Here is a 72,089-nt window from a genome sequence, read left to right on the forward strand (position 1 = left end):
AAAATGTGACCTCTTTCAAGCCCATTGCAGAGTAGTTTGCAAATGCTGTATGAATAAGCATGGCTCAGAGCAAAACCTGAGTTAGATAATTGAAGGGTGTGAAGAAATAAATGAATTATCACAATTCAGCTGAGAAACTAAGATTAACATTAGGTCAAGAATTCTTATTTCCAAATTTTCCAGCAGTAATTTTGCATGATTAGAGAGATTTTTATCTGTAATGTTGTCAGACTTGACTATGAATTTTCAAGAACTATGCACAATGTGATGTTAGAAACAAGCTATAAACCATGATTTATCTTTGGGATTCTGGTACTCTTTCATTGAGAAAAAGATCTAGTGTGAATTTGATAATGTTGCTATAAATCATGGAACTTGGAATTCAACAAGTAGAAATCTTCAAGTGCTTAAATTCACATAATAATATTATTCCAATACCTACAGACCAAAGTAATCAGTAAACTTTTAGAAAAAACAAAAGAGAATATTGACAATTAGAAGTTGATCTGCAGAATGGCTGGCTTCTGTCCTCTTCTCCATCGAGCTAACAGTATTCGCTAACCTAAATTCCTTTGTGGTCACATATCTTTAAATTGACTGACTGGGATCGTCATGCAGCTCGGGAATATGCCTTTTCCTTGAATTACATCAACTGGCCCAACTGAGAAATCAAACCTACACATTTGTTCTCACTAACACCATATGCCAACTCTTCCAAAATAAATCTTGTGTTTACTGCTATGTAATTCACATGTTAGCAGGTCTAGAAGGTCCCAGCACTAAATTACATTATATTTTTCTATTGTTACACTAGTGCACACTGTGAATATTTACTCAGTATTTATGCCTTTTAAAAATAGACATATAATTAAAGTTATGACACTATAGTTCACCACAGTCTCATGAGTTTCAAAATACATAACAGATCTTAATGTGAGTGAATGTATATAATACAAATCTTTCTTACACTGAGTTCAAGTTCTAACGCTGATGTTTTAACAATTGATGAACCTTGGCCAGTGCGTTGAGCCTCATTTGTGATCAGTTTGCTTATCTGAAAAATGGTTTCAGATCTGTCCTGCCAGCACACTGGATGACTAGTATCATCCAGTAAAAAAATTAGGAATATTTATAAAATGCACAGAGAAGCAGACATAAGCTATCACTCCTATTATCCCAATAGAGCAGAAAAGGAAGAAGATGATGTACCCTGTTTAAGAAACATGAACTTTTTCTCTTGCCCTGACCCATCACTCAGTTCTGGCTTGAAAGAAATTCATAGGTTATAGAATAGTTCAGCAATTCTCAAGAACAAAAAAAAGTGAAAAGGTGACACAAAACTTCCACAGTTTATCTGTGTCATGTGACACAACTGAATGAAAAGGTTCACATTTACTTAAATCAAGCCATTCCTGACTAAACTCCCTGAAACTTCAGGTTGAGACCAAACTACCAGAAATATGAGAAAATATCATTATGTTTCTAAAATAATGTCCTCTTTGTCTGGAGAGCAATCATTAATTCAGGGTTTTCTTGTAGAGAAAGGGAGTTATAACCCAAGCTGGTCCTGAAAACTGGCATAACTTTGAAGATCTTTGGGAATGCTTGCACTGATGTAGAACTGGGGAGTGCTCTTGGAGACATTGTCAGTCTGGAGGGGCTCTCCAGATTTACCCCAGTTCTGACTTCCAATTTAGGGCAAATGCTGGGTAATGCTGAAGAAGCTAGAATTAGATTGAAGCAGAGGAATTAGGATAGGCTCCTTCATTTAATGCTATACCCCAAAGCTTGCAGAAAATCTTCAACCGCTTCACCTTTTTTTTTTTTAAATTCAGCAAATGGGCTGCCAGACCTCCAAAAAGTTAATGAAATGCAAACAAATTATATTGATCTTTTATTTTTAAATGAAGAGAATAATCTTTTTAATTCTATTTAAAAATTTTAGTAGGAATAAATGCAACCCAACATTATTAGACTAAAATAATGTATTTAGTTAAGTTAACCAAAAGAAGCCTATATTGTAACAATATTCATATAGCATAGAATTATGACAGTAATTTTTCTGTTTACAAAGCTTATGTTCAGTGACTTTATTTTTCCTGGCACATTCAGATATGCAGAAATAAGGGACATATTGACTGAAATAAAAATTCTACTGTGATTAAAGCTGTATGTTCAGAAGGTCATTCATATCCTGTATTTGTTAAGTATATAAGGCATTCTTTTTAAAATGGAAAAAAAAAAAAAAAAAACTTGACTCCTAACCTGTGTTTAGTTGCTGAATTTTGTACAAGATTTATGGATGTTGCCTGGATTACTGAAATCTTTTATTTCTTTCAAGGTTCAAGCTCTGTCATGAATGTAATCTGTACTACTATCACCAAAACCAGCTGGCAAACTGAAGTGGTTTTTCATGTGTTCCCAAAAAGATGGTGTAGGTTTTTCTAAATGTAGTCTATAATATGCAATTTAAACAAATATTGATATATTTGAATATTTTTCACCTTGCAATTAAGTGTTCAGTGCTGTTTGCTCTGAGATGCTTCTTTGCAAAGACCTTGCAGAGTAAATTTAAAGATAAGAAACTATTTGATATACTTCATTTAAGAAGTCTGTTTTTTTGTGGAGAGCAGAAATCTCAATTTAAAAAAAATGTTTTTTTTTTTGGTGCTGCTGTTATGCACGTCTGAAAATACAGCCAATCTCTCTTTCTTTAGGCTTATCATATAAAATATTATGGAGATAGAAATGAGATAGTATACAAATGTCCAGGTGATTAAAACTCTTGCTTTTCAGAATGTCTTTAAAGTTAATACACATTTGACAGTTGGTCTTGTGTCTCTTGGGACCACTAAGGTGCCATTTATGGCAATCCTAATGTATTGCAAACTGCTAAGTATTTGTTCAGCCAAGAGAACCACATTGGTTAGGGTGAGGGGTGGGGGTGGGGTCAGAGAAGAAAGGCTCAGCTACAGCAGCAGCAGCAACTGGGCAACTGTCCAGGGTTCTGAACCATCTGTCAACTTTCAGGCAATGTTTTTTTCTCTTGAACTTGACACTCTGGTGTTACCTGTCCAGCTTCTCTTAGGCTCTATATTATTTTTATTTTTTATATTGGTGATATATATGTATATAAAGAGATCTTATTTTATTTTATTTTTTATTTTTATTTTATTTATTATTTATTTATTTATTTATTTTTCTTGGCTGTGTTGGGTCTTTGTTGCTATGCATGGGCTTTTCTCTAGTTGTGGCGAGTGGGGGGCTACACTTTGTTGCAATGCTCGGGCTTCTCATTGTGGTGGCTTCTCTTGTTCTGGAGCACTGGCTCTAGGTGGCGTGGGCTTCAGTAGTTGCGGCACATGGGCTCAGTAGTTGTGGCTCAAGGGCTCTAGAGCACAGGCTCAGTAGTTGTGGTGCACGAGCTTAGTTGCTCTGCAGCATGTGGGATCTTCCTGGCCCAGGGATAAAACCCGTGTCCCCTTCATTTGCAGGCGGATTCTTAACCAGTGCACCACCAGGGAAATCCCTGGTAAGATATATTTTAATTTAAAATTTTTTTCCTGAATAAACAGAGCTGGAATTTATGTTTTCCAAACCATGTTTTTTTAAAATTTTTGTTTACAATATTATTCTGTTCTTGAAACATTTGCATATCCTTTCTCTTACTCAAAATGGGAAGGTGGAAAAGGTTATATGCTACTTTAATGTCATACTTATGACAGAATTTTTAAAATGTAAAGAAAGGTCCAATGCCTATTCTGGTAACGTAAAGTCTGTACAAGCTTTACAGCTGTATACTCCCAATGATTGGTTTCACATACAACCCCTTTGAGATGTGCCAATAATATCCCAACTGATTATTCTTCTTGAAATTTTCTACAAATCCAAATCCAAATGTAGCTGAACAGAACTTCATGTCCATTACTTATAGTGATGTCATTATAGTGATTTGGGGGTATCTTGCTCCAGGAACTACAATTTGGAAGATATATTAACCCAATCCAAAGAATAACTCTAATAATGCTGAGAATCCAAAAAGATAGTCTTTCTTGGACTGAGCCATCCATAAGAGATGACTCAAGGTCATGCTATTAATCCTATGCTAAAGGAATCTGGCAGAATTCGAATCTCTCTACAATCTATAATGAAATATTATCACCTTAGTCGTGTTCTATGACCTTTATGGGCTTCAGCTTTCCTATCTTTAAATGAGAAGTTTGGGTTTGATGATATTAATGGTACCTTCAAATTCCAAGGTTTCATACTTTGTAGTCTAGGAGGTGAGTTACCACAAATACCATTCAATATTCCAACTATGATACCGTTCTTTGTGCCCCGCTGGAGTTCCCATGTGAATGTTATGTATCTAACAGTATAAATAATAACTGCTTTTTGCTCTCCTGTGTGGTGAACCATATACAAAAGCAACACTTAATTTGTTCATAGGACAAAAAGTCAGACTTTCAATAAACCTGTGTGTGTGTGTGTGCGCGCACGCGTACATGAGAGAAAGTGTGTGTGTGTGTGTGTGAGAGTGTAAGGAAGAGAAGGAGACAGAGAGAGAAAGAAACAGTGATTGTTCTGTAATAGGAGGAAGGAATTAACTGGTTGGGGGAAAATAAGCAAGGAATGATACAAGAAGGAAACATTAGCTGAATAATGAAGAATGTTTGTATGGGGTTTCATAATGTACCAAATTCAGGCCCATCCCTTCCCAAGTGCATAGATTCAATGCTAGACCTCCTCTCTAAACAGTTATAAGAGTTTCCCTTTTTCTGTAGAATGAGTAATTCCCAATGATATTTTGCAGCTGCCATTGTAGAATCTTTACTGCACTTTTTGTCTTTATGTTTGTGCTTACAGCATTACTGTTATATTAATATCAGTGATTGCAGGCAATTATAATCTTAAAAAATTCTAGAATTCTTTATATAACTGGAAAGAAACTTTTTTTCTTAGAAAATATAATGTTGGTTAAGCAACTAAGTCAATTTTTGCTTTGTAAGTCTATTGTCATGTGATATAAGTGTACTTGTAACATAAGGACAGATCCAGAAAATTAAACAATGGGAGAAATTGTAACATTCTGTAGTGGAAAGTTAGATTTTATGAAAAAATTAAGCCAGTAACACCTAAAGAGCACTGTAAGTTTATAGTTGGAGAGTCAGCCATGGTTGACCAAGTTGTATAGGATCAACCTCACTCTGGACACATGTAGGTAATTGATCTGGAATTTTATGATCACCCTGAGCATATAGAAGTAGGATGAGATGACTGTGGGCATTCTTGCAGTTTTGTCACCACTTTTAAGATCTTATATATCTGTTATTCACATTTGCATAGGGAACTAAATACCTCCAGGAGAGATGTAAATTAGGTGTTTGTGTTTCTCTTCTTTCATTTTTTAAAAACTTATATTTTATATTGGAGTATAGTTGATTAACAATGATGTGTTAGTTACAGGTGTACAGTAAAATGATTCAGTTATACTCATACAAGTATCCATTCCTTTTCAAATTATTTTCGCAGTTAGGTTGAGCAGAGTTCCCTGTGGCATACAGTAGGTCCTTGTTGGTTATCTATTTTAAATATAGTGGTGTGTACATGTCAATCTCAAACTCCCAATCTACCCTTCCCCTCACCCCATCCTGTCCCCCTGGTAACCGTAAGTTTATTCTCTAAGTCTGTGTTACTGTTTTGTAAATAAGTTCATTTGTAGCATTTTTTTAGATTCCACATATAAGTGATATCATATGCTACTTGTCTTTCTCTTACTGACTTACTTTGCTTAGTATGATAATCTTTCTAACACTGTTCATCATCTCTTTCAGTTCATGTACCACTGACACTACCTGTGTCTCTTTGTCCTCCATTCCTGTGAGAATCCATCTCTTTTGGAATCCATGTTTCTGACAAGAGAGGTACAACAATTTGGGACACAATTTACGGCATCTGTAAAGTCACACGTGTAAAAATGATTGAGATTTCCCAAAGAGGTTAATTAAGGGGAAAAAAATCAGCACAGTCTTGCTTTGATATTTCACATCAATATTTCCTTAGAAATTTCTCCACAGACTTTCAATTATTGAGTAAAATAAGGGTTTTTTGTTGTTTTTGTTGTTGTTCTAATGTATAATATGGTGGAAGGACTAACAGCTCAAAAGTGAGTAGCTGTTTATTAAAATGCATCAAGTATGGTAAATCACAGCATGTGGTGGGAAGTACTCTTGGTGGTGAGGATATAGACAGAGATCCATGGGATGCTAGGAGAAACCTGAATGATCTCTGCATGGGAGAGTTAGTTAGGCTTTCCAGAGGAGGTGGCTTTGGAGCTGCACTTTAAAGAAAGAAAGATTGTACCACTTTGGCGGTGTTTGCTTTTTGTAATATGGATATACATGTATACTGCTTAGCACAATGTAGGCAATCAATATTTTTATCTTTTATAATTGTTTTTTTTTTTTTTTTTCTTATCCCTCCCTACCAAGCTTTCAAAGCAGGGAATTCTCTGTGGACTATGATGAAATTTGAAATTTTATTTTCAAGAGAGCTTTTTACTAGTACAAATAATATGTTGGGGTGAATATTTTCTCCTCTCTTGGACTGTATAATCCACTATCGAGAGCACTGTGAAAACAAACAAAAACGAAACAAAACAAGACCCAAAAAAGTATTAGCACCTAGTGCATGGAAGCTACATATGTGTTCACAGCCTCAGCTTTGGGGTTTCTTTAGATTTTAGCATGTCTATGATATACCTATCTCACTGTTGCATAGTGAATGCTTGGAAATTCTAAACCAAGTCTTAAATGTACACATGTAAAATATACAAATTATATGCTATTTCATTTTCTAAATGGAACCCTAAATTTTACTGATTTTTTTTCAAAGCGTTGCTTCTCCTGCTTACGCTTCCCAGTCCCAAGTAAATCTCACTTTTGCCAAAACACTAAGACTTAATTCTGGTCCCATCCTTGGGATCCATGGAATCCTAGAACTTTAATGACTATGTTCCTTTGTAAGGAGTCAAGATATACAAATCTTTTGTTAAGTCCATTCTGTTGTAATTTTAGCAGGACTCATTACATATGCAGGTAGAAGGATATTACCATTTAGTTGTTTTTGGTTGTTTTTTATTTGTTTTGTGATGATAGTAGAACCATAGGCAGAGATGTGAATCAAGCCACATTTGTCTTTATATTTTTTTAAGCCATTATCGTATCTTATCTTACGGCCTTATTCACAGCTGATATGATTTTTTACAGTTTCCTCTCCCTGAAAAACTTTAATTTTAGTTAAGTACTCTTGAAAATGGGAATCAAAACAGTGATTTTATAATGATGGATTTTAGATAGCATGACAGAGTAATGGCCAGTACGTAGAGTAAGTTGAAAATTAATCATGGGGAAAACTATAGGGAATGAAAGCTAAAGATTAATTAAAGAGAAACCAGCTGAAGAGAGGTAGAAATGATGCAATAATTATTGATTAAGAGACAGGATGGATGATACCAGGAAAAAGGAGAGGAAAAGAGGGTGTTTTCAGGTATGGGAAAAAATTTCAGTTAACTGAGGCAGCCAGTGGTTAATACAACTGCCTAAAGATTCTTGAAGTTGACAGGCATATATGAAAAATATTGTTGAATTAAAAGGCCCATTTTGCATCTTGAAGCCATATTTTAAAACTATATTTATATGTATATGTATATATTCACATGCATACTGTATACATATATATATGAACTAAATGGTTAAACTGTAAAACATTTAATTATCTGTCACCTAAGTTGATATTCCACGATACTACGCAAGTAATATTAGAGTCCCTACTTTTTTCCCATTTATAAAAATCATTTTTTAGTTTAGACCCCAATCAGAAATAGATCAGATGAGAGAATCAGATAGTACATAGTAGTTAAGCATAGTGGCCAGTAGCCAGAGGCAGGGATTACTCAGGTTGGAGAGTCTCAGGGCCAGAAAAACACAATGAAAAGTCATTCAAGGGTTAGTAAATAGAAAATAATTATAGAATGCATTGGGGGAGTCAGACTTCAAAATATGTATGGTTGAAGAAAGAGGGATCTACCCTGGTAAAGATAAGCCTCCATGAGGGCAGATATCAAATACTTAAAGAATCATGAAGTAGGAAATAAATGATGTTAATTTTGCTATATTTTTGACAAAGGTGTGGCATCTAGTGAAGAAGCTAGGCTGGAGGTTCTAGGATTTTCATACCCAACACGTAAAACTCACTCATTACCTAATAGAATAGAACTAGAATTAATGGGAAGAAGCAATAATTCAAAGATTTCTGCTCAGTAAAGTAGAAACCTTCCCAAAGTTCCTGCTATGTAAAGATGGCAGCACTTCCAGCACTTGGGTGTTTCTCATCAGGAGAGAGGTTCGGCTCTAGGTTAAATAATCATAGTTAGAAGATGTTGTAAAGTGATGCAAGCCTTTGATCTTGATTTGACCATGTTTACTTGACTGATTTCTCATTTTCCTCTCTGCAAAATGGGATAGCAGTAGCACTAACTAAGGTCACAGTTTTGGTGAGAGGGGGAGCTGGGATTTGAACCAAGACCATCCCACACCTGAGCAGAGCTCTTAACTATTATGTAATATTACTTTTATTAATTCTTTGAAAGATGTCTTAGAACAGTCCCAGGCATATACAAAGTGTTAAAAATTTTAGCCATTGTTATTATTATTGACTTAAACTATATTTAAAACGTAGTGAGTGGTGTGAGATTTACTGGCCAAGAGTGAAGGGGCTGGACTCAAATGTTCAAGTCTTGGCTCTACCACTTACTAACTGTAGGGCTATAGCTTCAATGTGTCAGTATCTTCATCTGTAGAATGGGAATAATAATAATAACTTACTTCAAAAATTGGTTGTAAGTATTCAGTGAACTAATAATAAAAATCCTTAGAACAATACCTAGCTACATAAAAAGGTCACTTGATTATAATTACATTATATACGAAACACCGGGTTGAGTGGAGGCAGGGTAGAAGCAAAGTATCAAAGACAAAGATGACACAGAAAAGTCCTCAGAGGTGCTTGCATTTCATGAGGAAGATAAACATGTACATGCATAATGCAGAGAACTAATGCGTGTAGTTGTTCTGTTTGAAGGTGATTATCAGAGTAGATGTCGAGTATGTATTGCTAAATATGAGGGTTAATATGCCTATGTTAAGGTTCCAAATTGGAACATTGGTGTTAAGATGAGGAAAAGCTGTATTCCAGAGACCCATTCTGTCTTAGGGAGCATGAGGAGAGGGGAGCAGGCCAGATAGAAAGAGTGTCTCTAAAATCTGCTCCAACAACGTGATTGATGGTCAGACCTTCTGGTTCTAAGACATTTTATTTTTGTCTTTACTTTAGGTTCTCATTTGTGAATACATACACTCCTCCCTGCAAAAAAACCAGTTCAATAATATCAGTAGTCTCTTATCACACGTATTTCTTTATGGAAGACTCAAGAAGTTTCATAGGATACTAACCTCAAAGACTGAGAGGTGATCAATATGTTAAAACAATTAATATCCAATATTCAGCAAAAGATGCATAATTTCAGCAGTGGAAAATGTTAGGTATAAATAGTCAGTAGGCTGTTGCCAGAGAAGTGCTCCTTGGCATGTGAAATAATCAAGTAAAATTCTTGAAAGATGAATTACTTTCTTGATTTGCATATCTTGGATTCAATACATTTACACAATATTTGCATTGGAAACATATCTGAAGCCAACCAATGGAAAGAATACATGATTTTACCAACATGCTTATACATTAATAACATTACTTGGCAATCTGATGTTTCAAGACCCAGGGTGAATTACTTATTAAAAACCCATATACAGCTATCTGTCTTTATCTTTTTTTCTGTATGAGCCATAATGGCTCTGATTGTTTTCAAAATTATATTTGGACAGGATATGACTGTTACATGAGACCTCTCAAACCAATATCATTTCCCTCACTCATAAAATACATTATACTGCTGTGTGCATTGAGCCAAATCATTAATGAAGGAAGCATAACCTAACCTTTATGCCTCTGATTTGACCAGCAGTTACACTGTAGCAGGCTAACATCTTGGAAATTGTTTAAAAAAATGAAGCTAACATGATTATGAATATTTATGTTAGATTCACTTATTTCTTAAAAATTCATCCTGCCATCTGAACCATTTCATTATTCTTAACTATTTTCTAAGAGGCTTAACTTTGAAATAGAAAAACAGTATCTGAATCTTACATTATTTGTGAAATCAAATAACTGTATTCCTGGAGTACATCCCTTCTCTGTATTTATTTAAGCATGCAATAGCTACAATAACTAGTTAAAAATCTGTGAAATATGCAAATTAGAAAGTACATTAACACAGTCCTCACCCTTTCAGCTTTTAAAAAAATATTTGGAAGGCAACCATTGACTTGTTATTACTATCATAAAGGATAGTAATAGCTGCTGAAATTTCAATTTAGCAGCGGAAACCAACACTTACTAGCAAACTGCTTTACGTGTAGTAATTATTTGCATTTTTTGGACAAGGTAAATCTAGACATCTGAATTTGTCAATGATTAGAATTTTTGCATAGACACATAATGAAGAAGTTCATATTTGAGATTAAAAAGAATAATGACCCTGAATTATAGATTAGTTATAAATAATTCCATTTAATCACTGTTTTTACCATTTTCCCAAAATAATCTTACCAAAAAAGGAATATAGTATGACTTCTGCCTCACAGGTGTGAATGAATGAACATAACCTGTGTTTTAGGTGTGAATGAATGAATATAACCTGACTCTTAGGGAGTATCTCTGGTTAGGAAGAAGGAAATAGGAATGAATTTAAGTTAGAAGTTGCAAACAGGTGTGGCAGGGAGTGGCACAAGGCCTCCCATGGTGATGTAGGAAGGCACCCAGCAGGCTAGCAGCAGCCCTGAGATATGGCCTGCAGGTGTATTTATTAGGGCTTACATATAGTCCTTTCATCTTTTTTTTTGTTTTTGTAAATGCATCCTGAGAGGGTAGGAGTGGATGGGACTCCGTTTCAGGTTTACTAGAGTGTCTTCCTCTCCTTATTGTTTCCTTTCATTTATGATACCTGTCTGCTTGCTATTTGACTTGGCTACCCTTGGTTTCAGTAGTGATCAGAGAACAGAGGAATCTGCCTTGAAGAAAACTAGTCTCAAACATTCCAAGATATATGATTTTTGATCCTGTGTTCAGAAAACAAGGGCATCAATGCCACAGATGCTTTGACGGTGAGAAAATTACTCTGCTTCACTAGGGTATATTTCATAGAAATCTCTACAACTTTATTCTAGAAAATACACTATTTCAGTTATCTAATGTAATCCTGAATGAATGAAGGCTTAGTGTTTGTCATTTTGCCAGGTATCACTTTATCCTACATATGTCATCCTTTGTAATTGAGATTGCTTTAAAGTATACAAATGTGTGCTTAGGAACACGGTAGTCATTTGCAGGGTTCTTTCCAGTGTTTCCAAATTGGATCCTGATTTTCAGGGCCCACTCACAAAACACTCAAGTATCCATCATACAGAATTATGGAATTCAGACTCTATCGAAGGTGATTCACTCATGGGCAAATAACCCATTAGTGTAGTCCTCTCTTCTGCTGAATTTCTGCAATTCTAAAGCTAGGATTTATCAGGAGTAGGGAAACAGACCTGCACTAAATAGTGATTCAGTAATGAGAGATGTTCATGTAATAGTTACAGCTGTGACCCTTATCTTCAGAGCAGACACAAGCATCACTATCCCTTAAATATTTTTGGAAGGAAGCTACTTTTTCCTGGCTGGAAAGAAAAAAAGGAAGAACCCATAGCCTGATTCCCCTTTTGCCATCTTCTCCAGTGCTCTTTTTGCTGAAGAGCACTCTCCATTTAAGCATGATGTTCTGACAGAACATAAAATAAAATTGTGTCTAAATGATCCTCTGGGCTGGTACCACCCACTCAGGTGCATTGACATGCATGGGGTCAATAAGAATGTTTCAAGAGTTATTTTTGTGCAGAAGCTTTGGGGACATCAGAGTCTAGAGAGATGTACAAGGTTTTCTCCCACTTCTGGACCCAGGACCCAGCTGAGCCCTCAGCTGTCATTTAAATGTGAGGCATCCCTTTGCATGATTGGAATGAGGAATGAAGATAACAGCATTGTTTGGTACCAATTGAGTACTGCAGGGATTTTTTTTTTTTTTTTTTGGAAGCATTGGGAAGCACTTGGTAAAAATATTGTAGAAAAACATTTTCTCACAGAGGATACCAGAGACTCCATCATTGGCAAGGAGACTTCTTAGGGCAAGAGTTGCTGTGGAAGAGGAGCATCAAGTGTATTGATGCCATTAGCATTCATGAACTATCCTAGACCCACAGAAATACCTGTGATGGTGGCTAAATTTGGGATTATGAGCCAATTTATTTGGCAATGTTAGTGTAATCTCCTGTGGATCCACCACATATAGGTGGGTGAAGTCCCAGAACATTTGAGTTATGCTTGTGGCTAATAATAATGCAAAAGTTCTGTTATTCACTTTGTTTGGCTGTGACATGAAATCACACGGCACTGCATAATGATAAAGTAAACTGCAAAAAGTGCATTCAAGTGATGTGGAGAGTCTGCCTTAAATTGTGAAAATGTTGAGTGGAAAGCTGAAAACCTGCCAATGCCCATCTATGGTTTATAGTAGATAAGCCATTAGTCTTGGCTAGGTATATTGCTTCCTGCATTATCGTGCGTGCAAAATGTGAACTCTGGAGACCTGTGGGGTGTTTATCATCCAGCAGAGCTACGCCTTTAAGAAAGAGTCTGGATAAGGTCACTGTCTTAGAAACAGATATGGTTTTGGGAGGCGGCTAATCATTTGAGAAACAATGGATTGGAGGCATAAACTTTATTAGATTAGTCAATTAAAGGCCATGAGTGCCCTGCCTCATATAAACTGGCAAATAACCTACAACTAACCTACTAAATTCTTTTGCAAATGATTGAGATTCTAAAGGCTTGCAATGGAGAATTCTAATAGCTAAGATTGTTTCAGTAGAAATGTAATTGGGTTATATCACACAAAGATATCCACTGACATGGAAACTGACATGGAAAACCAGCTTCTATACAAAATTGGAAAATGGGCTAACTATATTGATTATTTAAGGGAAAATAGAGAAAGAAAAGCTTTAAATCAAATCAAGAAAAGCCTGTCTTATGTCAAGTTTAAACCAGAAAGTGAAAACTCTGATATTAAACCAATGTTCTCTGAGCCCTTAGGAACACTAAGGCCCAGCTTGGGGTTTTAAAGAATAATTCAGCTAAGCCATTTCCTTTTTTTTGTAAGATATTATTTAAATAATGAATTTGGACATCACCTACATTGACTTCAGTTAAACAACTGATAAACTTTCTTATGATATAATTGCAGATAAGATGCAGAACTATGAATATGTACAATTTCATGGACTTGTAATTGCTTAAACAGAGTCCCCAAAGACTGTGATTCGAACAACAAGGTTAATGTAGAAGGAGATCATAGTGATGTGTCATCAAGCTCTCTCCCCAAGGTACCAAGATAGGACACTGTCTAAGGAGTATACCAGTTACCATGGTGATAGGAGAATTTACTGATCACACTTCATCAGGGCTCATTGACCAGAGCAGCTCACTGATTGTCTTGTCCACAGGGGAATGAGGAAGCAACTCTGTCCATTAATCCACAAGCAATGGAAACAGTATTGCCTGAAGAAAATAACTCAAATAGCAGCCAGCATATCCAACATAGGTATTCTTTTAAAAAATCCACCAATAAGAAAAACCAAAACAAACAAAAAACAGAAAAGCAAGTCATTAGAGGGAAGTGATATTCGATTCCAGATAGCCAGGAAGCCTTGTGATTCTAAAACAGGGAAAGACACCCATAACCATAGCTATTTCAGAAAGAGTAACTCCTAAATGTTAAATCTCAGGTCAAAAAAATCCATTCAGTAATTAGAAATCACTTGAAAGAGCCCATCAGGACAGATATTTTCAGTAGAAATCTTTCAGGGAATTAGAAATGCCATAACTGAAAATAGTTGATCTGGATGATTTTATCTGTTTGGGAACTAATTAAGGGAATGGAACTTTGGACAAAGAAACTTCAAAGGTGGACACGAGAAAGAAGATGTGAGCCCTGTAAGGACTTAAAAATTAGAAGTGCTTGGACAGATTTTTTTCCCAGTTTCTCAGAGAGGCAAGGCTATTTTAGTTATCACTCATCAAAAGGAGATACACTAAAATGATTGAAGTTTTCCAAGAGTGGGAACTTTGTTCAGTTAGGTTCAATTTTAAGTTATAAGGGTGCAAAACCTAGCCAAGTTTTATTTGTGGTTGCATAAGGCAGGGGTTTTTTGATATTTTTTCCAAGTTGGTTTAAGGCTTTGACCCTTCTAGGGAAGAGCTACAGTAGGAGCACTGCCAAATCATCAATGGACAGCCTCTGAAAATGGCCAAGGGTAACTGAGGATGTTGCTCAGAGTTCAAGACCTGGAGCACCCTAGAGAAGCAGGTCAGGACTACAAGGGCTTTACCTTAGAAAAGGTAAACAGCTAGAGAAAAATTGGACCTCTTTTATGAGGGCAGGGACTAACTGATTGTTTTGTTCCCCATCACCTAGCACAATGCCTGACAAATGAATAGGCATTCAATAAATGCCAGTATTCAATAAATTTGTTGTGTCAAATTTCTAAGAGAGAGTTAGAGAAAGAGATCAATAGATAGAAAGATAAAAAGATAGATAGATTTTGGTCTGTTGGAAAGAAATGCAGAAAAGAGTAACTAGCAGCATTTTATACCTGTGTGCCACCACTACAGTATGGTTCTTGTTTTACATGTATTATCTTTTTTAAAAATCTTCTTGACAGACCTCAGCCTGTTATTCTCACTTTACAGGGATATCGAAGCTCAGAGAAATTACAGATCAGCCCAGGATCATACTGCCAGTAAGTAGTGGTGTTATGATTTTAAATCGTATCTTTTGGGCTCCAGAGGCACATATTCTTAAAAGTACACCAAGTTGTTAGAAAAGCTCAGGGGTTTTCAAATAGATCAGATTTCCTCACAAAGCAGTTTAGCGCACTCTCTGTCTTGAAATTATAGTATCTTTAGGACTGGAAGGGACCTCAAAGATGGAATTCTCCAGCTTCTTCATGCTATGGATGAGAAATGGAAGCCAAACGAAGTAAGGAGGCATGCCCAAATGCACAGCGAGAATGGGGCAATGTAAATTGCATAACCCCCAACACACTCTTAACTGTTTACCAGGTATCTATCTGTCACACCAAATATCTTCTATCTCCAGAGTCTATCCATGAAGTCAGGGGCCTTGATTGTCAGGGCTAGCATCCATAACAAGATTTCAATAAGTATGGAATGAATGATGAATAGAACTAGAACTTGAACCCATGTTTTCTAAGCTGAAGTGTTTAAACAGAGTTTGTGGTAATTTATCAGTGGTGTTTTGGTTTAGAAGTGAGTTGTATATGTAGTCACTATGGTCCCTTGCAGCACTAGCATCTATAAAAGGAAATCGGCTTAGGTGTTCCTGATTTCTCTGCCTGCTACATCCTATCTCAATTTCTATTTTAGCATTTGCCATGTTGCACAGAAAAAACTGTATACATCCCTGTCTTTCCCATCAGATTAAAATTATGTGAAGGTTTAGGCTGGTTGTGTCCTTGTAAGAGTTTCCAGCACTTAACGTGAGGCCTTGTACCTCACAGGTATGCAACAAATCTTCATTGACCTGAATTGCAATAAATTCAACTAGGATTCTTGGAATGTATTTAGATATCTATCACCTTGCTTTATGTGGTAAGTACTTCTACTTGAGTGTGTCTCTGTGGGAAGGTGTTTATTGAATTGATTGGCTTTAGAACTTGGTTTTTATTTAAACAAAGTTAGGTAGAAAGTGAGATTGAGCATTAAAAAGAAATCTGTGATCCCCTTGGCTTGCCTGACACAAGGCTCTTCACAGACCCAGGTTTCCCTTTGAATTCAGTGTGAATTCTACATTTATAGAAAGATCTAGTGCCCAGGATTAGCTACATTAGGCAGCTGGGCTTTAACAGAGGCAGCAGGAGAACAGGAAAGTTTCTTTTAGGAATGAGCACAGAAAGACAGATATCGTGTGCATAGATGAATTCTCCTTTAAATAAAAACTGAGTCAGATTTTAGAATGAAATTCTGTAGTGCTGTCAAACTGTTTGAAACTGGATTTGGCAGTTGTCCTTTCAAACTGTTATTTCAGAGCACGTGTCCCAGAAGGGACAGCTAAGAATGTTTGTCATATTTGAACTCTTTCCAGAGCCATTCAGCAGGATACTGGCAGTCCACTTTCCATGTTAATTATTTCTGCCCTGATTGCCTGGCAACACATAACATGGGAAGTATTATACTTTGCTATTTGTGAATGCTTCCAGCTGAATGCAGGAAGAAAATGGAATACAAAGTCAGCTGGAGATGCAACTTAATAAGTTAGGTGTTTTTTGATTGAAAATTTGTTATGGATGAAGTGGTTTGTGATCCCATGATTGTATGTGTTAACCACAATTTCAGAGAGCTTGAGGGTATCACAGTGGGCCTTGGTGGAAAGAAAACGCTGATTGATCTTCAGGGCCACTGGACTAGAATCCGTGAGCATGAACGGTCTCCATAGAAAGAGTAGACTTGCTGTAACCCCACATTATTTTATCCTTCAAGAATTTCCTTGGTTTGGGTTTTGTTGTTTTTGTTTTTTTCGTTGTTGTTGCTGTTGTTATTGTTTTACGTCATTGGAATCTGAAAATTTGAGTTCAGTTAGACGAAAGCTGAGAATCAAGTGGGATAGGCAAAGATATCATCGCTACAACAATAGCAACAATAGCAAAGATTGCTGTAAACTGGAAAGTAATGAGGGTTTTGATCGGTGACTCAGGCACAATAAGAACTTCTTACCACATCACTGTGAGAAAGCTTTGCCTGGGGCTGGGGTTCTGTTAAAACCTGCTTGTAGAACTGAAAACAATAGATCCACCCATAGCATTGGAAAACCATGACATATTTCTGAATTATTTCCACAACTTCAATAAATTAAAAAAAAAAGATTCTTTGACGTTTTTCTTCTTGCTGTGTTCATGAAAGCCACCCATAAGTGACAGCTTCAAAGACAGCAGTGTTGCATTCTGTACTGCTAGGTGATGCGAGACAATGATCCAAAGGAAATCAATTCCAGAAATGAATTGTAAAATGCAATCATTAATGTGTTTAGAAATATTTTTTATTGATGAAGTAAGTGCTGAGTTGTAAGTGCTCCGTTACCAACTCATCCTTTAAATTTTTTGTATGAAGATTGAGATCAGGCCTATTAATAAAAATAATTTTATTGTAAGTAATTTTTCGCAATTGGGACTTCAAACATTTATTCAGATTGTTACTTTCTCAGTTAAACTAAGTAAAAAAACAGTAAAAGCAAACAAACAAACAAAAATAAAAACACAAGCATATTTGTGGAGCAGATACATTCAGTTCCACACATAAATATCCCAGCAAAAATTGTATCAAATTGGAGCGTGGACAAAAAAGGTGAGGGCAAAATTCATTCCCTTCAGACCTGCTGCTGTTTTTATTAATAGGCCTATTTTCTGTGAGAATTAGCTTAGGGCCAAAAAGAGGGTTGGCTTCTCATGATTATTGTGAAGATAAAATTAACTGAGAAATCTCGTTTCTTTAGGCAAATGAGTTTAAAATGGGATTGTTTTGAGCATAGCCATAGTTTCCACTTGTTTTCCTCTTTTTGTCCGCTAACTGCCAATTCCCAGGGCCAGCCTCTTGCCTCACCTTCCAGGGAAGGCCTACTCTTTCAGGAGTCCTCACGCGTGCTTGTATGCCAGCACAGTCATTTCCATCATTATGCAGTAAGCAGGGTCTTTCCTTTTGTCCGTTTCCTGTTCAGCATCCTACCCACGGTGGGCTGCTGTTTTTGCAGGGCCAAAACAATACCACAGCTATTTGAGAATCCCTAAAGTGCCACCACGTTGGTGGCAAGTGGAGGAGAATGCCAATCTCACCTTTTTGTGTAAACTGTTAGGCAGTGGAGCAGTGCTGCTTCCACTCTGATGTCTTACAGAATTCTTAGAGAGGGGAAAAAACAAAACCAAAAACCTCGTTTAAACATTCAAACGTAAACCCTCTCTGTGAATTTCAGACAGAAGTTCATAGAGGTTAACCTATGAGGCAAAGACATGTGAACATATCCAAAAAATATTGTGTTGCAATCAGTTCCCCGTCTACCCTTAGACCAAGCTTGTCTGTCCAATTCTTTTTTCTTTACTTTGGAAGAAATTCCCCCTGATAAGGCTTCTCAATATCTCATGCAAATAAAATTCTGGAAGGAAAGCCTCTTTCCATCTGACCGGACATCTTTAAAATGCCTTAATTCTAGCAGTAGTTACAGCACAGAAAAGAGGTGGCAGTTGTGGTCTAGAGGTCAAACCTGTACTTATGTTTGTGCTTGTATGTCTGGCTAGATAATTGGTTCTTATATTATTAAATGGTTGGAAAAAAAATCAAAAGGAGAATATTTGGGGATGTGAGAAATTCAAATTCTGTGTCCATCAGTAAAGTTTTATTGGAACACAGCCTCACCCATTTGTTTACAAATTGTTTGTGGCTGCTTTCACACCACAATGCCAGAGTTCAGTAGTTAGGTCACCATATGGCCCGCCAACCAAAATAGTTACCATCTGGGTCTTTAGGGAAAAAGTTTACCTACTTCTGACCCAAGTAAAGATGGAACCACTGAATTAGGTAAACGTTTTTATTGCAGAGATTGGCACTTTCTGAGAAAGTGCTCAATAAACATGAGGCTCATATATCCCTTACTAACACATTACAGTGCAGTGACTCCTAGTGTGTTTCCTTTCCCTCCCTCCTTCCCTCCCTCATCCCTTTCCCCTCCTTCTCTCCCTCCCTTTCTCTCTTTTTCTCTCCTTTCTTTCCCTCCCTCCCTTCCTCCCTTCTCTCCTCCTTCCCTACCTTCCCCTCCCTCCCTCGCTCCCTCCAGCCCTTTCTTCCTTCCTTCTTTCACGTGCAATAGCTCTTACCATTTTTTATGAATATTTAACTTATTCCTAACTTTTTCAATGTATAACAACTGATTTTAAACTATTTTATGTCAGATCAGTATCTTTGCAAGGTTCCATTATAAAATGCATTTTAATACACTTTAATAATAGCCAAAACATATAAAGCCATTTTGAATTTTCTCAATTAAATGTCAAACATGGTTGTTTGATCAATCGTACTAGGAAAAGCATGACTTATGGACAAATACATTTTGAAATGTTGGTTTGTGGGCCAAAGTATATTAAAATGTATATGGCAATTTAACTGTGTATTTGTAATATTAAACATAGGCAGTGATTGTTTTTATGAGCTGCTGTTGGTTTTCTTACACTTTTGTGTCTAAAAATGTGTTCTGCAATTTTTTTATTTATATAATATTTTATACAAATTTAAATGTTTTATATTAACTTAAATGTTTTATATAATAGTCATTTGATATACTTTTTTGTTATTTAACATGTTTTCTAAGTACTGAAATAAGAAAGGTTTCAGGCTTCTATTTGTTTTAATAAAAATAGCACATTGTATATGTATATCATCTTTCTTATAAAAGAAATAAGAAAATGAATGGTCACCATTATTTTTTCACCTTCTAATTTTGTTTTTAAAGCAATAGATGTATCTTGATATTATAAAATGATTTTATTTAGACAAACAAACTTCATTGACTGTGAACATCTTGAAGGTAAGGATGTATCATCTTTATTTTCACATTTCAGTGACTAGCAAAATGAGTACTTTTTGGGTGAGTTGATTAAAGAATGGATAGATGAAATAATCATCTCTAACCTTTATGCCACCACCATAATCACTCAGCACAAACATCATCATCATTTCACTGATATGATGTCTTACTTTTCTCCATCCTCACTTAGCACATAGCTTCCAGGTCCTTTGAGTGCTCTTGTTTTTCCTGAAGGAAGATACTACTTCCTCTGTATTAAAATCACATCTCCTGACAGTTGATGCTGCCACAGCTCTGAAGTAGGGAAAATACGCTTCACCCATTTGTCTGAAAGGACAGGATGAGGTTACAAGGCAGAATAAGCCTGTGCTATTTGTTTTCTGTAACAATGCTCTTCAAACATTTTAAGTTTGTACCTCATTTATACATTTTTTATAACATTCCTTCATAGATAGATAGATTGATGAGGATAGATATGAATAAATAAATTTAGACAAGTATATAAATAACCTTTAATTTGACAAATTTTAAAAATACATTGTCTTAAGATAGCTGGTGTACATAAATATAGTAAAAAATTTTACATGTACTCCCTATCTTCAAATAATTGTGAACATTTATTATAGAGGACAGTGTGACCCATAAATCACTTTAAAATGTGATAAATCATAATGTGCTGAAAGCTAACAAATGTTGGGCTACCTGCGTATTGTATGTGATTTGAGACTGATGCCATATGGCCATAGTGTGGGTATCAGTATTCAGATGTGTAATAAAAATTATTGAGAATAGATTTTCTTATATTTTATATAAAAAGTATAAGTAGAAATTCTAACATACTATTTTACATTCTAGTGGATTGTTTTACATATCCCCTGGGTGAAAGCTCATTTGGGGCAATTATTTTGTTGTACCTCTACAGGTATGGCTTTTCCAGTTCATTACACTTCCTCCTCCTAGTGCTGTGGTTCCTAATGATTTGTGCAAGAAGACAAATTATGAATGAACTCTAGTGTGCACCTTTAATATTCTCTACTTGCTCTGTCATGTAGCACTAATCCTGGATACTTTGACCCTCCCTCCGAAATAATGCCCTTCTTCATTTAGACCATGGCCTGCTAGACTAAGGAATAGCAGTCAGTCCTGAACAACTTAGCAGCCTAGGCATGTATTATCTATTTCTCTTTGAAAGTATCAGGCCCTCATGCAATTAAAACACATTTTGTTTTACTCTCTTCACCTGCTGAAGCATTGCTGGTGTTCTCATTAGTTTTGAGGGTTAGAGCTCATTCTAGGACTCCAGTAAACTAGTAATCTTGCAGGTGTCTCCTCCCTGGAGAGTTGAAACCAATTAGCAGATAGGAAGTAGGTAAGGTTTGTCCCATCCACATGCTAGTTTCAGCTATTTTGTGAGTGTTTAGTCATAGATGAACAATATGGAAATGGTTGGGAAGTGATATGTCAAACTTTTGAAAGGATGCTTTGATTCCAAGGTTGATAATTAAGTTTTACATTCAAACACTACCCTATATTGAAGTGGAAATAGAAACTAACACAGAGTTTGCCTCTCCTCATAAATACATCAAGAATACATCTACAAATGGAACAGTTCTCACAGAGCACCTGCTGAACACTGGTGGAGGACCTCGGATAGCTGAAAAGACAAGAAATATCCCTACACAACTGGGTAGGACAAAAGAAAGGAAAAAGGAAAAGAGGAAACGGGAAGGGACCAGCACCCCTGGTGGAGAACTGAAGGAGAGGAGAGGTTCCTGCACTCAGAGAGGCCCCCACACAGTGGGGTATCAGCTGGGAAAGAGAGGGACCTTTGGGGGATTGGAGGGGAGTGCAGCAGCTGGTCTGTGGAAGGTAGGACAGAGTAGGATCTGTGCATGGGTCCATGCCACAGCCCTGCACACCCCAGCCTAAGTCATGTGTCTCCTTGTGTGGAGTGGGGCTGGGTGCTGGAAAGTGGAGTTTGGAGAGTGGACTCAGGGAGGGGGTAGCTGATGGCTGGGAGGAGACAGGCTGAAGGGAAGGGAGTGGGGAGCTCCACAATGGGGAAACTTTGCAGAAGGGCCCAGGCCACCATAGAAGCAAGGCATCATTGTTGAGTGGTGTGCAAACTGTGGGACCACCACTGCAATCCCCTTCTCCACCCACTGGTCCCTGCCTCCACGGGCACTGGGAGGGGCACCCATCTGAGGAGGCTTGCCCTCCCCCCCCAAGCCAAGGTCTCCTTTGGCCACACAGTGCCAGTGGGCCTGCATGCCACCTCTGCCAGGGCATTCTGGGAAGTCAGCCCTGGGTACCCCAGCCTGAAACAGATGTCTGCCAGTGCTGGTGGGGGCTGAGTGCTAAAGCATGGGATAAGAAGAGCAGACCTGGGGAGAGGACTGCTATTGGCTGCTCAAGGACAGTCTGAGGGGATGGGAGTGAGGAGCTCCATTGCCAGGAATGCTCCTGGAGGAAGTGTGGTCTGCCTTCGAGGTGAGGCGCCCTTGTTGAGTGGCACACAGGGAGCGGGGCCACCATCTCGGACTCTCTCCCTACATGCCAGCTCCTGCCTCTGTGGGCACTGGGAGGGACTCCCACTAGAGTAAGTACACCCCAGTATGTCGCAAACTCCTGCTGGCATTTGCTGCCATAGGCACTAGAGGGGGATCCCATTGGAGCAAGCTTGGGTACCCCAGTTGTGGCTGCCTTGTTCCTCCCCTGCCTGACTGAGCATGCATCCCCACCCCCCAGTCTGTTGCTGCTTCTTGCCTCTCACACCTAAATGAGCAAGCATGCCCCAGTCAGTCCTGCCTTCTCCCCCTGTTGCCTAGGTGGGGAACAGATGCCTGAGGGTGGCCCACATGCAGAGGTGGGGCCAAAACCAAACTGAGTCCAGGAGCTGTGCAACTAGGGAAGAGGAATTGAAATCTCTCTGTGCAGCTACACAAGCTGCGGACTAAACCTCTGTGATTGACTCAGGAAACCTAGCATCTGTGAAATATCTGAACGGACAACAAGTGCTCCCACAACTAAGACCAGCTTAGCTTTAGCAACTGTGGACTTTGGGGGCAAGTACACGTGGGAGCTGGGCCAGGACAGAGTCTGAGCAGCTCCCACAGTGCCCACAGTGGGTCCAGAGACATACCTAAAAGTCTTGGAGGGCTGCCTAGGGAGACAGGGGTTTGCTGTGTCTCACCGTGGGAATGAGGACACTGATAGTAGAGGAGCCAGGAAATTTTTTTTTTAATTTAAATTTTTTTAAATTTTTCTATTTTTTATTTTATTTTATTTTGTTGTTTTACTTGCTTTTTCTGCTTCTTTGCTTATTTTTTGATTTTCTTTTTTGTTTTTTTTTTCTTTTCTTTTTTTTTGTTTTGCTTTTATCTCTTTCTGTTTGTTTTGGGGCTTTTTTTTGGTCGTTTTTGTGTGTTTGCTTTTTGTTTTCTTTGCTTTTCTTTTTAGTTTGCTTTCTGTTCTTGTTTTGTTTTTTGTTTTTGTTACTTTTGTTTCTTTTGGTTTTAGGGTTCTTTTGTGTGTTTGGTTTGTTTTCTTTGATTTTTTTGTTTTTGTTTTTGGTTTGTGTGTTTTTGTTTGTTTTTTCTTTTTTTGATTCTGTTTTTATTGTTTTTCTTGGGTTTTGTTTCCTTTTTGCTTGCCTTTGTTTGTTGCTTGGTTTTTGTTATTTGTCTTGGGTTTTGTTTATCTGTTTATTTGTTTTCTTTTCCTTTTTTTTTTTGGCCACACTGTGCAGCTTGTGGTGTCTTGGGTCCCTGGCTGAGGGTAGAGACTGAGCCCCTGGGGTGGGAGCAGGGCGCCAGGGAATATTAATCAACATGAGCTCTCCCAGAGGTCCGCATCTTGGCACCAAGACCTGGCTCCGTGCAACTACCTTCAAACTCCAGTACTGGATGCCTCAGGCTAAATAAACAACCAGCAAGACAGGAACACAGCTCCACCCATCAGCAGACAAGCTGTCTGAAGTTGTACTAAGCTCACAGACACCCCAAAACACACCCCCTGATGCGTCCCACTGCATGAGAGGGCCAAGAGTCAGTTCCACTCACCAGAGCACAGACACCAGTCCTTCCCACCAGGAAGCCTACACAAGCCCCCGGACCAACCTCACCTACCAGGGGACAGACACCAGAAGCAAGAGGAACTATGACCCAGCAGCCTGCAGAAAGGAGACCACAAACCCAGTAAGTTAGACAAAATGAGACAACGGAAATCTATGTTGCAGACAAAGGGGCCAGGTAAAAACCCACAAGATCAAATAAATGAAGAGGAAATAGGCAATCTACCTGAAAAAGAATTCAGAGTAATGATAGTAAAGATGATCCAAGATCTCTGAAATAGAATGAAAGCATGGATCAAGAATATGCAAGAAATGTTTAACAAGGACCTAGAAGAACTAAAAAGCAAACAAACAGTGATGAACAATATAATAACTGAAATGAAAAATACACTAGAAGGAATCAATAGCAGAATAACTGAGGCAGAAGAATAAATAAGTGAGCTGGAAGATAGAATGGTGGAAGTCACTGCTGGAGCAGAATAAAGAAAAAAGAATGCAAAGAAATGAGGGCAGTCTCAGAGACCTCTGGGACAACATTAAACACACCAACATGCGAATTATAGGGGTCCTAGAAGAAGAAGAGAAAGAGAAAGTGTATGAGAAAGTATTCAAAGAGATTATAGTCAAAAACTTCCCTAACATGGGAAAGGAGGAAGTCAACCAAGTCCAGGAACCTCAGAGAGTCCCATACAGGATAAACCCAGGGAGAAGCATGCCAAGACACATATTAATCAAACTAACAAAAATTAAATGCAAAGAAAAAATATTAAAAGCAGCAAGGGAAAAGCAACAAATAGCATACAAGGGAATACCCATAGGATTATCAGCTAATTTTTCAGCAGAAACTCTGTAGGCCAGAAGGTAGTGACAAGATATATTTAAAGTGATGAAAAGGAAGAATGTACAACTAAAATTACTCTACCCAGCAAGGATCTCATTCAGATTGATGGAGAAATCAAAAGCTTTACAGACAAGCAAAAGCTAAGAGAATTCATCACCACCGAATCAGCTTTACAACAAATGCTAAAGGAACTTATTTAGGCGGGAAACACAAGAGAAGAAAAAAACCTATAAAAACAAACCCAAAACAATTAAGAAAATGGCAATAAAAACATGCATATCGATAATTACCTTAAATGTAAATGGATTGAACACTCTAACCAAAAGACACAAACTAGCTGAATGGATATAAAAACAAGACCCATGTGTATGCTGTCTACAAGAAACCCACTTCAGACCTAGGGACACATACAGATTGAAAGTGAGGGGTGGGAAAAAGATATTCCATGTAAATGGAAATCAAAAGAAAGCTGGAGTAGCAATACTCATATCAGACAAAATAGAAGTTAAAATAAAGACTGTTACAAGAGACAAGGAAGGACACTACATAATGATCAAAGCGGTCAATCCAAGAAGAAGACATAACAATTGCAAATATATATGCACCCAACATAGGTGCACCTCAATATATAAGGAAAATGCTAACAGCTGTAAAATGGGAAATCGAGAGTAACACAATAATAGTGGGGGATTTTAACACCGCACTTACACTAATGGATAGATCATCCAGACAGAGAATTAATAAAGATACACAAGCCTTAAATGACACATTAGACCATATAGACTCAATTGACGTTTAGGACATTCATCTGAAAGTAGCAGGATACACTTTCTTCTCAAGTACACACAGAACATTCTCTAGCATAGATCACACCTTGGGTGACAAATCAAGCCTTGGTAAATTTAAGAAAATTGAGATCTTATCAGGCATCTTTTCCAACCACAATGTTATGAGATTATAAATCAATTACAGGAAAAACAAAAAACAAAAACACAAACACATGGAGGCTAAACAATATGTTATGAAATAATTAATGGATCACTGAAGAAATCAAAGGGGAAATAAAAAAAAATACCTAGAGACAAATGACAATGAAAACACGACAGCCCAAAACCAATGGGATGCAGCAAAAGCAGTTCTAAGAGGGAAGTTTATATGAATATAATCCTACCTCAAGAAATAAGAAAAATCTCAAATAAACAGGCTATCCTTACACCTAAAACAACTAGGAAAAGAACAAACAAAACCCAAAGTTAATAGAATGAAAGAAATCATAAAGATCAGAGCAGAAATCAATGAAATAGAGATGAAGAAAACAATAGCAAAGATCAGTGAAACTAAAAGATGGTTCTTTGAGAAGATAAACAAAATTGATAAATCTTTAGCCAAACTCATCAAGAAAAAGAGAGAGGATTCAAATCAACAAAATTAGAAATGAAAAAGGAGAAATTACAACTCACACCGCAGAAATACAAAGGATCATAAGAGACTACTACAAGCCAACAAAATGGACAACCCAGAAGAAATGGACAAATTCTTAGAAAGATGCAACCTTCCAAGACTGAACCAGGAAGAAACAGAAAATATGAACAGACCAATCACAAGCTCTGAAATTGAAACTTTAAGTTAAAAAAAAAATCTCCAAAATATACAAACAGTTCATGAAGCTCAATATGAAAAAACAAACAAACAAAAAACCAAACAACCCAATCAAAGAATGGGTGGAAGACCTAAATAGACATTTCTCCAAAGAAGACATACAGATAACCAACAAACACATGAAAAGATGCACAGCATCACTAATTATTAGAGAAATGCAAATCAAAATTACAATGAGGTATCACCTCACACTGGTCAGAATGGCCATCATCAAAAATTCTACAAACACTAAATGTTGGAGAGGGTGTGAAGAAAAGAGAACCCGCCTACACTGTTGGTGGGGATGTAAATTGGTACAGCCACTATGGAGAACAGTATGGAGGTTCCTCACAAAACTAAAAATAGAACTGCCATGTGACCCAGCATTCCTACTCCTAGTCATATATCTCAAGAAGACCATAATTTGAAAGGATGTGTGCACCCTGTTGTTCATTGTAGCACTGTTTACAGTAACCAGGATATGGAAGCCACCTAAGCGTCCATCAGCAGAGGAATGGATAAAGAAGATGTGGTACATATATTCAGTGGAATAATACTCAGTCTTAAACAAAATGGTGACATTTGCAGAGACGTGATGCAGAGTGAAGTAAGTCAGAAAGAGAAAAATAAATATTGTGTAATATCACTCATATGTGGAATCTTGGAAAATGGTAGAGGTGAATTTGTTTGCGAAGCAGAAATAGATTCACAGATGTAGGAAACAAACTTATGGTTACCAAGGGGGCAAGGGGTGCGTGAAATGAATTGGGAGATTGGGACTGACCTATATACACTACTATGTATAAAACAGATAGCTAATGAGAGCCTATTGTATAGCACAGGGAACTCTACTCAGTGTTCTGTGGTGACCTAAAGGGAAAGGAAATCTAAGCGAGTGGATATATATATATGTATGACTGATTCACTTTGCTGTACAGCAGAAAACTAACACAACATTGTAAAGCTACTGTACGCCAATAAAGATTAGTAAAATAAATAAAAACAAAAATATATCTTTGGTACCTACTTACCTACTGTGTCCTCACCGCTTGGCCCTGGATATAAACAGAGGGCAATGTCAAAGAAACAAAATCCTAAGACTTCTCAGTTTAAAAATTAAATATTGAACATTTACTGTGTATTTAGAATTGTGTTTAGGTGTTGTGTGTAAACAAAAGGCATAAAAGGAGGTTACAAGACCTATTCTATTTAGTTGAGTAAATCCTGACAGTGATCACTCACTACCCTAGAAAAATCTCCCTGTCCTTTTTATACTTTGGGGCATCCTTATGAAAATTTGGAATAATGCCTTTATTACAGGTATTAAGATTTCGTTCATTATGCTGATAAGATCTCTAAGTCAGAGGCCTCCTTGAGTAAGGGGGTCACTTAAGTGTCATAAGTAGAGGATATAATTGCATTCGTGATCCTATATTGAATAAATCCTACCTGGTAAACATTAACTGAGTCTCATTAGGGTAAAGTAATAAGATTCTGTGCTCTCAAATACCATTTTCTCAAGTATGCATTTGCTTCCACAAGCTCAAAATCTTGTTTCTGAGAAGAGTTGCTAGTGACATGTTTAAAAGACCCATTTTAACAGAAAAAGTTACAAAGCCAAGAAAGTTTAATTGCATGTCACCTCTTGGTTTTGACAAAATATAATGGCACAAGTTGCTAGTAAACTTAATTATGTAGATTTATTTTAGCTTAACAAAATACATGCTATATAGAGTAAGTTGTTAGCTACCAGCCAAGTTTTAACTTGATACTTTTTTTTATGGTGAAAATGATCATGAAAAAATGATTTAAATTAATGAACTTTACCAGTATAATTGTTTGTCAAAAGAAGTTTTATACTGGAAAAATACCTCTTATTGTGGTTCAAGGGAAAGTATAAGGACCCCTTTTCAACGTGTTAGCCGACATTTGCTTAAGATATTACAACTCCTTGTTTGACCTTGTTTGGCCTCTGCCAAGACTCCTCAGAATTGCTACAGTTACCCCCTAACTTCAGCTTTTTGTAAGCCACTTCTTAGAATGATCTATTCTGTGTGGACACAGATTGTTAGCTAAGTGAAGATTCATGGTTTTTGATGACACCCCAGCCTCCCTTTCTTCCCTAAGTTAATCCGATTTCCTTAGTTTCATTACCTTTCTTTCATGCACCTCCCCCTCACCCCTCCCCACCCCCCGCAAAAAAGCAAAAAGAAACAAAAAAACCGTTGGAGGTATATTTGGCTTTTCACTGTCTCCCAGTACCTCCCAGTCACCAGACCCTACATATTCTTTCTTTCTTTTTTTTTTCTTCCTACTGTGCTTCAGTAATGTGGGGTGATGCTTGTTGGGAATAGCTTCTCAAGCTTACCACCTTATGAAGCCCTAAAGTGGCCCAGGGTGACCTTGTTATTTTAGAGATGCTCTCTTAAAAGGCTTTTTTAAAAAAAATTAATTAGTTTATTTATTTATTGGCTGTGTTGGGTCTTCATTGCTGCACATGGGCTTTCTCTATTTGTGGTGAGCAGGTGCTACTCTTCATTGTGGTGAGCAGGCTCCTCATTGCCATGGCTTCTCTTGTTGCGGAGCACAGGCTCTAGGCACACAGGCTTCAGTAGTTGCGGCACATGGGCCCAATAGTTGTGGCTTACGGGCTCTGAAGCGCAGGCTCAATAGTTATGGTGCACGGGCTTAGTTGCTCCATGGCATGTGGGATCTTCCTGCAGCAGGGATAGAACCCATGACCCCTGCATTGGCAGGCAGATTCTTATCCACTGTGCCACCTAGAAAGCCCCTACATATTCTTTCTTAAATATTTTATGATATTAGTGCTCCTTGTTCATTCTTATTTCTGTCACCTTAGTCCAGTTCTTAATATCCAAACACAATTGCCTTTTCATGTATTTCCTGGTTCTTCCCCTCTTCAACCAACCCATTACATATGATTAATATTATTGTTATCTTTTAACTCTTTTTTTTTTTTAACTTTTATCTATTTATTTATTTTTGTCTGCATCAGGTCTTGGTTGTGGCATGCAGGATCTTCATTGAGGCATGTGGGATCTTTTGTGGCACATACGGGCTTCTCTCTAGTTGTGGCATGCAGGTTTTGTCTTCTCTAGTTGTGGTGCACAGGTTTCAGAGTGCGTAGGTTCTGTAGTTGTGGTGTGTGGGCTCCAGAGCATGTGAGTTTTGTAGTTTATGGCACACAGGCTCTCTAGTAGAGGTGTGCAGGCTCAGTAGTTGTGGCACATCGGCTTAGTTGCCCCTCAGCATGTGGGCTCTTAGTTCCCTGACCAGGGATCAAACCCAAGTCCCCTGCATCGGAAGGTGGATTCTTTATCACTGGACCACCAGGGAAGTCCTGATTAATACCGTTAAGATAGAGATTTTATTACTGCCCTGCTCAATGTTTCTATATGGTCTAGGAAAAAGTTCAAACCCTTACATGGCATTTAACCTCTTCCAGTCTTTTTCTATCGATCCACCTTTATTTTCATTCTAGCCCAGCTTGTCATCATCTCCTGACCATGACATCTTCAGCATTTGAGTTCATCGTGTTTTCATTTCCCGTTATTCCTTCTCCCTAATCATTATCTTTCTCAACTTTCATGACTCAGATGAAATCCTAATTTCTTTACACAGCTTCTCCAAGTCTCCCAGCTCAGTTTGGTCAATTTTTCAAGCTGAAAGGAATCTCAGAAACTATGTAAACACACTTCAGCATTGTACACAAGAAATTGAGTCCCAGAAAAGTTAACTAATTAGAGGCAAAATTGTTATTTGAGCCCCTTCATGTTCCTTCCTTTCTATCTTGTTGCCTTTCTGGCTTGCTTAAAAAAATGGTAGTATTTAAGAGTTATATAGCTTTTTATTTGTTGACTAACAGTATGCTGTTTTGCATTATTGTTGAACTATATCTCACCTGTATATGTTTGTTCTTACTCTCTATTATATAAGCTCTGAGAAATAAATCACATATATTTCAGTGCTAAGCATATCTGAGCTAGTATATACTTACTAGTTGAAAGGTTTGAATGTACTCTTTAAAAGTAGATCTAAAATTCTAATGAGGTGTTTTTACTAATGTGTTCAAGTTGAACATTAAATCATATTTTATTCTTAAAGAATAACAAACTGTTTAGGTACTCAGCATTTAGCTAAGCAGTGTAACAAAGGGAATGTTGACTAAAATAGGGTTAGAGATAAAATTCAGATATTTAGACTAAGAAATAAAGCCCAATACCTTACTGCTAATTAAAAGATAATTCCTGAAATAAAATTAAGATGAAATGTTTTGTCAAATTGTTTTTCCCCAATCATTTTAATATATTTGATTAATATTGTTGGATTAAAGGGAGATGTTAATATATACATGGCTATGGCATTATTCCTTTGGTAAATGAGAGATATTTAACCTTCATTTTTCTTTCTGTAAGTCTGGTCTATAACATTTGAGGAATCACCGATATTTAACTACCTGGCAAGTTTCTGAACTATAGAGAGACATAGATAAAATCTAACTAATCCTGAAATGAAAGCAGTTCTTCTTGACCTATTAGATGCCAACTCCTCATATTGTCTCCTCATTAGGGGCAAGCCAAAATTTATCTATAAATCAGTAAAATCTAAATTTAATAACATGGCAAACATTTTAAATTTAGGACAGGAAAAATATTTTCCCTCATTAAGTACCTTTCTGATGAGCAACAGTGATGATCTATAAGAGTTAATGAAAGTCAGTGGAACAAAAGTTAATTTTTTAAAATGTCATTTACCATCCTGAAAAAGTCTGCATGTAACATTACATTTCTCACTTTCTGTAAATCTTGGAAAGACATGATATTTTCCTGGTTTCGTCAACAGTGAAAAATGCCTTCACACAGGCCTGTAGCTGATGACATTGTAGTGAAAGCTCTCCAAACACTAATTGGAAATTTAAAAAAAAATCTTGACAACACCTCACTACATCATAGTTATGTTTCATCACCTTAGACATTCATTATCACTCACCACATACACATATGTTAATGGGGAAAATTGTTTAGAATTGCTTTATATTTCAGAGTCAAGATATTTCTCTTTTTTAATATTGTTGAATTATTTTTGGATGACTAAAAACTTGTGATATCAAATTGTAATTTTATACATATCTTATTGTGCAAGACAAATGGAAGCCCCTATTTTTTTAAGAAATTCTTCAAGAAATGTTCTTCCAAAGACAAAATGAAATGCATAGGTTTCCTTACAACATTAAGAGAAAAATATCTGCACTCTTCAGATTTATGTAATTTATTAGATCAACTCTCTCCACATGACTTTAACTTTCTTACTATTTGAAAAATGAAAATCTTAATGGACATTTTAGTGGTTATATGATGATTCATGAAAAAGAGATACATAGAATGCATTTCAATATTAGAGTTTGAAGAATAACAAGAAAAAAATAGTGCTTAGTGTGTGCAAGGAATTTGGAATGTAATAAAGGTTAATTTCCCTCTGCTTGATTTCCCTTTTTAACCCACAAAGCATTATATCAAGTGTTCTTGCAAAATTGTAAACAAGAAAGAAAAGGAAAGCCTCAATCTGTACATGACTCATAGAATGAAGTTTACAATAAATATTAAATGCTAAATACACACAATAATACAATTAAATGTTAAATATATACAATATAGTGTACATATTGGTACTGACAATATGTCTGGCCTCACTATCTGCTCTTTAGCTTTAGCTTGGGTTCTGGCTTCATAGAATCCTTTCCTTTGGATAAGTTTAGAGTAACCACATTGTATATGGAGACTATCTAAAGGAAATCACTTCCCTGCTCTCCTCATAAAGTACATGTAGAAGATATCACATAAATATGATATGACGTGTTCTAATCCATAATGCTGCTTACCCAGGCTAATAGTCCATCTCTTTCCTGCTCATGCATTTGTATATCCATGTACTTCTTCATGAAAACTGTAGTTGTATCAATGTATAGGACTACTACACTTCTTAGAGTGTTGGAAGAGGCTGTAAGTCAGACTCCTAAATTCTTCACTTTCTACCTATGCAATTAGAAATTTGCGACTTGGAAGTGAAAGTGTGCAAAAGATGCATTGTCTCCAACTGTTGATTATTAATCAAGTCAAGTTAGAAATCCCACATAATGGTAGCTATTGTTCATTGAGTACTTTCTATGTGCATGGCATCTAAGTTACAAATAATTCCTCAAGCTTGTAGGAAAAAAAACTGGCAGTGTAACCACGGTAACAAGTAAATACGAGAACTGGTTTTAAACTTATTTAATCAATAAATGACAATTTGTTTCATTTAACATGTCTTTGAAAGCCAACCAACTAGTGACAGTGTTATGCCTTCGAAGTTAGCCAATTGGTGGTAGACTTACTCTAGTGAATTTTTTTTTTTAATTTGTATTTTATTTTGGAGCATAGTTGATTAACAATGTTGTGTTAGTTTCAGGTGTAAGCAAAGTGATTCAATTATACATAGACATGTATCTATTCTTTTTCAGATCCTATCCCAATTTAGATTATTATAGAATATTGAGCAGCATTCCCTCTGCTATACAGTAGATCCTTGTTGGTTATCTATTTTAAATATAGCAGTGTGTACATTTGAATACTTTTTAAAACTGACACTGACTCTCATCCAGACCTACAACACAAACCACACTTCCAAGGCTGATGTTAATGACTCTTGCCTCAATAACTAAAGCATCCTCTAATCAAGCATTTCTCAAGTATCCTAAAAAAGTTTGATAGTTCACTTTACTCAGTGAGTTTGTACCGGGCCGGCATAGACCTTCCTCACTTCAGGATAGAATACATTAGTCAGCTTTTCCATTTCTGATAGTGAGTGGGTTCTCTTCCTATGACAAAGTGTTAAATAATTTAATTCTCATATTAGCTCTGTGAAGCGGATACCATTATTATCTCCATTTTAGAGGTAGGGAACTGAGATATAGGGAACTTGAGGAGTTTTCTCAAGGTTACAACTATTCAAGTGTCATATAGCTGGTAAGAGTCCAAGCGATCTGACTCAGAGCCTAGGCTCCTAACAACTTTGCTGTACTGCTGTTTACACTTTGTTAAAGTGGCCTAGAGAAGTTTCCACAGTCTCTCACAGACCAGAAAAAGAAGCTAAATTTTAGAAAAACGACTGCTGTGTTTTTCCCCTTCACTTTCAGCAGTTTGTAACAAGAGTGATTTATAAGGATGTGGATAAAAAGTGAAGCACTTTAAAGTATTATTTGGGGGCTTGTAAAACATGAAATCATCAAAATATGGATTTTGTGTGGCTGAAGTGCTACTTGGTGAATAACCTCCTGCTCCATTTGTGAGCCTTTCTCTTTCTTATAGAAAAAAGATCTCTTATGATTGCTGCAGCCAGACACAAACCGTAATTCTACTCTGCTTTTCTTTTTCAGGGCTGTTTAGCTGGAAGCAGGCAGTACCTGAGTACCTGTTCAGCCAAAATTGTATAGACTCAACAGTATTTCCTCAGTGCAGAATTGAAAATTTATTAGAAGAGGCCAGGGAGTTTAGTGCTTCGTGATTGGGTGATTAGCAATGAAATTACTATTAGTTCATACAAAAGTACTACTAAAAGTTTCTTGGCGGTAGGTGCCCTATATTAAGCTGTCAATAATGTGAAAAACAACAATGTGGAGTTAGAGAATGGAGGGCTATGATTACTGTTTCTCCAGTAAGCATCAAAATATTATTAAAATTTAAAAAGCAATTATTACAAAGAACTTTTAAAGTCAACGATGAAAAAGCAAACAACCTAATTAAAAGATGGTCAATGATCTAAAAAGATGCTTCACCCAAGGAGATATACAGATGGCATAGAAGCATATGAAAAGATGCTCAACATCATTTGTCATTAGGGAATTGCAAAAACTACTCAGTGTCTGGCATTCAAGAAAAATTTGATTGGTTTAATTGCTTCATGTGTTTCTAAACGGTATCTTCCCTTTACCCAATTCCCAACTGGATTTTAAGTTCCCCAAGTGATAACATTATTATACCCTTTTTTGTTTTTTGAGATGTAAATGTGTTACAGAGTACTCTACCTATTGTAGGTATGTGGTAAATGTTGGCTTAAAGTATATCTCTTGTAGAAAACATATAGATACTTGAGGATTAAGATGGCGGAGTGGGAGGACATGCATTCACTCCCTCTTGCAAGAGCACTGGAATTACAACTAAATGCTGAACAATCATCAACAGAAAGACACTGGAACTCAGCAAAGAAGACACCCCACATCCAGGGACAAAGGAGAAGCCTCAGTGAGACGGTAGGAGGGGTGCAATCACATTAAAATCAAATCCCATAAGTGCTGGGTGGGTGATTCACAGACTGGAGAACAGTTATACTGCAGAAGTCCACCCACTAAAGTGAGGGTTCTGAGCCCCACATCAGGCTTCCCAACCTGGGAGTCCAGCAACGGGAGGAGGAATCCCCAGAGAATCAGACTCTGAAAGCCAGCAGGATTTGATTGCCGGACCGCCACAGGACTTGTGGAAACAGAGACTCCACTCTTGGAGGCCACACAAAAAAGTGTGCTCACCAGGACCCAGGGGAAGGAGCAGTGATCCCATAGGAGACTGAACCAGACCTACCTGCTGGTGTTGGAGGGTTGTCTGCAGAGGTGGGAGGCAGCTGTGGCTCACCGAGGAGACAGGGGCACTGGCAGCAGGGGTTCTGGGAAGTGCTCATTGGCATGAGCCCTCGCAGAGTCCACCATTAGCCCCACCAAAGAGCCTGTAAGCTCCACTGCTAGGCAGCCTCAGGCCAAACATCAAACAAGGTGTGAACACAGCCCCACCCATCAGCAGACAAGCAGACTAAAGTTTTACTGGGCTCTGCCCACCAAATCGGATTAAAGTCTTACTGAGCTCTGCCCACCCAGCTCTACCCACCATCAGTCCCTCCCATCAGGAAGCACTCAGGAGCCTCCTAGATAGCTTCCTCCACAAGAGGGCAGATAGCAGTATCAAGCAGTATCAGCAGTATTTCGTCTTGTGGAACTGAAAACCACAGCCACAGAAAGACAGAGAAAATGAAGAAGCGGAGAACTTTGTACCAGATGAAGGGACAAGCTAAAACCCCAGAACAACAACTAAATGAAGAGGAGATAGGCACCGTTACAGAAAGAGAATTCAGAATAATGATGGTGAAGATGATCCAGGACTTTGAAAAAAGACTGGGTGCAAAGATCGAAAAGTTTACCAAAGACCTAGAAGAATTTAAGAGCAAACAAACAGAGATATGCAACACAATAACTGAAATGAAAAATACACTAAAAGGAACCAACAGCAGATTAACTGAGGCAGAAGGGCGAATAAGTGACCTGGAAGACAGAATGGTGATCATCACTGATGTGGAAAAGAATAAGGAAGAAAGAATGGAAAGAACTGAAGACAGCCTAAGAGACCTCTGGGACAATGTTAAACGCACCAACATTCACATTATAGGGGTCCCAGAAGGAGACAAGAGAGAGAAAGGACCTGAGAAAATACTGGAAGAGATTCTAGTTGAAAACTTCCCTAACATGGGAAAGGAAATAGCTACCCAAGTGCAGGAAGTGCAGAGAGTCCCAGGCAGGATAAATCCAAGGACAAACATGCCAAGATATATAGTAGTCAAATTGACAAAAATTAAAGACAGAGAAATGTTATTAAAAGCAACAAGGGAAAAACGACAAATAACATACAAGGGAATTCCCATAAGGTTAACAGATGACTTCCAGCAAGCCAGAAGGGAGTGGCATGATATATTTCAAGTGATGACAGGGAATAACCTACAACCAAGAATACTCTACCCAGCAAGGATCTCATTCGGATTCGAGGGAGAAATCAAAAGCTTTACAGACAAGCAACAGCTAAGAGAATTCAGCACCACCAAACCAGTCCTACAACAAATGCTAAAGGAACTTCTCTAAGCAGGAAACATAAGAGAAGAAAAGGACCTACAAAAACAAAAACAAAACAGTTAAGAAAATGGTAATAGGAACATACATATCAATAATTACCTTGAATGTAAATAGACTAAATGCCCCAACCAAAAGACACAGACTGGCTGAATGGATACAAAAACAAGACCCATATATATGCTGTCTACAAGAGACCCACCTCAGACCTAGGGACACGTACAGACGGAAAGTGAGGGGAAGGAAAAAGATATTCCATGCAAATGAAAATCAAAAGAAAGCTGGAGTAGCAATAGTCACATCAGATAAAATAGACTTTAAAATAAAAAATGTTACAAGAGACAACAGAGGACATTACGTAAAGATCAAGGGATCCATCCAAGAAGAGGAGATAACAATTATAAATATATATGCACCCAATATAGGAGCACCTCAATACACAAGGCAAATACTAACAACTATGAAAGAGGAAATGCAAGGCAGAACTAGAGACACAGATGTAGAGAACAAACACATGGACACCAAATGGGGAAAGCGGGGAGGGTTGGGGGGGAATGAATTGGGAGATTGGAATACCAAACTGTACACTCTAAATATATGCTGTTTATTGTCTGTTAACTGTATCTCAATAAAAGTTCTTAAAAAAACAACAAAAACAAAAACACCCATATAGTTTCTTTTATTCAATCTGAAAATCTCTGACAGTTTGAATTGTTTAGTTCACTTAAATTTAATATAATTATTAATATGGTTGGGTTTAAATTTATCATCTTTGCTTTCTATCTCCTCTTTTTTTGCTTTTTTGTATAAATTGAATATTTTTTGTCTTCTATTTCCTTTCTCTTTTTCCTTTTTAACCAATAGTTGCTCTAAGCATTACAGTATGCATTCTTAACTTACTACAGTGGGACTAAAATGAATATTTTACCAGTTACTGTAAAATATAAATACCTAACAATAATATGTTCCATTTACCCTCATCCATTGTGTTACATTTTTTGTATAGCTGTCAAACCCATGTTTGTGTGCCTTACACACTGTGAAGCCAAACATACTGAAATGTTGGAGTTTGGAGCAGAGAAAGATTTATTGCAAGGGCCAAGCAAGGAGAATGGGCAGCTTATGCTCAAAAAGCTAGGGAATGTCTAGGAGGCTAAAAGCCATTTTTCTACAAATAAGAAATGAGGGTACACAGATAGGCTTTTGTACCTGGGAGGGCCCCTCAGGGTCCTACTTGGTTTCAGTATATTTTACTTTTTCAATATTTTTTCATATATGATAAACCTCACAATAAAGTGTTATAGTTTTTGTTTTAAACAGTAACTTGTCCTTTTCAAAAAAAAGAAATTAAATGTTTTAAAAATATTTATTTACAAATTTATTTCATGTGTTATTCATTTCTTATAAATACAGATTTCCATATTGTGTGTGTATGTGTATGTATGTATTTAACCTTTCTCCTGCATTTCTTGTGCATAGATCTCCTGGAAACAAATACTAAGTTTTTGTTTATCTGAAAAATTTCATATGCATATTTGAAGAATATCTGCAGTGGATATAGAAATCTGTTTTGCTTGCAATATTTTGAAGATATCACTTCATCTTTGGGCTTCATTTTTTCTAATAAGAAGTCACATATTAGATTTACTGTTATCCTTGTACATAATGTGTCTTTCATTTCTAAATTTTTTTTTATGATTTTCTCTTCATCTTTGGCTTTCATCAATTGACAGTGATGGATCTAGGTGTGGTTTTCTTTAACTTTATTCAGCTTTGTGCTCACTGATTAGTATTGTCTCACAGCTTACTGAAATTCTGTTTACATTGTTTTTCATCTTTCTTTACCATGGTTTTCAGATCAGATAGTTTCTTAATCTGTCTTAAAAATCAGTAGTTATTTCTGCATTGTCTAATATGCTGTTGAACCTGTCCATTGATTTTGTTTTTCATTTCAATTATTATATTTTCAATTCTAGTATTTCCACTTGATTCTTTTTCATAGTTTCCATTTCTCTACTTACATTACTGAGCAGTTTACTCATATGTCTATCTTTACTTTTAAGACCGTGGACATATTTTTAAAGTAGTTTTAAAGCCCTTGTATATGCATTTTAATATCTGGGTTATGTTCTGGGTCTGTTTTTATTGCCTATGTTTTTTTCCCCTTGATTTGAGGGACATTTTCCTGTTTCTTCATATATCTAGCAAGTTTTAAATGCATGTTGGTCATTTTTAATGATATATCAGAAGGAGGCTGAATCATGTTGTTTTCCTTTAAATGCCGTTTAATTTTGTTCTGGCAGGTAGTTAAATAGCCATTGGGTATTGATCTCATCAGGCCTGGTTTTATGCTTTGTCAGGATGGGTCTATACTTTTTTTTTCCTTAGACCTAGGACATGACCCTCAATGTAAGGTACAACTGTCCTAAGTCATAGTCTTATCATGTCTCAACTGAATACCAGAAGTGCCCAGTGAGATTTCATCTCTCCAGATGGTCCTAAACTATATTTTTTTCTATCCCATATCTGCATTTGGCTCTTCATTTCCTAACAGGCCCTCCATAGTCTTGTGTTAGATCTCAGCTAAGAACCCTCAGTCTGTGGTCAATGACACATGAGAAACTCTCAATCAGACTTTTGAGGCTTGTTTTTATAAAGCATCTACCTCTCTGATATCCTGTCCTGCAAATTCTAGTCATTTCAGTAGCCCTAAAGTGTAACCTCTGCCAGTTCAGATCAGCAAGACCACTCTCTTAACATAGGTATTAGTTTCTTGCACTGAGGTTTGAAAAGTGTTCCCAGTTGGGGAGTCTGACCACTCACGTGAGTGGGCAAATCTTAAAAGTGCATTTTAAATAAGACTATGCTTTAATGGTGAAAGGTTAATGAAATGCAAACTTCTGATAAAATGCCACCACCAGTCTTGTTTAATGTTCTCTTCATTGGGAAATGGGATAAGTTTTAGGTTTGATAAATTACTTTTGCTCTCTTGGTGCTGGCATGGGATCATAAGTCACAGGTAGATAAAATTCAACACAGGTAATAAAGTTCTGTGCCTTTGGTAAGGTAAACTTAGTAAAGAAATTTTGAAAAGTTAAATAGGAGCCAGAAAATAGAAAGCCATGGAAATGTAAAAAATTTAGAAATATTAGAAATAATAATAAACCTTGCACATAATTTCCTATCAAACTATCCAACTCAGCTCTTAATGAGCTGAGATCTTCCTACTACCATTTCTAGTACCATTAAGTTAATTGAAAACTAAAACATAAGAATACTTAATTTTTAAAAATACTTTTATCATCTGGTCGTGATCAGAAATACTTTGGTAATTTCTGTGGGTTTTACATAGAGGTAGAAGAACTAGTTCCACAGAATGAGTTTGAGATGGAAATATTGGGAGACAAAAAAATTTATTTGTAACTGCACCCCAAGAATTCTGTTTACTCAATATAAAAGTTACATAAGAAATCAATAATGTGTTTTTATTAGCAGTAGTAGCAGTAGTGTTATCGAACGCAGGTTCAGCTGCTTGTCACTCAAAAGCAAATACATGAGAGGCAAGTGTTGGTTGGAAAAAGAAAGATTGCTTTATTCAGGAGGCCAGCAACCTGGGGAGAAGGTAGACTCGTGTCCAAAAAGCAGCTGCAAAGATTCGGCTTGGCCATGAAAGTTTTTAAAGGGAGAATCATTTGGGAAAGGGGATCAGAGTCTTTGTTATCTTCCACTATGTGCAGACTTTCTTCTGATTCTTTGGTAGTGAGGTAACAGGGCTTGTTCCAGGAATCTTGTGCTCGGCCTGAAGTTACTATCCACCACCTGGGTGGGGGCCTTAGTTTCTACCAAAGAACTCAAAGGCATTGTTATGTATATTCCTTGAGGAAGAACCAGGACCCTGCCCAATGCCTGCACTGTTGTTTCTTGACTGCTCCTCCTTTGTTTCTGTATTCCCTCTCTTACCTGATAAGCAGCTGTTTGAATCTGCCCTTTGGCACTCAGGGAAGGTCAAGGAGGCTGAATGAAGTCTATTTCCTACACACAAGAAATGGAGGACACAGAAAAGATTTGTACCTGGGAGAGCCCCACAGGGTCCTGCTCTGTTTCAGTAGTGGTAATAGTAGGAGTAATGATAGTAGTATTCAATGAACCTGGTTCATATTCCTAAGGAGGAGATTAAAGAATGAACTTCATATTTAAAAACAAAAACCAAACCCAATAAATTTGAAGTGTTTGTCAAATAAAATGATCTTTTACTTAGTTTCTTTCTTGCAATACTCAGTGATGCCCTCTCTAATTCTAATGTTTATAAAATAGTACACATTTACTCTTGATATTACTATCAGTGTTTGAAACTGACATAGAATGGACTGCTTCAGTCTCACCTTTTGGGGGGACTATGACTGCATACATTTTTAAAGTCCCCAGCCTACTTTCACATTCAGCCTCCAACAACTGTGTGTAAATTAGTAATTTCTCCTTCTGACGTTCCTCCCTCTCCATCCCATAAGGAAATCTATTACTGAACCACAATACGTTTTCTAATGGAAACCAGTGGCCATTCGTAACTGTTAAGTGTTAGTGTTCAATATGGGACCCTTTTCCATGTAAATGCCTACTGATCATTACAGTTCATATGTTAACTAACCAGTTGCTAGAAAACAAGGAAATTCATACTCTCAAAGTCCTCTGCTTTTAAATAGTTGTAAATTTATGGATTAGAGAATTTCTATTTAGTAGAATCAAGATCTGCCAACTTGTTTTTAGGTTTTATTGAAGTATAGTTGAGTTACAATGTTGTGTTATTTTTTGCTGTACAGCAAAGTGATTCAGTTACACATATATATATTCTTTTTCATATTCTTTTCATTATGATTTATCACAGCATAGTGAATACAGTTTCCTGTGTATATAGTAGAACCGTGTTGTTGATCCATCCTATATATAATAGTTTGCATCTGCAATTCCCATTCCTTCCCTCCCCACACCCTCTCCTTCTTGACAACCACAAGTCTGTTCTCTATGTCTGTAAGTCTGTTTCTCTTTTATAGATATGTTCATTTGTGTCATATCTTAGATTCCACATGTAAGTGATATCGTATGGTATTTGTCAAGATCTGCCAACTTCAGTAATATTTTTTCATCAGGAAAATGCGGCCAAAGATAGTATAAGGAAACTATACATGAAAATTTCACATTAAATTATCAACAGAAGTAATTGAGAAATATCTCAAATAAGCTATATTGTCACAAATGGTTAAAACACAGAAAAAATGTTTTTTATTAAGTATATATTTAATATATATAATATTTAATACATTTATATGTATTTAATGTCGGAAAACACTACATCTACAAAGTGTAGCTTCATTAGGGTTTAAAAATACAGGAAACTATAGACTTTAGTGACTCCTTTATTTCTTCTTCCTTCTGGATATTTTTTTCAATTGTTAGTTTCTGAAGAGGACATCAGATAAAAATCCTAGTAAGAACATGTAAGTATTCATTAGATATCTCCAAGAGTAAATACAAAGAAATAAGTTTTCAATGAATACAAATTAGGAAATGTTACTTTTGTTTTCTTTACTTCACTGTAAGGAACCCACACTGCTAAACAAATTTTAAATGCTGCTTTATCTTCATGTATCAGCTCCAAACAAAAATTAAAAAAAAAAAAATCAATCTGACTGATGGGTGTGCTCAGTAATAATAGGTTTACTTTGATTTTAACTTCACATTAAAAGATACATTCTTTACTTGATGTATCCTTTAGCCTTCTGTTACTTAGTACTCCATGTTAAAACAGGAACTATGCAAGCAATTTCAGTGGATACAGAAGTATGCTGTGCTTTTATTATATTTGGCATGGTTTCTGCATTCATAACTGAAACCTTTGCTAGTATTTCCATGCATTATAGCATCTCAGTGTTCTTCCTGTTCCATTTCTCATATATTGCTGCTTTTTCTAGTTATTTCAGAAGAAAACAAACATCAACTTTGCCTTTGCCTCGGAAGCTCGAGAGCATAACTCTTGGAGTCAAATGCCTGATCTACAACCTGGCCTTGGGTTATTTATGTTACATCTTTTAATATAAGTTTTCTGTCTATATAAAATGGTGTATTATAATTACTATCTTTGGGGATTGTTGCAAACATGCAATTGAGAATGGATACTTAAATAAAACATTTAATGCAGTGTATGGCACATGATGAGCTATTTTTTTTTTCATAAACTTCTAAAAGGATGTTGAACCTCTTCACTGTTCCACATGTTCTATACCCATAATAACCGTGAGAAATAGGTAGGTTTTATTTACATGAAAAGCATCTTTTAAAATTTCCAACTACAGTAATCTTAAACATCAATTTGTCATATAATATAAACTGATACGCTCATCAATACACAGTAAGACAGCATCCTTTCAAGTTTGTGGTAGAAGTAAGATTTAAATTTCCAACTTGTGATTTAACAATTTAATACATATGTATATTTAAAATATACATTTACACAGGTAAAATTGACATTCACTGGTAGCATTTAATAACACTATTTGAAAAGATATCTAGGATATTCAGATCTTTACAAGCCCGAAGAGCCAAAGTATAACTTCCAAATGGAATTTTTTACTGCCATTGATTTACATGGTTATAAAGCTAGTAAGAAAAAAACTATGTTTGCTTCACCAAAGTAAACCAAAATTATGACTTCAAATAGCTTCAAGAATACTTTTAAACTGGATATTATACTTGAATTTCATTTTTTATGTCATAAATGTAGACATATTACTGCCAGTAATAATTGATCTGCTGGGTTCGTTTTATACTGTTCTGCTTTATGTATCACAGCAAATTTGGTCTCATTTTGTTTTCTACTTAATAAATTTAAAATATTTTTACTTTATTTTATTTTATTTAATAATATTTAAACAATATTATTCATAAAACTTCAACAAGTCTCTTCTAAATGTTATTGCAGGTATAAAATGAGTATGATATGGTCCCTACATTCAAGGAAGCATGCAAATCAATAGGGGAGACAGATGTACCCAATAAAGTGTAGAAATAAAAAATGGAGCAGGGAGACAAGTGGACTTCTTATCTTCAAGACTGGTTACTTTTTACCATACCCAACAGATAACTGCTTGGATTACTGAGGTCATCTTTATAAAATATTTTTTCTCCTGCTTCAGCCTTAATGAACAGTGTTATCCAAAAATAAGTAATCTGTTAGAAAATGTGAGTAGTAGAATCCAAATACTCATCAAACTAAGTGCATGGATGTAATTTCTCTCAGGTACAATACATTTTGACTTTTTTTGCTGCCTTCGCTTTTTTTCTGGCACATAAGATGCATATTTTAGATAAAATAAATTCATTTTTCTCCAGAACGAGCTCATATTTAAAGCTAAGCTTAAACAAAGCATAATGACCTAGCTCTAAAATTCTATATTTCTTTGCCAGGAGAAACTTCTCTCCCAATGATCAAATCCAAAACAGCCTGTGATAGTATCATGAAATTCAGTAAAAGGGACCCAGAGGAATTTCAGTTTTAAAAAAAGAATATTGTTTGTGTTATCATGTAGTATATGACATTTGAAAAAAATACATGTATGCTTGATGGTGAAGACAAGATTCTCTCCCCTCAAAGACCAAGAAATTATGTAGTCACATTGCATCCCTGTGCAGACAGCTCTTCACTTGTTTGATTAAGGGCAATGTTACCCATAAATTCTACAGCTTCATTCCACATCTTTAAGAGCATATGATGATAAATTTAAGTTGAGCACTCCATATTTCTCCCAAAGAGTTCTTTGACTTAGTTTGACTCTTGGAACTTGCTTTATTGGACAGGAGTCTTCAACTTCTTTTATTCAGAGAAATGTATTTTTTTTAATTTAATTTATTTATTTATTATTTTTTTGGGGGGTACACCAAGTTCAATCATCTGTTTTTATACACATATCCCCGTATTCCCTCCCTTCCTTGACTTCCCCCCCCTTCGAGTCCCCCCCACCCTCCCCGTCCCAATCCTCTAAGGCATCTTCCATCCTCAAGTTGGACTCCCTTTGTTATATAATTATGGAAAAATTCCTGGACTTGTATATTATTCAAGACAAGAGAATACTCATTCCTAATGTGATTGCGAAAATGATCCATTTTCTATATATGGGAATAGGAGAAAACAATCAAGAATAACTGCTTTTAGTCCAGATCTTAGTAAGTCAGAGGGCAAAGTACTATCAGATGAATGGCTTTGTTAATTATATAATATGTGTAATATATAAATATACATATATATCTACATATGTATGTATCCCCCTATCAATTTTAAAGTGATTATTCTCATACCTTGAATCAGAAAGCAGATACAAGTCAGTGAAGTTTACCAATATTGTATTTTTAAAAATAACAACACAATTAATAATAATAACCTGAGTTGCACTTGTTCAACATTTTCCCTCCAAATTGCTGCTGTAGGTAAGAGCAGCCATAGGTAGTAGTAGTAGGTCAATAATTTAGGGATTCTGAGTCCTGGCAGAAAAATTTTCTAACCCATCATGACCAACAGTCTGAAAGAAACTTTAAAATTACGCATTGTTTGCCATGATCTCTTCAGCATTTAGCAGAGTACTTTGTTATGCATGGCATTTATAAATGCTTTAAAACCTTGTCCGATTAAATGCTCCATAATGCTTGGTGATAAACGTCTTCTATCCTCAGAATTTCCAGATGGTGATAATTAAAGGCTCATAAGCATAACTGTAGTCCTCTTCAGAGGTCCTGCCATGAGATCCCAAAAGTACAAGGCTGGGTTCCCCCGCAGAGCAGGCTGAACCCTAAGAATATCAGGTCCAACGAACCACTTCATTCAAGGCAGGCTGATATGAGGACACGAAAAAAGATCTTGTCCTCCAAATCTTGTCTCTTGATTCCCAATAAATGTAATTTTGATTTGGGATCCAAAAAGTACTGTTCCCAGCTATGCCCAAGAATTTTCGAAGTAGCAAGTTGCAAAGTGGAACCTGGCAATATTGAACCCCTTTCCATGGGAATTTTAAAGTTCTGTAGAGTTTTCACACTGCATGTACTTCCTTTGGTGATAATGGAACAGCAGTGCTTACATTTATTCGCACCTGTGGAAAGCACTTGGGGCGCATGGAGCAGTGTAAGGCTTTTCAAGTCTGCTCAACTGAGGTTCATGTTCATTTTTGCTCTCTTGTTACTCTGTATTCCCACCTGTAAAATGGCATGAGGCTTTGTGTCTCACAAAACTGTTGTGAGAATCAACAGAGGTAAGTTTGCAGTGGTCTACAGTGCAGAGGGAATAAGGATAATGCCAATTATATCTTTTGTCCGTGGGACATATTTGAAAAGAGCATACATAGGGTAGGAAGTCCCACTGATTTTTTTTTTTTTCCTCAATGGATAAAAAAGGAAAAAAAAATCTTTGTCTGGAAATTATCTTAAAAGCCATATCCTTTTCTTTTGATGTCAGTGGTAATGGAAGATAGGTGGCCTAATGTGACATTCTGTCACTGAAATCCTATAGAAAGCATAAGGATTACTCTATTGCAGAAATTTAAGGAAATGAAGCGGCCACATTCTTACCTGTGATGCTTGTTTGTAAGAGTATTGTTCTAGAGCAGTTATTTTCCAAATAGGGTCCTTTGCAACCTGCCTCAGGATCTTTTTAAAAATGTAGATTCAGGGTCTAACCCCAAACTGACTGAATTGAAACACAGAGCATTTCAATTCATAGCTTCCCTCAGGGAGCTGCATGTTAAACACTCCCCCCAGGTTGTATATGTGTACCTTAAATCTGAAAAATCACTACCTAGAGCAGCAGTCTCCAAATATTTGACCGGCCATCCAGGTAGTAAACTTATGACATCTCCCTGGACGTGTGGTTTATGTCCTGTTCACCATCGATTATGGACATTGTGAAATATATGAACATTTTGAAAACCATGTTAAAGGTTGAAAATATAAACATAATTGGAAATTAAATATTTTCTTTCTTTCTTTGTATTGGTCTTATAAATGCCTGAGATGCAAGAATTATACTTTGGACCTCTGGCCCAAAGGATAGATTGACTTCAGATGTGGAGCATAGCAAGCATTAGAGATGGAATGTACAACTCCAGCTCTCTGAGTTGTTTCTTCGAAAAATATCTATTGCAGAACATAAGCCCTACCTCTCATCCAATTTTAACAAATCTAACACTTTGCAAAATTTACTTCGGAATTCTTTAAATAGTGAAAAACCTACAGAAACATTTAAAACCCTCTCTGTATCCCTTCCTGTCCCTTGTTCCTCCCCTTTTAGTCCGGATAACTATTATCCTGAAATATGTCTATGACTTTCATTCATGGTTTTATACAGTAACAGTATAGATATGTATCCACAAGCAATTCTCTTTGTTCCTCCTTCTCTCTCTCCAAGAGAATTGTTATATATGATTTATCGTTATGTAAGTACTCAGTTCAGTATCGTGGTCTTAAGATTTACTCATATTGATATACATAACGCTATTTATTTTAACTACTGTAGTATTTCATTGTGTGAATACATGTATCATTGTGTGTCTGTGAAAAAGGTTTTCTTGAGTTATACACACAACCAGAATTTCTGGCTTATACATTTAGTAGATCTACAATTTCGTATTTTCAGTTGTCTTGTTATGTCAGTCATAAAGGTATAAAAGATGTATCTTGCTCTGAATTGTATTTAACTCATGATTAATGGGATAGTCATATTTTCATGTATTGGCCATTTGTTTCCATTTTCTGTGAATTGCCTACTTATTTCATTTGTTTCGTTTCTGTTAAGTTCGTTGGTTTTTCCTTATTGATTTGTAGATTTTTTTATATATTTTGGGTACAAACCTTTTATTTGTTTATAGATACTGCAGACACTTTCTGTCAATGAGTCACTTGACTTAACTTTTTCTTTTGTTGCACAAAAGTTTTAAATTTTTTATGTAAATAAATTTATAATTTTTCTTTTGTGGTTCAGAATTTTTGAATCATCAAAACCACAATGTTATCTTCTCCTCTACTTTCTTCTTCTGAATGTTTAGTGCTGACTTTAAAATGGAGGTAATTGGTTCATCTACAGTTTTTGTAAAAGGTATTTTTTAATTTACATGAAGCAAGGTTGTATTTATTACTTTGTGTGAATAGTTTTATGAGCTTTGACAGGTACATACACGTGTGTAGCCACCACCACAATCAAGATACAGAACAGTCCCATCACCCCAACTATTCCCTCATATTACCCTGTGTGGTCAAATTATCCACCCACTCCTAAATCCTGGCAAACATTGATCTCTTCTTTCTTCCTATAGTTTTTATTTTTCCAGGAAGTCATAGAAATGGAATCATATGATGATTGATTTCTTTTACTTTTTGTTTCAACCATGTTGAGATTCAACCACATTGTTGCATGTATCAATAATTCGTTCTTTTTATTGCTGAAATATTCAGTTGTATGGAAGTTTATCCATAAACCCAGTGAAAGATATTTAGGTTGTTTCCACTTTGGGGTGATAATGAATATGTTGCTATAAACATTCTTGACAGGTTTTTGTGTGAACACACGTTTTCATTTCTCTAGAGCAAATATCAAGGGTAAGTGTTTATTTTACTTTATAAGAATTTGCCAAAGTGTTTTCCACTGTGGCTGTTTTCATTCTGCAGTGAATGAGGATTCCAGTCACTCCGCATCCTTCTCAGAACTAGATATTGTTTGCTTGTTTTTTTACTATTAGCCATTTAAATTGGATTGTAGTGATATCTCACTCTGGTCTAAATTCACATTTTCTCAATGATTAATGATTTTGAGCTTCTTTTCATGTGCTTGTTTGCCATCCATATATCTTCTTTGGGGAAATGTATACTCAACTATTTGTCTATTTTGTGGAAGAGTTGTTATTTTGTTATTGTTGAGTTTCAAAATTGTTCATATATTCTATATATGTCAGTTGTTAGATACAGGTTTGTAAATATTTTCTATAGCTTGTTACTTTTGAAGAATCCTTTTGAAGTTATTTTGTAGACTGACCTTCATTTTGGATTTTTCTGATGATTTTGTGATTAAATTCAGGTTATGCATTTGGAGCAAAAACATCACAGAAGTGATGCTGTGCTCATCCCGGTGCGTTGTATCGGGTGATCTATGATGCAGATACATCTCATTATTGTGATGATCTCTTTCTTAAAAGCCTGCTTGACTTACCAGATTCTGATATTAGTGCCTTAAAATCTATCATTTATAGGTGTGTTCTTGTCAGTTTCTTCTTGTTATTCTGTCAGTCTTTGAAGTAGACATTTTGAGGCTATGTTTTTATGACATGATAATTAGATCTTCTGGGTGGATTTCTCTTTTCTTGTGTGTTATATCCAATTTTATTCCTCTGATGGTTTTTGGCTTTAAATTATATTTTAATATTGGAAATAAATAATTAACATTTAATTATTCCCTACTCACCTCTTTTTGACTTTCTAAGTGGTTTTTAGCTCCATTTTGATGTTTTGAAATTATTTTAGACTTTCTCTTTTCAAAAATGCTTTCATAGTTATTGTAAAGATTATTATATTCAGACTTATTTCTACCATCTTATTTTATACCTTCTTCTTGGTATCATTTCCTTTGTCTTCCTTTTCTTTCTTCTTTTGCATTGAGAAATTTTAAACTTTTTTATTTCCTCTGCAGGTTGGCAGGATTTGTATTCAATTTATATTTTAGGGTAGGTTTCCCTTAATTGTTTTTACATTCATGATTATATACAAACATTTCTAACAAAGCCTAAATTTATTCAGTATTTCTCTCTTCTTCCCAAACACCCTGCAAAGATATTAGTACACTTTCACTTCCCTTAATATCTCACCCAATACCACATGTACGCATATATACATCCATATTGCTATTGTTATCTAGAACAATGGTTTTACAATTTTTTAAATATACTTAATAAAGTATTTCATTTAAAAATCAATAGTTAATTAGATTTTTTAACACATTTTAATTAATTTAACCATTCACTGTTGTTTTTAGTATCTCATCCTTTCTTCAGGGCACAGTTTTCTTTGATTATATGTAACTTTAATTGTTCCAGATTGGTGTGCTTCAGCACACTGGGTGTTACTGATCTTCTCAGTCATCAAGGAGGTCCACTGGGTCTGAGGTGATCAGGTGTTCCCAGCTGAGAGCAGCCTCGTTTGTTTACCCCCATGGGAGGTACAGTTACGATGATGTTCTAAGCATGCCATCACATGAAAAAGTTTGGGAAATGCCACTCCATCAGCTCTTTCAGTGTGAGTCTGTAACTTATACTCTTGTTATCCTTGAATGTCTGAAAAGTTTTCATAACCTAGCTTTAATATTTGAGGTTAACAGTTATTTTTCTCCATTGCTTTAACAATATTAATTTATTATCTATTGCTGCTGATGAGACAGATTCTGTCAGATTGTCTGACAAATTACAGTCATAATCTGCCTTTTCCCTCTGATAACTTTTGGGATTATTTCTTTATCGTTGGTGTTTTAGGTATAGTTTTATTTTCATTTATCTTGCCAGGACACTTTGAATTTGAGCACTGATGTTTCCTTTCTTTTTACAATTTGGAAAAATTCGCACCGGTAACTTTTCAAATTTTGTGTCTCCATCACTTTTTAAAAAAATGCACAACTCTTAAGAGGAACTCCTCTATCCTTCATGTCTCTTAACTGCTCTTTCATTTTGTTGTTCTATTTAATTGCTTTGTGACTCTCTGAAACATTCTGGGTGAAGACTTCAGTGGTATCAGCCACTTCACCTGTTCTTTCTTCATCTGTCTACCCCTGTGTCCAGGGTACATTTTATCCCATCTTTTTAGATTTTTATTCCCTCACAGTGGCTATATGCTAAATTCAGAATTTCTATTTGTCTATTTATTTTTGTATTGTGATAGTCAGAAATCTAAGATAGCCCTCAGTGACTCATGTCCTTATATAAGCCCTTCCCCTTGAGTGTAGGTGAGACCTATAACTTGCTTCTAATGAATGGAATATGGCAAAGGTGATGGAGTAGTACTCCCATTATTATGTGTCCCTAAATAGCAAAGTTGGAGGGATTTTGCAGATATAGTTGAAGTCTCCAGTCTTTTGACTTTAGGATAATCAAAAGGGAGATTAAACTGGGTGGGCCTGTCCTAAGCAGTTGAGCCATTTAAAAAAGGGTTCAGAGGTCAGAGATAGGAGCAGAAGAGATGCTCTTCTCATGGCCTTGAGGAAGTAAGTTGCCATGATTTCTACAGCCACAAGGAAATGAGTTTTGCCGACGACCACATGAACTTTGAAGGGGCCCTGAAGACTCAGATGAGACCACAGCCCTGGACAACACTTGGATTTCAATCCACGGGACCCCGAGCAGAGGATGTAGATTAGCTGAACCTGGCCTCCTGACCCATAGTATGGGGTGATAAATGTATGTTGTATTTTAGCCGTAAGGTTGTGGTATCCTGTTACTCAGAAATAGGAAACTAATACATATATTATTACATGTATTTATGTGTATTTCATCATTTACTTTTTTGACTTCAGGATTTATTGTTCCTTTTTCAAATTTATTCTTGCATTTATTTCTTTGTTTTACGCATTCATTTTAAAAAAAACTTTATGTGTTGTATTTTTTTAAATTTCCTCCTGTTTGCTTTAGATTTTTAGTCAATTTTGTTGACTGTCTTTCTAAGAACTCTATTTTATGTTCCTGTAATTTTGGGTTTTAGGCTTATTTAAATAGGAAATTCTCTTACTCTTTACTTCTCACTAGTCTCTTTCTCTAAATCTCACTCTCCTATACCTATTGCTTTGACCTGCCTCTCTCAGGACCACCAGTTCAGAAGGTGGCCTCATGTCACCAGTCTTTAAGCCAACAGGAGTATTTTTTTAGGTTCTGTTGTGGCAATATTTCTGGTTGTCCTCTCCCCTCCTTAGGCAACATGTTCATAGAATATCTAACCCAGGATGCAGAATTTTTTTAGATTTCTTTGTAGAACAGGGAAGCTCCATCCCAGGCACTGGTGTTAAGCAGTTAGCCTCCTCTCTCCTAACGTAAGGCACTTTTGGTACTCATTGTCCCTCAGAAACATCCGGCCCTAGGTCTTTTTCTGAATCAAAAGCTCATCTGCTTTGCAGCTTCAGCTCTGCTCACCTCTCTATCCCATTTTGGAATCTCAGGTGTATTTATCTTATTTTGGAGCCCAATTATGGTGTTTTCTCTTTTAGTTATAAATATTTATTATTGCCATCTAGCTATAAAAGGGAGCACAGAATGTAAACTTAAAATTCTTATTTATTTTGCAGAAAAAAACTACAAAAAGGTTCATAACATTATTTTATCAGATATAGAAATGCTGTCCTAAGTATATAATATTCAAATTAGCATTTACATATTAATATGTACTCACATACCCTTTTTAGATACTTATGACATTTCTTTCGTCATTTTCTGAGTACAGTCTGTTCCTTTTGTACATGAGAATAGCCATGGGTTCCTGGCGTCTATTTTATTTAATGAACACTCCTCAATAGCCAGGGTTGCTTGGATTAGTGGTTGGTATGTAAATAATGTAGGTAAAACCAGAGGTGCTTCCCTGAGAATTTGAAATTGAGAGGGATAGTGGAAGATAGAGAAGGAGAGGCCAATTGCTTTTCATGTGGCTTACCTATATAAGGCAAACTCAGGTCAGGTTTACCACCACAAGAAAGGAGAAGTAGAAGAGGCTCTTTTGCAAAAAGACTGAAAATGCACAGAGAGAAACAGAGTTAGAGATGGTCAGGGGGCTTTTCTTGTTCCTTATTTCCAATTCTTCCTACATTCGTGCCTCGAGAAAAAGCTACATATCCTTTACAATAAATGTTTCTTTGGTGATACTCTATTGAATTTCTTTTACTACAAGTAAAATGAGACCTAACTAACTGAGGTGTCACTCTATTGTTCACTTGGTTAAACTGGGTTTGTGCTTCCCAGAATCTCCTTCCCTTGTGGTTCTGGGTTAGAGTTGGCTAAAAGTGGTACTTACATGAGATTTGGGTGGTAGAAGGAGAATAGTGTCCAGGGCTCTCTGAAGGTTGTGATGGTCAATTGTGGTGACAGACTGAGTGAGGACAAGCTAGTTGGTTCCAGCTTGTCTGTAAACTCTCCTCTGCTGCAGATCTAGCTCTCTTGCCAACTGCTGACTTTACTGACCAGTGGGGCTCATCACCCCAGGCTCATCACCATATTTTTTTCAGAGACTCTTCCATCAGCTTCCCATACTTGGTTCCGCTTAGATGTCTGAGCGTGCTTGGTTTCTCAGATTGACAGTTTGTGGCTTGTATGATTTCTTAATTCTCCCTTTCAGACATTCGTTTCCCCACTGTTTCCACAATTGTAGAAGGTCTGATTCCTGTTAGTCTCTTGTCCCACAGTTTGTAGCCATTTTGCTTCTCTGATTGGACTATGACTGATGTACTAATGTAATTGTCATGTCAAAATGTGGTCTAAGAGGTTTGATTTCCAGCTAATTTTCTCATCACTTAAGGACGAGTTCTCATGCCTTCTATATTACTCCCTTGGGAAGTTTTCTGCTCTGATAAAAACTTTTCATTATAAATATTATTAAATACAATGTAACCTTTGAAATCAAAATATATGTTTATGTTATATATATTGAGCACTTACTATGTGTTGGGCAAAGCTCTAGTACTGGGGATGCAATAGTAATCAAGATAAAGATATCCCTGATTTTATAGATTTTTGGATTCTATTTGGAGGTGGGGAGACACAAGACACAATTTCAAATAGCTATTGTTCTATGAAGGAAGATATGAGATTGAATAACTATTAGTGACAGTTTCTTTAGCCTGAGTGGTTAAAGAAAGCCACTGTGAGAAGTCTTTCAAACAGAGAGACCAAATGTCGTGGAAGACTTGTACAGAGATAATTGGGAGACAGCATACCAGGCAGATGGAAACAGCAAGAGCAAAGGCCTAAGTAGAGAAAGAAATTAGCAAGTTCTAGGAAAGGAAGAAACCAGTGGTAGAATATGAGATGAGAGAGACAAGTAGGGGTGAAATAATGTTTAGCTTTATGGGCCACAGAAAAAACTTTGAACTTTATTCTAAGTACAATGAAATGCCAGTGCCGAATTTGTTTGTCATTGCGTGTTTTCTGTTTTAAATCTCACTGTGGTAACTGGGTGAAGGATGGATGGTAAGGGGGCAAGAAGAAAGCAGAGAGACTACTGTAACTAGTATGAGGGAGAAGCAGGACTCAAAGCGTGTAATCATATAGCATCTTTCTTATTTTCTCTCCCTGTCCTTTTATTATTTACTTTGGTAAGAGAAGTTCTTCCTCTCACCTTCACTGAAAATTTGAGTCAGCGTCTTTTCTAATTACTTTTAGGTAACAAATGTTAGAGTCACTTTAAGTTACTTCAGAAATTAAAATGCATTCGCATGGAATAATCAACAGTTCAGTTTTCATTCAATGCTCAAGACTGCTGCAGATGGGAAGCCTACATTCTAGGCAGGGATTGTGGTTGGTTTCTTTCTCACCTTCTACTCTGTGGTTTCTGTGGGAAGGGAGATGGAGGGAGGAATGAAAGACGTGAGGATCTGGGACAGGAAAGTTCTGTCTTGCCTGGCACTGTCACCCTCTCTGTGTCTAAGCGAACATTTAGAGCTTGTGCTTTCCTTCCTGGAGTACTTTTATGGATTAACCTGAGAACTGAGCTCCACCCCCCAGTTCTGTGGACCATTGAGCATCACATCTCATTGACAAGTTATGCTCTCTTTGCCTCTTCATTCAGCTCCTTTTGGAGCCCCTTTGAATGATTTTACGTGGCATGCTGTGTCAACCTGACGTTAGCACTCTTAGTGCACGTGGGCATCATTTGATACACAAGAAACATTTAGGCATAATTGCCCTGAAAAATTCTAGAAGATTCTAACCAATTTAACCACCCTTCCTTTACTCCTTTCTCTCTGCTTTTGAACATTTCCAGTCAGGAGTCAGGCATCAGTTGACTGACACAAACCAATCATCTTCCCATTGTCCCCAGTACACCCAGTTTTATACCTCATGTTGTCAGATATTCCACCTGCTACCAACCCTTTTGCTGCATAACACAACACATGAGTCATTCCTCACTTGTTCTGTGAAGCTTAGTGAGTGGTTAAGAATATAATTAGAGATCTAGACAGCTTGGGATCAAATATGACTTCAACTGATGAGTTGTGTGACCTTCAATGAATTACTTAAGTCGTTTGCACCCAAATTTCTTAACTTGAAAGGGATGATAATAATAGTAGCTGATAGAGTTATGTGAGGCTTAAAAGAGTCAATATTTGTATAGATTAGTATCTGGCTCACTGTAAGCACTCAATAGCTGCTGCCTGTTATTCCTTGAGGATTTCAGATTACTGTATATCTTTCTACCTCTCTCTCCAACACTACTGTGCTCTTAGTTTTGTATATTTTTAAGATTTTATTTTATTTATGTATTTATTTATTTTTGGCTGCATTCAGTCTTCGTTGCTGCACATGGGCTTTCTCTAGTTGCAGAGTGGAGGCTATGGTGTGCGGGCTTCTCATTGCAGTGGCTTCTCTTGTTGCGGAGCCCAGGCTCTAGGCATGCGGGCTTCAGTAGTTGCAGTACGCAGGCTCAGTAGTTGCAGCACACGGGCTTAGTTGCTCCGTAGCGTGTGGGATCTTCCCAGACTAGGGCTCGAATCTGTGTCCCCTGCATTGGCAGGCGGATTCTTAACCACTGCACCACCAGGGAAGCCCCATGTGCTCTTAGTTCTTGACCTAAGAGAATTTGAATTTATCATTTTATTGCCTTGGCTTCTCTCTTCTTCTTTTTTTTTTTAAATTTATTTATTTATTTTATTGGCTGTGTTGGGTCTTTTTTGCTGTACGTGGGCTTTCTTTTTAGTTGCCATGAGTGGGGGCTACTCTACGTTGTGGTGCGTGGGCTCCTCATTGCTGTGGCTTCTCTTGTTGCAGAGCACAGGCTCTAGGCGCGTGGGTTTCGGTAGTTGTAGCACATGGGCTCAACAGTTGTGGCTCACGGGCTCTAAAGCGCAGGCTCAGTAGTTGTGGCGCACGGGCTTAGTTGCTCCGTGGCATGTGGGATCTTCCCGGAGCAGGGCCTGAACCCGTGTCCCCTGCATTGGCAGGCAGATTCTCAACCACTGCGCCACCTAGGAAGCCCTCTCTCTTCTTTAATAACCTCTTCTTCAGTGGAATTGTCTTCCATTTTACCTCAGGAATTTTCTCACTTATATCCCAGGGTTGTCATTAAACAGGTATAAACCCTCTATAATCTCAAGTTTAATTATCTCACTCTCTGATTATAGCCAACCCTGACTGCTTCTCCTCAGATGCCTTACAGTCAGTTCTCAACACAGCAGTGGGAGTGATCCTGGTAAACTCTACGGCATGATGACTAATTTGAGGGAAATTTAAAAACAAAATAGAACTAAAATACTAAACATCAATAACATGGAATAGAAGAAAAATGATAGGAATTAAAACATTCTAAGTTTCTTGTATTAGATAACAACTGATTAAATCCATGCATGCAGAGTTATGGGGGAAGGGTTTTCTATGTCACGAAGCAATGTTCAGTGAAACTAATTCCCTAGTATAAATTTTCAATAAACCTGATGAAAGTGCTATATGCTAATTAGTCTTAAAATGGAAAGAGAATTTTTAAACTTAATTAACACTGTGTTGTTTTCTGTGGCCTGTTGACAGAGACCAAGATGTGTGGGAAACTTCCTCTAAGAATAGTACACTTACTGTATATGTTAAGCGTGGTCTTTTACATTGTGAACCCATATTTTCCACTGTAAGGATCTATTGGAAATAAGATTTTCTCCTAATGAGAAAATATTGTTAGTAAGGAAAGAAACAGATTTAGATTTCTTAGACCCAGAGGGAAAAGGTAGGCATTCTTTTAATAAGAACATTAGGAATCCTTTTATAAAATTATAACTGTCAGTCTTCTTGGTTATATGGTAAGTACTTAGTGATACCCATTTTAGCTATGTTGAAAATATAAAAATCACATAAGATACGTGAAAGCAATATGAAAAATATCTAACTGAGTCAGTTACTACCTATGGAGAAGAGTGTTTCCATTCCATCACTGGTGGGGCAAACAGGATCTCTTGCATACTTCACCTCACTTTCATGTCCTACAGCTCAAGGTTTTATTACTCCTATTGCCACTGTGTGCAGTTGAGTTTCAGGAAAGAGGTAGACAGGGTATGAAACTAATGTAGGCACCAGCCACACGACTCGAGAAGAGATTCAGGTGATTCCTATCTCTTTTGAACCTCCTTAATTTCTCTGCCCCTTCCCTGAAGCCCTCCTTCACTAACTTAGGTAGAGCTTCATATAAGGTGCGTGCTTAAATGGAAAGGTCAAGAATCTTAGCTTCTCTCGACTGTAATATAGGACATCATCATATTTTCAGTTAACTTATCTAGTGTTTAATCACTTGTATCATTCATGTAGGGCTTTTGTTTAGCCAATCATTTCTTAGCTTTTATACTAGTCAATGCTTAATCAGCGTTATAGGGTTTTTATTGTTTTATTTTTAACTATTTGACTATAAGAGGACTGTCCATGAGTCACACACTCACAGGAATCTTATCTTTCCATGGTATACTTTAAGTAGAAGTTTCTATTAATGGAGTGTTCTCAATTCATAATCCCCTATCAAGAAAGGGGCTTTTTTTTCTTTTCTTTTTTTCTTTTTTCAATTTTCAGGTATTAAAAATGTTAAAATAATAAATTTCCCCCCAAACTTTCAGTTTAGTCTAAATGTTTGATCTTGCTAAGTTTTGACAGGTTGCAAATTGTTTAATTCAAGTTCTTGAATTCCTTATTACTTGGATTGACTTAAGAGCAGGAGCCAGATCCTCTTCTCTTTGCTGACGTGGTCACATGGGCGATGGGGATTAATATGCACTCCAGTAATAATACCTTAGCTTACAATTTTACAAGCTGGCCAGCTCAACATTTCCTTTGCTTATCACTATACTTACAATGCAAAGGAGTAAATTGAATAAAAGTACTGGCACTGTGAGAAGCAAAGAGTGTATCAAAAATAGTTATTGGAATATATACAGATTTAGTGGAAGAGAGGAGAGATTATGGCTACCTGCTGAAATTTACTCACGCCATCATATTTTTACTGGGTGTGTCTCATTGTCACCTTGAATCATTAAGGAAGTGCAGAGGTTAGGGAATGGCATTCATGCAACTTTCCTTTGGCCAATTTTTAGAAGAAATTATAAATATTTTGTTTCCTTGAGGAACAATAGAAAGTTTCCAATTTGCATATTCTCAGTTTCTTTGTTATCTACTGCACTGCAATATCTCTATATTTTTTAATGATTTGCTACATAGATTAAAGTGAAATCACAGTATATATTGTAATAGAATGAACAAATATAGCCATGAACACTGGGCAAGGACTCTTGGCAGCTCTTTCCTGAAAGCTGTGGAGGACCTGCTGTGCGGAGCCCTGAGGCATTCTGACAGTGAAAAAGCACACTGATAAATAATGTTTTAAAACATTTAATTAATAACTAAGGCCACAGTATGTATCCCTTCTAGCTCAGACAAGAGAGTTTTTTTTTTTTTCTTTACTCTGCAGTATTAGCAACTTTCCAAGAGGTAATATACTAAAGATATTGGGAAATGCCAGTATCTATTTAATTAGTGTGTTTGAATAGAAATACCTTATAAGCATTCTAGAATGAATTATGGGGAGATAAAATGGCAACTCACCTAATAATAATGATGATAATAGCAATAACAATATGATACTACTGCGTGGGAAGACAATAGAGTGTTCAAAAGCTCAGACTCATGAGTCGTAGAGATCTAGGGTCAAATATAACTGCCAATGAGTGACCTTAAGAAAACTACATAACCCCGCCGTGCTTCTCTGTGAAATAGGGATACTTATGGGACCAAGGCACACAGTTGTTAGGGGTAAAATAGATAATATATGTAAAATACTTAGTGCCTGGCATATGTTAAATACTCAGTATGTCTTAGCTATGAACTACATGTATTGGGATTTTGCACAATTCTTCATCTCGAGTGAAAGAGCAGCAGAGTGTGTTGTGCACTCGTGCAAGGAGTGTTTCAGTTCTGAGCTTTTAGATATTCTCCGGGGCAGCAAAGGTAGAGAACTCTGTAGGGCTGGTATCCATTAAAGAGCTTACAGGAAATTCATGGTCCCCAGAGCTCTTCATGGTTTCCTCACGGGTCCCTTTGGGATTGTTAAGAGACCGAGAGTGGGAGCGGGGGAGAGACAGAAACAGACAGTAGAAAACTAGTTCTTACGTCCTGCTCATCCTACAAACATGCCTACTTGCTCATGAATTCCATGCTGGGGGCTGAGCTCCTTGTCCTTTAAGTTAGTGATGTCTTTTCATTTGTTCAGTTATTCTTTTTTTAATAAATTGAGGTAACATGGGTTTATAACCTATTCTTTCCAGGATAGTTTAGTGTGGACTTTTAAATCCAATCACTTTCCTCAAGAAAGCCTTTCTGACCACCGAAGTCTAGGCTTAGTGTCCCTTCCGTGTGCGCCCAAATCACCCTGTACTCCTGTCACGGAACCACACCCTATGACAGTTGCCTTTTTCCTCGTCTCATTAATCCTTCCAGTCTGTAAGCTCTGAAAGGACAGGCAGCATTGTCTGCCCAGTGCCTAGCGCAATGCCTGGCACACAGTGGCTGCTCGGTAATTGTCAAGTGGTTGTTGTTAATGATTGAGTGAGTGAGCTGGCTGTGCAAGTAGCCATCTTCCAATGCTTGTGTTCTGAAGAACATATGTTCTCCTCTGATAGACATGCGGGCTTACGGGATATGAAGTGAAAGGTTACATATGGCAGTGATAGCAAAATAAATAAATTGGGTGGAGTACAGACTCTATCCACTGTTGCCCCCTTTTAATTTTCACAAAAACAAAGTTGTTCAGGAGACAAAAGAGGGTATGAAAATATGAGCCGTGTCCACCCACCCTCTTTGATTTATAAATGTGTTTAATTATATTGTACACTTGGGAAATGATGGTTATCCCTTTAGCATGAGGTAGTATAGTTATAAAAGGATTATAATGTACATTGTTTGCATAAAGTAACTGGAAGTAAAATGTGTACATGGTTTTATATTTTACAGAGCACTTTTATATCTACTGTTTCACAATAACTGAAGTCTTAATATTTGTTTGATCTGGATTTTCCCTTAGGTTTTCAGTTCCTTAGCTCGGTGAATTTTGATAAGTGACTTCGTGATCTAGAGATCTACCTAACCTTCCCTTGCAACCTTGACTCTATAAGATTTGACAGAAATTCTTTTGTTTCTACAAAGAACAACTTGAAGCTCTGTAATATTTCATACCCATTTGACCCTAGCTATTTTTCCAATGAGTGGCAACAAGTTTTGCTTTTTTTAAATTCAAGGTTCAGTCACATATCTGAACATACCCTCACATCTTTCTATCTTACTAATTATCAGTCTTAAAATTTTCTTTCCTCTTTAATCCTCTACTAATTTGGCAAGAACTGCTTGATGCCATCTAGGTTTTTCACCCTATTTCAATATCCTTGCATTGTGATTGGAAGGCTAATTTGTTCAGGGCTTGTACAATGATGAGCTTTTCTCAAAACAGAAGCAGCAAGCTGCTTCACACCAACGTATACTTGGCCCCTCTCCTGTCAATCCATATGTAGCAGATGCAGATAGAATCTGTTGGTTGGCACAAGAAGCTCTGTGCACATGGCTCCTATTTTTAAGCCTCTGTTGGTATCCATGTGCAGAGAATGCGGCTTGTTACTGACGGACTCTGAATCACTCTAAAAGGAACCAGACTTAGAAATCCATGCAAGCAACCTAAAAATGAAGAACTTCCGTGTGTATGTGTGTGTGCGTGTGTGTATGTATATTGACCGGGAAAACATGAATAATTCAAACCTCTTATACCCAGCCACTGAGATCACAGTACTCTAAATAGAATTGCAATGATTCCATATAAATCATACCAGTCTGGAAAGGTCCAATGATTTTATTGACACATTTTCTCTCACGCTCCACCTTTTAAAACAATACTGTTACCAATGTACAGATATATGAATTAATGGCTCTTTGATTTTAAATAATTGATGCAAAAGGCCACAAGGGTGACTTGCTGTAATATGTCATGTATGGAGAATAAAGACCCCAAAGATAATTTCAAAAACATGTGGTGTTCTTTCATTAATGATAAAAATGCATTAATGGATTAGCCTGTCATTGAACAAGAGGTAAGTTAGATAAGAAATTTTCAAATTGGTTCCTAGAAAGTGAGAACCAAGTGATTACTTGATATTTCTTGGTTAGTAGTTATAGTAATTCCTTACTTTAATTTATTTTTTATCACAAGATCTTTCAAAATACGCTAAAATGCCCAGCAAGAATTTTTAGTGATGAAAAGGATTGTTATTCAAAAAGTGTTTCTTTTTTGAAAACTTCCCTTCCCATTTCTGAGAGGACACTTTGTACTTTTATCTTTATCCCATTCTTATCCATTCTAACAGTACCCACTCTTCACATTTTATACTTCCTGCTATCCTATAATACCTGGAATACATTAAGGAAGACCTAAGGTATTTCAGAACTAGTGAGAGATATGGTGAAATAGAAAGATATTTGGGGGATAAAGGACTCAGGAAAGGCTAGAGAGAGGCAAACATGATAAAGGAGGGTTTTTATCCACAAAAGATGCATCCTAGAGGGTCCCAGCACCTGTTGTATTATCCTTAATCTCAGACACTGTCTTGTCTCAGACTTTGATTTATAGTTTGTATCTCAATTTGGGAAGATACTGCCCCCATCCCTTGACTTCTGCATCCATCTGTCAACCACCAGTTCTTCCCTAAGGACTTCATGTAAGACCAATGGTGCCCAAATGGAATTTATCATCTGGGTAGTAAAGCAATATTTTTCAAATTATGAGTGGCTCATAATATCAAATTAATGGATTTTTGACCAGTATTTTTGAATAAAATAGAAAACATCAGCTTGTATATGCAAAATAAGGAAAGTGTTAGTTTTATAAAACATTTGTTTTGGTTATAGTGTGTCTGTGCATGTGTGTGTGTCTGTGTGTTTACTGGGTCATGATCTAAATATACTTATTACTATGGGCAGTTGCCAAAAAGTTTGAAAGTCAACATGGCTAGTTGGTCCATCAAGCTAGATAAGAACTTGCTAGTAACAACCAGCTTAATCCTTCCATCCAGAACCTTTGTTACTTCCCTGACTTCCCAGTATCACCAACACCTTGAGCCTGACCAACCGCAGGGTCAATGACTCTTCAAGCAGAATCTTTTGAGATGCCTTCCATTGCGCCAGGGAGTGATTAAAAAAAAGAATGTTCCTACCTCAGAACATCAGAGAAGGGAGAGAGATGATGATGGCCTGCTGTCTTCTCAGTCCATGCACAGCTCTGCGTAGTAAGGGGAAAAAGCATACCTCCTACCAGAACTTCCTACCCAGAACCACCTGTCAAAGGTAACCTATAATCAATCCTATCTTCCTGTAAGTCTACCTTCACCCCTTTCATGTGCAGTTGAGGATAAAAGTTCAGGCACAACCAAGTGTATTCTAAATCAGGAATACAATGGAGCAGGGGTCCCCAACTCCTGGGCTGAGGACTGGTACCTGGTCTGCGGCCTATTAGGAACTGTGCCGAACAGCAGGAGGTGAGTGGCAGGCGTGTGAGCGAAGCTTCATCTGCCGCTCCCCATTGCTGGTGTTACCGCCTGAACCAACCCTCCCCCCACCACACCCCATCTGTGGAAAACCTGTTTTCCACGAAACCGGTTCCTGGTGCCAGGACCTCTGCAGTAGAGTATGCTAGAGTGTTTGGCTAAGTGACCATGTTGGAAACCTGGCTCTGTGTCACTCTCCAGGAAGGGAGTTCTATAAATCCACCTTGCGTATCCACAGAGGTTAAGGAATATATAAAAACTCTTTAGGTCAGCCTGACTCAGTTTTCTTCTAGATCACTTCTGGTTCACTGTTACCAAATTTTTGTTACTCCCTTCCATTATCTCAGGCTGTATGACTCACGGTGGCACTGGTCTTTGGCTTCTAGTTCTTGTGTCAGACCCCATCATTAAGCATCTTATTTGGACATGTTTTCTCACCTGACCCTCAGTTCTCTCTTTAGGACAGAACTCTGTGTTTAATTTCTGTCTCCTTGTACTTGCCACCGTCACACTGCCTCACCCAGGTCCGTTGGATTACCTCACACAGCTGTTCTGGAAGAGGAAAGGGAATCACCTATACCTTTTTTTCTGCCACTAAATTGCCCCCACATATCCTAACTCTCTTAGCCTCTGCCCCCCACTACTTGGGTAATGGTGGAAGTTGTGCAAGGAAAAAGAAACTGACTGTGTGAAATAGGAATGGAAGACAGAATTGAACTCACTGATGACTCTGTAATCATTGCTTTTCCCAAGTTGGAGTGTATATTCTCTTTTCTACTCTGCTCTCTCCCATTATTTTTTTTCTCAAGATAATCTCAAATTAAGGCTGAGATTGGGTTCTTCTAGAAATAGACCCTGAGCCAAGGGTTGAGGTGCAAGTCATTTTATTTCTCCGGCGAAATCATTAAGGAAATGGGGCAGCCGGATAGAGGAGGGAAGAAGCCAAGCCAGGGGCAGTTTATTCGGCGCAGTCCTGAGAGTTCATCTGCTGTAAAACCAAAAGAGCAGGACTTTAGTGCTTTCACACCAGTCTGTGTATTGAAAAGTGTAATGGGAAGGGAAGAGCCTGGAAACAGGAGTGCTAACCTCTGGCACTTCTGCTTCTCCTCTGTGCCAGAGGGCAGTCCTCTGAAGTAAAGCTGGCATTGGGAGAGGGGCACAGAGAACTTATAAAAGGGCTTCTACAGGACCTGGGCAAGGCACCATGAGTGTGTAGTACAGAGGTGTGTGCTTCTTTCTTTAGTCTGGAAAGTTGAAGTCATTTTCTTAAATCATGTAAGAATTTTGACTAGAATTCTCTTCTAACCAAAAGGAATCTTGTGTTCCAGTTGCTGGTGCCAGGATTAGACAGAATGGTGTTGCCTAGAATCTGATCAGCTCAGCTGATGTGGGATGAAGACCCCAAATTACCTAATACCACTGAGTGCTTATTATGGCCTAGGCACCATTTTAAGACTGGAATGTATATTACTTCTTTTTAACCTCATTTAATTCTTTCATCAACCCAATACAATACACATTAGTATGTGGTTAAGCCAGGCAGCCTGACATTAGGGCCTATACTTCCCTTCAAAAAGAAGTTAATGTGGGTTCTGCAAAATTAGAAACTCATGACTTCCACGCCCAATTTCTGCACATAACACTTCCACTCCATCCCACGCCCCCCAAAAATGGTGAGAAAAAAAAAAAAAAAGAATCTCGACTCAATGAAATAAGAGCCCTAAGCCTGACCTCATTAAGCAGGATTCTTTCTGGTGTGTGTAATCCATGACTATACACACAGTCTTCCTGCATTGGGGATGTCATAATTCAGAAGCTCATCTCCAGTATTCTGGGATGCTTTTCCTTTCTGAGAGAATATCTTGTTTTCTTACTAGGCTTCAGAGCCAACATAGAGAACTTCGGAGGCTCTAAGCCTTTCAAAAGTTATGATACATTTTTAACGTGGAATTCAAAATAAAAACAATACCAAACTATAGTTAAATATAATTAGGCCTAACAATTCTCAGAATTTACCCATGATGATTACTTCTTTCCTTATCTTGAAATGTATCCAATTCTTTCAGAAATTTTTCTGAAAGAAAAATTTTCTCTCCTTTTTTTGTGAGGAGGATGCTCCAGTTCTTTTGGTGTCCTCGGTACTAGCGGAGGCTGACTGTTGAATAATCAGTCCCATCACCTTCCTTTCTCCTTTCCCAGCCCCACACTTTAGCATACACAACATGCACCTGCACGCGTGCACACACACACACTCATTTTCACACCAAACTTAGTCACCTTTTTCAGCATGTGGTTCATGGTACTCAGTAATCTCACATATAGGAAAGAATATTTCCCTTAGGAATATAGAATTTATCTCTTAGGAATAAGATTTAAAAGCACATAGGTTTTCCTTTCACTCAGCTGCCATTCTTTACAAACAGGAGGCATGCTCCTTTTCCCCTTACTGCAAGTTGTTCTGTCTGTTGTGTGATGCTCTTTGGTATTGCTACAATTTCTACTACAAACTGAATTTTCCCCCTGTTACCTCTGGTTTATGTTGTTCTCCCCTACAGAATTCCTTACCTGGTTTACTTCCATCAGCAGCAGTTTGTGAGTCTCAGATGCTTTGCTGTTTATATTAAACTGAGTTTGTGTCAAAGAAGCTGTGAATTCATTACCAGAAGGCTGTGATTTTGTCCTGAAGTTTTGTTTTAGTTACCTGGTTTGTCCTCTATTAGTAGTCAGTTACTTTCGTTTAGAACTGTATTATATTAACTATTTTATTAAGCTGTTTTCCTAAGTGCCATTATAGAAAAGAATGGAGTATAATTCTTTAATAAAAATACATGTGTGGATGTAATTCTTTATCTTTTTATTTAAAAATTGTTGTTCCAAACGTGGAACATATATTCTCTCCAAATCTTCATTTTAGGTGTGCTTGTTTCTGAATTAATGAATTCCCCAGGTTTTAGATAACTATTGATAATATTTTTATATTGGCTCTCTTTAGTATCATATCAAATTAATTTTGAATCAATGGCATCTAGTAATATTATCACAGAAAATAAGATTGCATTTTCTCTTTGAGAGTTCTATTCTAGCATTAACTTTTTGCTACGCGAGGGGAAAATCTATTAAAGTCGCACCATCTTTGTCTTCCTAAGCCTTAGTTTCCCCAAGTGCTTAGTGAGAAATAACATAAAAGGCCCCCTTAGTGCTGTGTAGACTAATGACAAAAATTATTGGATTAATGTTTGGAAAGTGTTTCAGAATTCTCTCAAGAAAGCTATTATGTAAGTGGCAAGTACTATTATTATTTTGCTATTTCAGCTTCCTTATTTTTCATCTCTCAAAGTCATTTGGGTCATTTACTATGGAATTTTCTGATTCCTTGACAATTTTTAATGGCTCTTTGGAGAGCCTTTTGAGGGCTGTTTAATCCCTTTGTTGATGATCCATCTGCTTGTGGAGTTCATGCTTTTTTCACAACACATTAATATTCAGGATTTTAAAAAATTGTAGCTATTTTGTACCTAGATGAAATTGCTTATCTTTGGGAGAAGAAATTTATTATCTTGGTTTTCAAATTGGATTTTTTATTTTTTGTAGACTTTTTTTTTTTTGTGGGGAGGTGGAAATGAAACCCGGCAATGCCAATTATTAATGGCTATTTGGGAGAAATATAATTAAGGCATGGTCCCCAAATAATTCTCTGAAGTCACCCCAATACTTTCTTCCTGTAGTATGGCAATCTTTATGGTCTCTAGATTACAATCACACATTAACAATGCCAATTCTAGGAGTATGAAGCACATGCTATGAATTCCCCTACATATATTATAAAAATTGACGCTTTCTCACAATTTCTACGGTTGAGGAAAAGAAAGGGACAGCATATTTTCTGGCTTCCTTATCCTCTAAGCTCCTGTGAACAGGAAGTGGGACCGGAGGCTGATTTCATCGATAGAAATCGTTATAGAAGCTCTGGAGTGGGAGAGAAACATAACATTGCTGATTAGGAGCATACTGCTGTTTAGTGACAAAACTATATCTCTAAAATGGTTTAGAGTTTTATTCAGGGTTTATATCTGCATATAACGCCACTAAATCTGGTCCCAAGTAGGTTTACTTTAGGGGTGTTAAATATCTCGTTTCAGTAGTATTCTGAAAGTAATTTTTTTTTCTGACAGTATCAACTGATTCTGTTTTTAAAACGTGAGTAGTGCTAACTTCTTATTCTGATAACAGCAATTGAAAGGAAATAACGAAGCATTTTCCTACCTTTACTGTACTAACTATATTTCAGGGTAAGCAAATAGCTCCAACTGATGAGAATTATTTTTTTCTGAAGAAGAATGCCAGCTAATGAACGTAGAAAGAATTAGAAAATCATGAACTTGCAACCCCCAGTGACATAACTGGCTGAGACAGTGATCATCAATGGAATAGACTATTAGGTGAAAGGCTGTTGGGGAACTTTACAGTTAGAGTTCAGCTGTCACTACCTGAACCACCGGTTAGCTAAGTGTCACACCCCGTGAGTGTGTGCTCCTGAGGGAGTATCGCTGATGGAGTGTTCTTGCTATGAAACAAGTTGAGTCTGCGTTTAACCAAGCCTCCAGAGATAACTTCATTTACAAGAGAAGTAGAAAATATTAATGGAAATAACATCATAAGGAAGTACAGATAAATCTAAAATGTGAGCCATTTTACAGGGTAAATAACCAGTTTCTGTAATAAAACAATAATGTTGGGGACAACAGGTATGAGGGAGAAGGGACTGCTTTATTTTAAAACAACTAAATGTAATGAGTAAATCCTGCTTGAATCCTTAGAAGGACATTTTTTGAAACATTCAGGGAAATTTAATTATGGGGTGTACATTGGATGATGACAGTGAGTTATCACTATTTTTTAGGCATGATAATGGCATCATAATTGTTAAGGAAAATATCATGTTTTTGAAAAGATATAAACTGAAATATAAGTGAAATGAAAGGAGTTCTAGGATTTAAAATAATTCAGCAGAGAATTAAAAAAACCCATGCTATCAAACGGAGCAAAATCTTGAGGATTTCATGGAGAATCATTATACTTTCTTCCTTTGTGTATGTTTGAAATGTTTCTGGATAAAGTAATTTTTAATTGAGTAAAAGGGCATGTGCTTCAGAATGTACTTCATATTTCCTGTTCTTTCACTGGTATTACAATAATGTCATTGAACTCTTATGCATTGTCACTGCTAATTAGTTTCATGAAAAAATGATGGGTTGGAAATCTTTTTTTTTTTTTTTTTTCTCCTTGGGACCATCAGAACCACAGAATAGGATACTTATTTATTTATTTATTTTTACCACAGGGTCACATTAAACTTTTAGTTTGTACTTAATAGTCGAAATGAGAAACTGATGAACACATATTTCCTTCACTCTGTTAAAGGTTTGGTCTTCTGCCTCTTTTCCCATAGCTTTGAATTTCTGTCTGCCTTATCTGTTCTGGAATAGGCCAGGCAGCCTCTTCTTTCTATGCTTTGGTAGACGTTAGTCCCTTTGGTTAAAATGCAGTGACAAGTCTCAACAACTAAATACATTTCTAATCATACTTAAAGCCTTAGGACTCTATCATCTGTGAGGGCCAACTTGACTCCTTCAATCTGTTTCCTCAGTCTTTAGTGATCTATAGAATAATTGTTCTTCATTACTTTGCGTGTGTATTAGTTTCCTTACTAAAGGGTAAGATCCTTGAGGACAGGGCAGGAACTGTATTTTTCCTTCTTTGTGTCTTCATCTAGCACAGGGCCTCGCATATATTAGAAACTCTAAATGTTTATTGAATGCGTAAGTGAAGGAGAGTTTGTTAGTGTAAATCAGCTGTGTGTGTGGGAAGTGTAAATCAGCTGTGTGTGTGGGAAGTCCTACCACTGAGATGTCCTTATTGCAAAAAACGCTTTTCAGTTTCTTTCCATGCAGCCCCTGGGGACTACACTAGAAATTGGCCAGCTCAGGTGTCTGGGGACTGGCTTTGGATGCTTTTAAATTAGTGACTCTCTTTCTTTTAAAACTCAACAACTTTGCCTTAGAGAGGGGGACATATTTTCACTGTTTCCATTCCATTGCAGCCACCTTCTTTTCCTTCTACCAGTTTTTACCACCTATAAGAGCATCATTTCCCAGCAGCCTTCCTTCCCAGTGGGTTTTCCAAAACTTATTTCTGTTTATTGTTTATTGTTGCATTATGTTAGTATGGAATGGAGGGTGAACTTCATATTATTTCTCTCACCATGCCATGTTACGTACATATCCAAGGCAACTTTCCCTGAAGCTGTGTCTGGCATCTGGGGACCATGCTTTGTAGAATCTCTCTTTGCAGAGTCAAAGATCTGAGTCCAGTGCCTATTCACAGACAATTTCCATTGCTGTTGACTTCCTACAGGGAAAACGTGTGGGCAAGTTCTTAAAGCTGTCAGTTTCCCAGGCCTTTGGCTTGTTTCCATTTCCCCTTTCTGAAATGCAGGCAGAAGGATCAGTCTCCCTTTGGGCAGGAGCAGAAATTTTTGTGACTTTTTTCTCCTCTTAGATTAATAGATGAATCTCTGTTTACCCGAGAAGCTCAATTCCATTCACATGAGACAACTTAAAACTCGTAAAGTCCATAAACTTTGAGAAGTCTGATAATGGGTCCTTACCTCAACTGATATTTCAAATAATTCCACAACTTTGAGTTGTTTCTTTCCCTTCAAGAAGAACAGCACCAAGTTTACTCAAAGGAGGATTCAGAGACAAAACCTTTGAGTGAAAAGCCACAGACATTATTTAAAGAACTTCGAGGAAGTGGTTCTGCCTCATTCCCAAGGCCCTTGACAAAACAGCCTAGGTTTATATTCAATTAGAAACTAAGGCGTTTTCGAGATTACGTAGAAAAGATGAAAATGTGTAATAAGGAAATAAAAACAGGCTCCAGACAGCCTGAGAACAAATAGAGGTTGTGAGAAGGGGAGAAGAAGTGTGTCCAGGGTCCTCTGCAGCAGGGAGGCCAGACAGGGAAGCACGACTTTGTCTTCCGTACAGATGCTAGGAAGCGAGTCCAGTAGGTTAAGCACTTGTTACTCAGCTTTTGAAAGTGTTGCCAGCTCCCTTTCACATGAAAACTTGGATCACTGCAAGTGACTATGGAAACATTTACAACAATAAATATTATTTTCTCAAAGCAATTTAGTGCTAGAATTCACAAGAACAAAGAAATATCAAGAACAAAAAACAACAGTCATGGCATAAAGACAAAGGAAAGAATAAATGTGGAAGACACCCTCTCAGTACTCTTCTGGCGAAGAACAGGGAACCTTCCTTTGTTGCATCATCTAACCATTTTCGGAGCTACACTGACATACTTTCTACTATGAAAGTAAAGTTCTAATTAGTTTTTACATCACATTATGTGTGAGGTTTCAAGCTCATTGCTTCTTGAGAAAAAGACAAAACATCTTGAGTTACTCACCTTAAATTGCCCCAGAGACAGCGTAGTCAGGACAGGGGGAGAAGATGCTGCACAAGATGTCGCCCACTGAGTTTTCTCTTCATAGACATGTGAAGAATAATCGACCAAGGAATATCTTTGTGTTTTTGGTTACAAGGATAGACTTGAGGATTTTCTGCAGTTGCTTTTTCCCTGCAATAATCTGACATTGCAAATCTCACCCATTGTTTTGTTGATGCTGTGGGAAAGCCTTACTTCTAATGAGACAAGGAGAAATTAATGCTTTTGTGAGCAACAGAAGTAGAATAGAGTGTAAAATTAAGTATAATGTAAAAAAAAAGAAAATTTAAATCATGTGGACATGGTTGGCAAAGACCATGGAGGCACCTAGGAATTTTGTATTGGTCTAACGATGAGTGAGTCATTGTGACTCTTGAGATAGATGATTCTCAATAGGAAGAAGAAAAAAGGAGTCACGACAGTGTCTGGATTAAAATTTTGGTGGTACCATTTACTAGCTTGGTGATGTTGGACACATTAACCTCTATACATCAATTTCCATGTATGTAAAATGGGAGTAACAGTATCTTTCTCTCAGGGTAGTTATGAGAATTAAATAAGTAAATATTTGAAAAAACATTTAGAATGATGCTTGACACATGGATAGTATGATATGTGGGTTTGTTAATCAAATAAAACCTAAAATTAAGTAAAAGTGGTCTCTGATCCTGGATATGTAGAGAAAATAATAAACTTTAATTTGTGTAAAAATTTTATTTTATCCTTTTTTTGGGGGGGGTTAGCTCTTTATTGCACTATAATTGCTTTATACTGTTGTGCCAGTTTTTGTTATACAACAAAGTGAATCAGCTGTATTTATACATATATCCCCATATCCTCTCCCTCCCGAGACTCCTTCCCACCCTCACTATCCCAGCCCTCTAAGTCATCACCACAGGGAGATCAACTCAACGATGGGTATTTTATCCTTTTAAAATTCAGATTTCATATCTGTATTAAAATATTACTTTTTAAGATAACACATTAATCTATGTTTATAATTTATAAATTGAAGGGAGTGTTTGTGCAATTTTTTGTGTGTGTGTTGGATTACAACAATTTGACAACTACTGTTCCAGATTAAGACTCTATCTATAGTTAAACTAAAATAGATATTGTACAGGAATATTTTATGAGAGCATCACTGTTCTTCCAATGTGATTAGTAATCTGCAGGTATTAGTTTAACTTGTCTTACCCATTTTTGGCAATATGTTCTCGAGAATCTGAACTTCATAGAGCCTAAGGGGAAATCTGATGTAACACGTGATTAGTAATCTGGAGGTATTAGTTTAACTTGTTTTACCCATTTTTGGCAATATGTTCTCGAGAATCTGAACTTCACAGAGCCTAAGGGGAAATCTGATGTACTACGTGATTACTATCAGTTATCTCTGATTGGATAATAAATGGATTGGTCACTTGACCAGCAGCTAATCAGATTGTCTTTCATAAGATGTGAAACTAAGAGATGGAAACTTTCATCAATCATTGTTTAGATCCTTAGCTCAAATATGATATAACATTGCAACCAGTGCCAATATCACAGCTATACAAAATCATGTGCAAGTTAAAGTTGGAGAGGAGCAAATATTAAATATTAGAAATTGTTATGACAACCCTCTTTACTGATCTTCCCAAGTTAACTTTCATGGTGTCTGTTCTTTGCAACCTAATATTTCCAGGTTAGAATTTTTACTGTGGATTGAATATTGCAAAGAAAATTATCAATGAAAACAACTAAACTAGGGATTAATAAGGGAGCAGTTATACCAGTGAGGTGGTAGGGAAAGTGCAGAAGATAAATGGTTATGGTGTGTGCTGATATGAATTACAGTTATATATTGTGAAAACATTGTCGCTTTTTATTGAAATCATTTATCTCCAAGTCTTGTCCTCAAACTTAAAGGATGGCATATTATGTTTTAAATTATTTTTAGATAATATCAGGAGACTCATACAATTCTATAAACATTTTTTAAAGAAGTTATTTTTTACTAAATGGAATTTCCAAAACTCACATGTATTCTACTCAAATGCAAAGAGAGATTTATACGGCTTCAGAAAGGTTTCCACAAAATTGAGCAGGTGCTCACATGTATTTGTGTGCATTTTAAAATGAGTATACCTTGTTGTACTCCATCTGTTTGGTACTTTAAACTCTTTCTGGAAATGACGTCTCAAAGACTTTGGGAGCCTTACATGCACACATACACAATAATACTTTAGATTTCTCTCACAGTGAAATAAAAGCACTGTTTGCCTAGGCAGTACAGCTTAAAATGTTTCTTTTATTAAGATTAAAACATTTTATAGAATAACAGCATAATGTATTTAGGATCATTTTTCTTGTTTACTTGTGTTGTTCTGTCTTTCTCAATGTCTTTGGTTATAAAAATGTCCTATTATG

The sequence above is a fragment of the Hippopotamus amphibius genome, chromosome 1, assembly GCF_030028045.1.
Source record: "Hippopotamus amphibius kiboko isolate mHipAmp2 chromosome 1, mHipAmp2.hap2, whole genome shotgun sequence".
Lineage (NCBI taxonomy): Eukaryota > Metazoa > Chordata > Mammalia > Artiodactyla > Hippopotamidae > Hippopotamus > Hippopotamus amphibius.